This window comes from Galeopterus variegatus, unplaced genomic scaffold (assembly GCF_000696425.1).
Source record: "Galeopterus variegatus unplaced genomic scaffold, G_variegatus-3.0.2 Scaffold183, whole genome shotgun sequence".
Taxonomy (NCBI): Eukaryota; Metazoa; Chordata; class Mammalia; order Dermoptera; family Cynocephalidae; genus Galeopterus; species Galeopterus variegatus.
Window position 1 is genome coordinate 377792 of NW_007726294.1, and position 72089 is coordinate 449880.

Consider the following 72089-nt stretch of genomic DNA (forward strand, 5'->3'; position numbering starts at 1 on the left):
CAAAGAAAATTGTGAAATTCGTAAGAATTTTTTCAAGCTTTTTCTTCTGCTTAGAATGTCCATAGAGGGTTGAATTGCATCCTTCAAAAATACATGTTGAAGTCCTAATCCACAGTACCTTGGAATGCTACCTTATTTGTAATAAGTCATTGCAGATATAATTAGTTAAGATGAGGTCCTACTGAGTAGGCTCATAATCCAATATGTTGGGTGTCCTTACAAGAAGAGAATGGATGCACAAAAATGAAGAATGAAAAAATGAAAAAATGGCCTTGTAAAGATAAGGACAGAGATTGGAGTTATGTTGCCGCAAGCCAGAGCTGGGTCTACAGGCCAGTAAGGATCTTCTCTTAGAGGCTTCAGAGGGAGTGTGGCCCTCCAACACCTTGATTTTGGACTTCTAGTCTCTGCAACTATTAGAGAATAAACTCCTATTGTTTTAAACCATCCAGTCTGTGGTATCTGTTTACAAAAGCTCTAGGAAACTAATACACACTCTGTAATGATAAATTTTACGTGTTAACTTGTCCAGGTTATGGCATATCCAAATAGCTGGTAAAAACATTATTTCTGATTTCATCTTTGAGAGTGTTTGCAGAAGAGATTAGCATTTGAATCAGTGGTCTGAATAAAGAAGGTCCTTTTTCACCAAAGTGAGCAAGCATCATATAATTCCTTTTGGGCCCCTGGAATAGAACAAAAAGGTGGAGGGAGGGCAAACTGTCTCTCTTCTTAAGTTGGAAAATCCATCTTATCCTGACCCAGGACATAGGTGTTCCTAGTTCACAGGCCTTTGGACTCAGACTGAATTACACTACTGGCTTACCTGCCCTGGTGTGCAGACTGATGATTGTGGGACTTCTGGGTTTCCATATTTGATCGAGCCATTCCCCATAATAAATCTCCTCTTACATATCTGTATACATTCTATTGGTTCTGTTTCTCTGGAGAACCCTAATATACTCTCTAGCCATTTTTTTTCCTCCTGAAGAATCTTATTTATCCTAGATCCAGATGAAATTTTATTTCTTCTGTGGAGTCTTTTTTTAGTACACCAATCTACAGACACAAAAATTTTCTAGCCTCTGTACTTTCACTATCTTTTTAAACAGTGTTTGGCCAAATTAATTACTTTGTACTATTTAAAAATATTTGTGTGAGACCTCTATTCAAAACTCTGATTTTTCTTCTGGGTTACATATGTGGTGTAATTGGCCCCAGATATTTTTCATCCAATTTTGATTAAAATTAGAGTTGATACCTGAGGCCACAGATGTCAAGCTAATATTTGGTGATAATTTTTTTATGAATATTCATGAGATACAAAGTTAATTGTCACCCCTTGTGCCCATGGTGATAAAATTTTAATGATAATATTTAAAAGCTACTCCTACAAGTTCTTTTGACCATACAAAGCAATGGATTTTCTATTACCTTCATTTTCAAAGACATATAATGAAGCCTAGTAAATATTTACATAGACCTTACTGTGAAATTCAAGTGAAATCTTAACTTGCATCTTTCTTCATAAGATTTTTTTTTTCTAAAAAGGGGGAAAAATCTTTCTCATTATATGAAAATATTTTATAGTTCCAAGTATAATTAACCTGTAACCTTAAGGTTTTGAGTGTTTGTTTTTTAAAAATACAACTTTTAGAATTATGAAAATATGATCATTCAAAATGATGAACTTTGTTTAGTATGGGGGTTGATTTTCTCACTACTCATGTGATAAATAACATAATGATGCTGACCTCTTAATCTGATTCTGATTAATTGAATTATTCTAAAGATGCTGAGTGTTTTATAGAGTTTTGTTTTCCACATGAAATAAATGTGGTTAACAAATCTAACTCTGAAACACAGTGGCAAACAGTGATTTTTCCATCATATTGCAAGGTTTGAGTCATAGTATATTTTCATTATGTACCTGAAATGTCCTCGGTTTTCAGCAAATATTTTCTGAACAAATGTACAAAAGAACATATGGGTATAAGAAAAATAAAGGACTAGTGAAAAGGATAGACCATTCTTTTTTTGACAAGTAGGTATAGATTTAAATTGCTAAGCAGTGACAATTTTTATTTAATATTTATAATTTGTGCTTATATATTGCAGTAATTTTTGTTGCCAAAAAGTTGACACATCAATAGAGACTGAAAATGTGTTAGAATCTTCCAATAAACTAACACAAGCTGTCAAAATACAAAATATGAAGAATGACAAATTCTTCTGCTGAAACCAGATTCTCCCTTTATGATGAGGATTAATGCAGTCACAGACTATTGCAGCTACTGAATATAGTAGCTGAGTAAGAGGAAATCAGTTCTAAAAGAAATAGGGCATTCATCGGAATATCCGGGCAGGACTCATTTTGATTGTAAGTGGTAGAAATCCAACTGAAACACATGTCCTCAGAGAGAAGAACTTATGCCTTACCTAACTAGACTTTAGGAATCACAAAGCATTAGTTATTCTCAGAAATGACTGAGAACAGGGATTGGAAAGATATCAGGTGTTGCTCATTCTCTGCATCTTCATCTTGGTATTTTCTCTCATCATTCAGGCTTATTACAGTGGACTAGCTAATTCTTCATTGTGCAGAAATGTGGCATTGGTAGCTCTCAGGCTAGTATACTTTCAGTTGCTCTATGCAAGGGACATTTCACATCTTCAGTCTTCAGTTTTAAAAAGTCATTAGAATAGACAGTCTGATTCTGCTCAAGTGTCCAAAAATATCACTAGGTATTTACATATTGCAGAGATTTGGGGGCACAATTATTGGTAGTTCCATCTACAATAACGTGGTTAGAGTTAGGGGAGAAATAATTTCCTAAAATAAGAGGGTGCCTTGCTATTCCTGGGATGTTCAGTAATTAAGCAAATTTATCAAACAGCTAGAAATTGATTATCATTTAACAGAAGGAGAACTAACCTACCGGATTCTACAAAATTCCTAGTAACGTAAAGTGACCACGAAAAAAAAAAAAAGAAAAAAGAAAAGTTTTCTGTGTGTGTGTGCATGCACAAGAAAAGGAGAGAGAAAGAGAGATTGATTTTATGTCTTATTGGTTCTGAAAATACTTTCATGTTTCTTTTTGTTTGTTTGTTTTGAGAAAATAAAATCCAATAGGTTATGCTTTAGACATCATATAAGATAGATGTTAGAGGTCTCTTGTAATAAAAGAATCTTTTGAGAACAATGAAATGATGAATATATAAGTGACAGTAGAGGAGCTAGTTAGTCAAGACAAAGAGAAGACTACACATGTCAAATCCTTTATATAGTCTCTCTCTCTCTCTCTCTCTCTCTCTCGCTCGCTCGCTCTCTCACTCACACACACACACACAAAAATCATAAGCAGTTTTTAAAAAAGTTTCATCAAAAATTGTACCAATGTCAATTTCCTGATTTTGGTAATTGTACTATCCTTACGTAATGTGTTACCATTGGTGCATACTGAATGAAGGGTACACAGAAACTCTCAGTCTATTTTTGCAACTGTTGCAAAAGAATAAAATTTCAGAATCAAAATTCAAAAAGAATTAAAAAACAAGGAACGTATTAATGATGCTCGTTCTCACTTCTTTTTAAAGCTGAGAACAAAAATCCCAGCCTGTAGCTGGTAATGAAAAAATAAATAAATAAAAGTTACCAGAAAGTTAAAGAAGAAGTAAAACACTAATTTGTAATGATAGGATTGTCTACATCAGGGCACTATAATATTTTGGACAAGATATGGTTCTGTAGGTTGAGGGGGGGTGGTAGTGTCTTGTGCATTGTAGGATATAAATAACTAACTTGACCTATACTCACTAGATGCCAGCAGCACCAGACCTGATTATGTATGACAAAAAAAGATGTCTGCAGACATTGTCAAATGTTCTCTGGGGTGCAAAATCACCCCCCAGTTCAGAAATTATGATCTACATAAACATCCAAGAGAGTATTCAGATAAATTCTTAGAATAATAAGACAGTTAATCAAGATTGTTAATGTAACATCGATTTAAAAATTAAGCGAATTTGATTAACAACACAAGCAGAAAATGTAATTCAGAAAAAAAGTAGCATATATATAGCTACAAAACATGTGAGCTATCTGAATAACTATAAGAAATCTACAAGATGTTTGTCAGGAAAATTAAACCTTTTTTGAAGCAACTCAGAAAGACCTAGAGATATTTGCTTTCTTGAAAATGATTATTCAATATGATAAAGATGTTAGTTTTCCCTAAATTAATTTATAAAATCTATGCAATTCTAATCAAGGTACCTACCTTATTTTTTTTGAAACTTGAAAAACTAATACTAGACTTTACATGAAAGCACAAAAGCCTAATCATATCAAAGATATTCTTCAAAGATGCTCTTGAAGAAGTTTAAGGTGGGAGGATGTGTCCTATTCAACTCCAAATATAACAGGACTCTATTCAATTAAATGCAGTATGCTATTAAAACAAGGATAAAAAGATAAACCAGATGCAAGTATCCTGGAAACACACCCATGCACACCTGAGATAGGAAATAGGTAGAATATCAATTTGGCATATTCTGGGAATATGTTGGGGCTGTCAGTTATTCATAAAGCAAAACATAATTATAAAACACATATAATCAATTCCACATGAATTAAGTATCACATAAGAAAACTAAGAATTTTAATTTTTAAATGAAGAGACAATCTTATTAATTCAAGATAGTGATGAATTTCCTATATAAAACTTAAAAAATCACATTCACTAAAGAAATAATTAATGAGATTTATTAAAATAAATTAAAAACTACATTAAACAATGCTATCAAAATTGAAAAGAAATGTTTAAGATCTTTAGAAAAGATTTACCATGATCTACACACAATACAAAATAAAATGAGCAAAAGTTATAAACTGGCAACTCATTAAAATGGAATGCATATAACCAAATGTGCACATTTCAGTAATAATCACTGAATTAAAAATTAAAACAATAGTGAGAGATAATTTTGTAAACAGCAGACTGGAAAACGTCATGAATCTGAAAATACCAATGTTGATTTATATAGAGAGCAGTATGTAAATTTAATATACTCCAGGTAAATTATATGAACTTTAGGTATTTACTTGGTAATATCTAATAAATATAACAATATGCAAAACCTAGGATTAGACAATTCCTCTCCTAGGAATCATTTTGAACAGTTTGTGTTAGTCTTTACTTAGGAGTTCATAATACCTCCTTGTACTATGAAAATTAACCCATTGTCACTCACAGCGTCAATATATTTGTTTTTTTTATAAAGCAATTTTTTTATGTATAGTGTAGTTTCTATCTTTATTAAATTTTGTTATCAACATTATACTGCCTTGGCAAAAAGACTTCGAATGCTTTCTTTCTATCCTATCCTTTTGGAATGAATTAAATTGCATTGAACTTATTTTTTTCCTTTTATAAAGGTAGTTTCATATATACCAGGATTTAGAATGTATTTATATTGTATTTAGCAAAATAATTCCTTGTGATTTTTCTAACATCTTCTGTAGATTTATTTTTCATTCTTCTTTTTTTGCCTTACTTCCACTGAATTAGCTTAGCTAGTGGTTTATCTATTTTTTTTTTCTATTCACGTTTTCATAAAGCTACATCACTAATTTATTAGTTCTTATTTTCTATTTTCTAGTTCATTAATTTCAGCTTTTATATTACTTAGTTTCTTACTCGAGGCTTCCTTGTTTTTTTGTACTTTTTCTAACTATTTGGGTTTAATGTTGAACAAATTTTCATCTCTTCTCAATTAGTATTGCAAATTTTTAAAGCTATACATTTTCCATGTTCAGAGTGCAATCTATTGATTTTAGTATTTCAGTTTCAATATTTTCTAGATATTCTGAAATTTTGGGTTTGATTTATTATCTCATTTAAACATTATTTAAAACTATTTTAAAATTTTGTATTGTTCTGTTTCATTTTTATTATAAATTTCTTGTTTTACTGAACTGTGATCAGAACACGTAATTTTAAGTTTTGGAAACTATTTTGTTATTTTTTGTATTCGAGTGGTTAAAATGTTCTTTTGTACCAATGGGAAAAAAAAAAGTCTGCTTTCTATTTTCAAAGCATAGATTTGGGAAAACCAATTTGATCCCTCTTATTGACCTGTTTAATTTGATTTTTATGTGCTCATGAAAATAAATTAAAGTCTTAAAATTATTCCTTGTTTCTATGTTTCTCCTTGTATTTCCCATAGTTTTTTTTTTAACTTTTTTATTTTTTATTATTATTATTATTTTTTAATTTTATTTTGTCGATATACAATGAGGTTGATTATTGTGGCCCATTACCGAACCCCCCCCCTCCTCCCTCTCCCCCCTCCCACCCAACAGTGTCCTTTCTGTTTGCTTGTTGTATCAACTTCAAGGAGTTGTAGTTGTTAAGTCTTCTCCCCCCACCCCCGGATTCTGTGTGTGTGTGTGTGCGTGTGTGTGTGTGTGCGTGTGTGTGTGTGTGCGTGTGTGTGTGTGTGCGTGTGTGTGTGTGTGCGTGTGTGTGTGTGTGCGTGTGTGTGTGTGTGCGTGTGTGTGTGTGTGCGTGTGTGTGTGTGTGCGTGTGTGTGTGTGTGCGTGTGTGTGTGTGTGCGTGTGTGTGTGTGTGCGTGTGTGTGTGTGTGCGTGTGTGTGTGTGTGCGTGTGTGTGTGTGTGCGTGTGTGTGTGTGTGCGTGTGTGTGTGTGTGCGTGTGTGTGTGTGTGCGTGTGTGTGTGTGTGCGTGTGTGTGTGTGTGCGTGTGTGTGTGTGTGCGTGTGTGTGTGTGTGCGTGTGTGTGTGTGTGCGTGTGTGTGTGTGTGAATTTATTTATTTATTTTTAGCTCCCACCAATAAGTGAGAACATGTGGTATTTCTCTTTCTGTGCCTGACTTGTTTCTCTTAATATAAATCTCTCCAGGTCCATCCATGTTGTTGCAAATGGCAGTATTTCATTCGTTTTTATAGCCGAGTAGTATTCCATTGTGTAGATATGCCACAGTTTCTGTATCCACTCATCTGATGATGGACATTTGGTTCCAACTCTTGGCTATTGTAAAGAGTGCTGCAATGAACATTGGGGAACACGTATATCTTCGACTTGATGATTTCCATTCCTCTGGGTATATTCCCAGCAGTGGGATAGCTGGGTCATATGGCAGATCTATCTGCAATTGTTTGAGGAACCTCCATACCATTTTCCATAGAGGCTGCACCATTTTGCAGCCCCACCAACAATGTACGAGAGTTCCTTTTTCTCCGCATCCTCATCAGCATTTATCGTTCAGTCTTTTGGATTTTAGCCATCCTAACTGGGGTGAGATGGTATCTCAGTGTAGTTTTGAATTGCATTTCCCGGATGCTGAGTGATATTGAGCATCTTTTCATATGTCTGTTGGCCATCTGTATATCTTCCTTAGAGAAATGCCTGTTTAGCTCTTTTGCCCATTTTTTAATTGTTTTTTTCTTGTAAATTTGTTTGAGTTCCTTGTATATTCTAGATATTAATCCTTTGTCAGATGTATATTTTGCAAATATTTTCTCCCACTCTGTTGGTTGTCTTTTAACTCTGTTAATTGTTTCTTTTGCTGTGCAGAAGCTCTTTAGTTTGATATAATCCCATTTGTTTATTTTTCCTTTGCTTGCCCCTGCTTTTGGGGTCTTATTCATGAAGTCTGTGTCCAGACCTATTTCCTGAAGTGTCTCTCCTACGTTTTCTTTAAGAAGTTTTATTGTTTCAGGGTGTATATTTAATTCTTTAATCCATTTTGAGTTGACTTTAGTGTATGGTGAAAGGTATGGGCCTAGTTTCATTCTCCTGCATATTGATACCCAGTTCTCCCAGCACCATTTGTTAAAGAGGCAGTCTCTTCCCCAGTGAATAGGCTTGGTGCCTTTGTCAAAGATCAGATGGCTGTAGGTGTGTGGGTTGATTTTTAAATTAAAAATATTGAAGCTATACTGTTTGATTTTAAAGTCATTATAAAATCTTCTCCTTATTACAACTATCATGATACCATCTTAAATTTAAGGTTTTTTTATTGTTTTAAATTTTTTAAATTAATTTTGATGTTGGGTTATTTGGTGGAAAAATATTTATGATGGTTATTCATGATGGGGCTGGCTGGTTAGCTAAGTTGTTTAGGTTGCAGTGTTATACCACCAAAGTCAAGGGTTCAGATCCCTGAACTAGCGATCACCAAAAAAAAAAAAAAAAAAAAAGATATCCATGATTCATTTTGCTGTTAATTTTTTGAATGCTCTTCTTTGTCTTAGGAAAAGTTCTTTTCTTTTTTCCTTAAATTCAAAGTGTTGACATGAGATTATCCTTCTTGTTTTGTTTGTGTTTGCATTTTCCAGATATACTTTGACTATCCTCTTTCTTTCACACTTCCTGCTGCTCAGTTTTGGCTAAGTCTCATATTTAACAAACATTTAGCAACCTGCTTTCCGCAGAAGTAGTTTGTGCATTTGTTTATACAGCCCAGCCCTTATTTCTCAGAATTACCAAACAAGTTTTAAGAAGGCTATCACAGCAAATTCATTCAGCATAACCTTGTAATTTTAAGTCTCAACTCTGGTTGTGGACCTATTTTGGAAAACTTTTAATCTACATGATCTGAAAAAAATCTGCTTAGTCTGTGTACTCTGTGGTGAACACTCAGATTATTTCACATGGTATCCAAGGGAAGTAGATATTTGCTAGTTCATTAAAGATATATATTTTTTCTGTTTCTCATTCACCTTTATTCCACTTGGCTTCATAGCAGGAGGAGGATAGAGAAAAATATTTCAGTCATCTGAAAATATTTAGTAATTATTAGAAGTAATTTGTTAAGCACCTCCAACTGTAATAAATTGTATCTTCCTCGTCTCTCTCTCTCTCTGATCACCGTGTGGTGTTCAATATCTGCTTCTTGTTGAGAGCTGATGAATATTGTCAGGGTTAATGTATGAGATTTGAACACAGTCAAAATCCTTTAAACATTCATCTAATTTGATTTTTATATCAGTTCTTGGCATTCCTTTATTTAGGAATTCATGAAAAGGAAGGCTGTTAATAGGTTTTACTTATTTAGTCTAATTAGGTAATGTTATTCTTTAGAAGATATTTTCCCTTAAATCTTCTTCCTAGTATCAATTTTCTGCAGTATAGAATAAGAGGATTAAAATGTTGCATATGTTAATAAAACACTTTCTATTAAATTAAAATAACATATACTCTGTGTAGATTATCTTTGTTTAAAAGATTTTTTGACCACCACTGACTTCTGTCCTTTTGAGGGCAAGCAAACAATTCACATATTTATGTTTACAGAAAGGAGAGGGTCATGGAGTTTGTAGTAATATAATATACAAAATTACTAACAACTGTTGATCATCAATTATATGCCCAACACCATTCTAAGCAATATGTTTATTTTACTTATTTTTAAATTTTAATTTATTAATATACAATACAGTTGATTTTCATGTCTCTTTACCAAATTCCTCCTTTCCCCCTTCAACATCATACCTGTTCACTTGTCTTAACTTTGTTTGATCCCTTCTCTAATAGTTTAAGATAGATTTGTTATTTTGTTACAGCTACTATGCTAAGGAGGAAATTAGTTTGAAGATGAAAACTAGGATTTTAAACAGAGGATGGCATGGTCATTCTTAGGCTTGAAGGACATCATTCTGGTTGCTGAATGACAGCAGATGATATAAGATGAAACAGATCACTGAGATCTTATTCCCAAATAAGGAATTTAGTGTTTTCTTTTTAAGGACAATTAGAAAACTTGGATTACTTTTTTAAAGGGTCATGAGAAACAGATTGATACAAAACAATTCTAAGAATATTCCTGTTGCTGTGTAGGTAATGCTTCTGAGGAATTCATGAGTAGAAAGAGGGAGACAAGCAGTGACGCTGTTTGCCAGGTTCCAAGCAAGTGTCGATGGTGGACTGCACTAGAATTAAAGCAGAGAAAAGGAAAGAAGCTAATCACATGTATGTGGTTAGGGATGAAAATAAATATGGACAGTTTTCTCTAGTTAATAACAAGCAATTGGGTACGAGCAGTGCTTTATTTTTTGTTTTTAATAAAATATGAAAGATGGTAGTTTGAGGAAGTGGAAGAATTGTGTCCTAGGCTACCTAGACTACATATGACTGTGAGAGTTCCAAGAGGAAACCTTAAGTAACAAGTTTGATATGAGGAGTTTGCAGATCTTAAGACTGATCTTGGTCCTCACTTCTATCAGGTCATTCTATTTGGAGTATGATGACTTCAAAAAATCTTAAGGGCCAGGAGAGTATGACTTTTTGTCACAGATAAGATTGTTATTTCTTTCTCTTTGTTCAGTTTCTTCATTCAGTTACATTATTGTAGCCTTTATTTACATTGTAGGAAATTATTTTCTTACATTGTTCATTTTGTTATATTTCTATAAATCATCATCACCTTAATGTTAGGAATTTTGAAAATTAAATTCTGTTGCAGCCATGCCAATACTAGCCAGAATAAAGCTACAGAGTTATCAGTTTAAGGTAATGATTACACACATGCACACTTGTGGAGCTGGAGTAGGAATGTGTGGTGAAGACCTTCAAATGACCCTGCCTGGCCAACGTGCTCTGATTCTTAAAGCTACATGTAAACAAGCACTCTAAGACTAACTCACTTCACATTTATCTCACTTTGTTTTTAATAATGTTACTTAACATGTGGCATTAGAGGCTACATTATGTTTTTGTGTATTAGCAAGGCATTTAACAAATGTTTCATGATATCCTTGTAAGCAAAATTGAGACATATGTGCTGAATATTATTATAATCTGATGTCTTATTGATTAATGGAATAAACAAAACATATCAAAAATGTATGCATTATCTATCAGCATCAACAAAGAAGAGGAATTTTAGTCAAAATGCCTTCAAATGCTGTTATGAATTTCATTAACTGTTTAACTGTTCAATATTTTAATAAAAGGCACAAATAAAACTGTAAATTATCTGTTCTTATTTTTGTTCAAGAATAATTCAATTATGGTCAGGAAAATTGTGAACTATTAACATTTTTACCTTGTAAATATTTAAAACTGTGGGTGTATATGTGCATATATGCACGTGTGAATGAGAGTTAATATTTCCTGCTCAAAATTCACTGAAAGAGGCAGGAAGAATGTCCAATAGGAACTAGGGCATGATTTGCCAAAGACAGAAATATATGTGTCATTCCCTAGAAGTACTAAGTTAATGCAAACAACTCAAAGCAATGATCCAGATGCAAAAAGGCAGAGTGAGGAAGGAGACTATGGGAATATGATGCTGTCCAGAGATGCAAGGTACCCTTTGGTTTACTTATAAGTGCGCTGATAACACATGCTATGGACATTAAAATGCAGGAACCACGTCCAGCTGGATGTCTCACAGGCATCACAAATATCTGCAAAACACATCTCAATAGCCACTCTGTAAAATTCTCTCTTAAGTCTGTGTTGCAGAGTCACCCTAAATCCTGAGCCAGAAATATTGGAGGTATGTCTTTCCTTCATGTAAACTCCTATCATCTATATCCCACATATCTCTTGACTCTTTTCTTCTATTTGCTCCCATTGCCACATCTAATATTGTGTTAATTCTATATACCAATTGCAAATAGCTTCTTGTCTAACATTCTTGAAATATTTAATTATCCAATACATACAGCCTTCAGAGTAATTTGAAAATGAAAATCTTACCACCTCTTTCTAATGTCTGCTTATTGATTTTTAAGTAAATTTGAACTTGAGATTACTTACTAGGTAGTTCATTATTAGGAAGACTCTCCTTACCTTTTTAGCTCCATTAATCATTTTAATATCCACTTTTTACTGTTATCCATGAGCAATATACAGTATATTCAGTTTCTCAAAAATGCTAATATCTCTCCCAACTTGGAAGCTTAAAATAAATGTAGAAATTAGGGTTGCAATAAAAAAGTTTTATAAACTAAAAATCAAAAAATTAATGTACAATTAATTATGGGGCAATTTGTCAAAAAGATTGGGGTTTACATTATCTGAAAATTATATTTGTATCAGTTTTCCATTTAATACATCTTTGATTATTTTTCCTAAGTCTATTATTTTGATCATATTTGCAATTCACACAAATTGAGGAAGGTAGAGGACATATTACATAGATGACAAAATTAAATATGTCAGTATGGAGTAGGAAAGTTATGACCTTTGGGCTTTCTACCTTAGCAGGGAAGTCAGAACAGAAACAGGTCTTATTAAGGCAAGTAAAGTGAAAAAAAAATGAGAAAGTCATCAGTGATTTAAAACATATCGGTAAGTTCCAGGAAGACAACATGCAAAAGAAGAGATCTGGCATGGGGCAGAGTCACTGTATACAGCCTTTGATAGAGCAATGGCAAGAGGAAATATGGGGTCAAAGTTGTAGCAGAAGCCCCCCTCCCCTCCGCCAACACACACACACACTGGGTTCATTGTGTATAACTACAAGGAAGAAGAAATATTGAAGACCTTATCTCTGAATCCTGGCTCCATTCCTTGAGTTATTTAAAACCTTGATTAAGTTATTTCACTTCTTAAGTCCATGTTTTCTCACCTAAGATGATAAAAGATGTGGCTGATAAAAGTACCCATTGCATAAGATTATTGTGAGAATAGATGAAGTAAAATAAGAGTTTATTTGGAACAGTACCTGTTACATATTATAAACTCAATAAATATTACTCACTTAATAATTATTATTACTTAATACCTAGTTCCTGTCACAGTGGACTTTTTTCAAAATCTGGATTATTACATGTTTCTCAAACTTAATTAGAAATTTTTGGTTCATAGCTGTTGCTAGATACAGTGCTTTTGGGGTCACTGTCAATTTAGGCCAACAGAACTAGTCCAAAAGAAATTATATGTGGAAAAAAAGGTGATCTCACTTGTTTGTTCAAAAAAAAAAAAATAGAGAAAATCTTTTGCAATAGATCTGTTTATATCTATATATCTGTATTAATATTTGTACCAATAATATTATCTTTATGTGGTCTGTGTAAGCCCACAGTACTGATTGATTAATGCTGATATCCTTTCCAATTGGAGGGGGTGTGCAGTACAATAACTAAAAATGTTGAATATTATCCATATATATATATATATATATATCATCAAGTACTTCTGAAATGTAGTCTTGTGAGAGAAGATAGTTTACTCATAAATAGGTATCTCCTAAAAATTTAGAAATGTTCGTGGCATAAGGTAGATATTCAATAAGTATTTTGAAAGGACTCAAACAACTTAACAGTAAAAAAATAAGTAATTCCATTAAAAAATGGGCAAAGAAACTGAATAGGTGTTTCACAAAGGAAGATACACAAATGGCCAATGGACAAAAAAAATGTTCAACATCACTAAGCATCAGGGAAATGCCAATCAAAACCACACCCTGATATCATCTCACCCCACTTAGACTGGCCAGTATCAAAAATACAGAGAACGACAAATGCTGGTGAGGATGTGGAGAAAAGGGAACTCTTCCACACTGTTGGTGGGACTGTAAATTAGTGTAGTTGCTATGGAAAACAGTATGGAGTTTCCTCAAACAACTACAGACAGAACTGCCATAAGATCCAGCAATCCTGCTGTTGGGTATATATCCAAAGGGACAGAAATCATCATGTCGAAAGGATACCTGCACTCCCATGTGTATAGCAGCTCTATTTACAGTAGCCAAGACATGGAACCACCTAAATGTCCATCACTGGATGACTGGATGAGGAAAATGTGGTGTATATACACAATGGAATACTACTGTGCCACAAAAAAGAATGAAATTCTGTCATTCACAACATGGATGAACTTAGAGAAAATTATGTTAAGCGAAATAGGCCAGACACAGAAAGAGAAATACTGCAGGTCCTCACTCATAATCAAGAGCTAAAAAATAAGCAAATAATTAAAAAAAGAAAGACAGATATAACAATCACAGTAATTAATTGAACTTTCAAAGGGAGAAAGCAGAACTGAGGCTAAGAGTTTTAAAAGGGGGAGGGAAGGGATGCTTAGTGAGAAATTGGTAGGGGGCCACAAAAAATGATAACATTGTGTGATGTTGAATATACTAATTGTCCTGATTTGAGCATCACATAATGCACACACTTAATGATATTCAATGCTGTACCCCACAGATATGTACAATCAATTATTTTTCAGGAAAAAGTTAAATCAAAAAAGAAAAAGCCAGGCAGAGAAAGAGAAATACTGCGTGTACTCCCATATAAGTGAGAGCAACGAAAGAAAAAAATAAAGGAAGAAAGAAAGAAAAAGAAAAAAAAGAGAAAGAAGGAAAGAAAGAACACAATAGTAGGTTGAATTTTCAGAAGGACAGAAAAGAATTGTGGTGACTGGAGGTGGGAAAAGGGGAGTGGGAGCGGGGTAAGGGAAAAATTGGTTATGGACACAAGGAATGATAACGTTTTGTAATGATGAACATACTAATTATCCTGATTTGATCGTCACGCATTGTACACACGTATGGATATTCAACTCTGTACCCCACAAATATGTATAAACAATTATGTTTCAATTTAAAAAATAAGTATTGTAAACACATAAGTACGTGTTATATTATCTGACATGTTGGGACTCTAAAACAACATTTTTGTACTCTAAAATGCTAATTATTGTTATTATTTTTGTCTTAAATTTGCTGGTATTATGAAGTAATGTTAATTTATCTGCCCTTATTCTGAAGGCAGAAAAAGATTAATGAAACATGATTGCATAGGTCAAAATCGTTATATGAACATTAAAATGATAATTGCTTTTCTATAGGAAAATTTTTACCCCTAAGAGCTAAAAAAATCTTGGTGAGATCTGTATGTGGTATTTTGCACAATGCAGAAATCATGTTTTATGATGTGCTAGAACACCTGTACTGGGTGTGATGTGTGTATATACGAGTGAGTATTTGCGTCTATGTTTCTCTCTCTCTCTCTCTCTCTCTTTCTCTCTCTCTCTCTGCACTCATATTTATGTTTTCTAAGAAACATTCTGTCAGTCTTACTTTATAGATAATAAATATAAAATTCAGAAATTAGAATTCTTGCAAAAAAAAAAAGGAAATAGAGCAAGTGCATCATCAAAGAAACAACTATATGGGCATTTTATTTCTGTAAAATGATAAATGTAAAATCCAATTTTAACCAACACCATACTATTTAATTATAGTCAAATTTTATTATACCTATAATGAACACATTGTCAGAAATCACATTTACTGCTATAGCAGCTGATGGTGAAATGTGGCTTAGGCCAGCTTCTCTGTAATTAATTCAAATGAAAATTGCTTTGATCTCAAGAAGAAAAGCAGTGCTCATACATAACCTTCATCCTCTAAGTGCCAGAACTATTATAGGGATCATTTCATTTTGCTAGGCTATTTGTGAATTTAGATTTTTTTAATGGGAAGACAGATTTTTGAATTTTGGAGCAAGAAGGAAGATTGAAAAGTAATGGCATTTTTATAGGAAGTCAAAGAAATCAAATTTAGAGTTCAGTTTACTTTTGCTCTTTGTGTTACCTAGAGTCAAAAAATGCCATATCATATAATCATAAACCCAAAAGCACTGTTTACAGAGGAAACTGCCACTGTGAGTTTTTCAGAGAAATCTTGTATTACACAGGATTTTGCTTTGAGTGGATCTTCTTATCTCCTGGTCAGGAAGTCCTCGATATAAAAGGGATCTGTATGTAAGTTTTATTAATGATATTCAAAGGGGAAAGATTTTACCTGTAGTGAAATACATTTTCCTATCTTTGAACAGACTAAATATTCAGAGCAACAAACAACTTTCAATAACATATCTTGTGATATATGTAAAATACTTGGACATCTGGGTTGTAATCCTGGTTCTGCCACTAACTGATTGTGACCTTGAGAAATTATGTGTTCAACTACTAAAATTGGCTTTTTAGATATGGCATGTTTCAATATTTGATATTTTAATGGGAAGGTGATGTAGAGATATCATCTGAGACATGTATACATTACAGTGATGTGCATTGTGATCCCTGCAGGAATTTTTTAACTCTTCATGTCTGAGTATATTATGATCCTTGGAGGAAGTGTTTCCTATAACTATTGGTTACAATTATTATTAGTAATCCGGAGATAGATTTTCATATTTGAGTGTAATATAGTTCCAAAATTTGCATCTCCTTGGGATTATTTTGAAATATCATTAAATTCTGATAATACAGATCCATGTGCTCTGTTTTGTTATTTTCAAAAGTATTCAACAATATAGCTCTAACAGAGAAAACTCAACACATTGCTTTTAGAACTAGTAAGTTCTACAAAGAAAACACAATTGCTCTTCCTTTTTATTATATGCACTCTTCAAATTATTTTTGTAGATTTAAACTGTGTATGTATATTTTCCCTCAATAAATTACTATGATTGTGAAGTGTTCACATGTATTTGTCCCAATATTTACCTTTTCCTGAAGTCTTTATTCTTTTCTGAATTTCCATGTTTTTTTCTTTTTCTAAAATCATTTTCCTTCTGCCTGAAAAACTCATTTTAGTATTTATTTTATTATTGATCTGATGGCAGCAAATTATTTGGTTTACTTTTTTTTATTTGAAAAAAGAATGTGTTTTTTCTTTCACATTTGAAGGATATTTTTATTAGGTCTAGAACTCGAGTCTGGCAATAGTTTACATTTAGCATTTCAGAGATGTTATTTACTAGCTGCTAGTTTTATTGCACATCTTTAAAGAAAGCGTATTATTTTCTTGACTGTGACTGCTTTTAAAATGTTTTTGCTTTTGTCTTTGGTTTTTAGCATCTTTACTATGATGAATTTAGATGTAGTTTTCTTATTTATTCACTTGGGTTTTGTGGAATTTTGTTAACTGTGGCTTGATACTTTTTGCCAGTTTTGGGAAGTTCTTGACTATCATTCTTTAAAATATTTCTTCTTTCCCTTTCTCTTTTTTCTCTAGTCTGGGACTCTAGTTACACTATGTTAGATATTTAAACGTGTCTCTTATGTTTCTTCCCAAAGATAATTTACACAATTATTTGCCTGGCTCAGAGGAGCAGATCCCTCAACCCAAAGACAGAGTTGGCTGACTTTAGAGTTCTTTCCGTCCTGCCTCTCTCCCTCCCACCCACCCACCCCATTAGTTGCAAATATGCATTCTCGAATTTCTATAGCTTCTTTCCTATTTAGTGATTTCTGGACTCCAATTTTTGAGTCCCAGTATTGTGAACAGCTGCAAATCTCTCTTCTGCATTTCAGATATTTTCTCCTTGGCTTCCTAGTCCCTTGCCATTGGCAATGTCCGAAGGTGAAAACCAGTGGGGAGCGTCTGTTTGACTTCCTTGTTACCCTTTCTTGTGCATATCTCCATTCTTCAATTGCTGGATAGCTTGGCAGTCTCAAACTCATATTTGGCTCTGAGTTTTTCAGAGGTTGCTTTGAGCTCTGCAGGATTTTTTCACCTATTATCAAAGGTCTTTTGCAGCACTTTTCAGCCTTTTGCCTCATTCCAAGAATTGGTAAATAGTCCGAGGGCAAAAATGACATCCAGAAAGTTGGAGTCACCTTAATGTACTTTCCTGGTTTCTAAGATCTGACCATTAGTAGCTATCCAATGCTTTCAAACAAAGGCTGGGCTTATTGTACAGATTTTAATAGGTATGCAATGCTGAACAATGGACAAAGAAAGAAACAGCACAAGCAGAGCAGCATTCTGTTGTGCTGAGTCCAAAGGGTGAGGGTGAAATATTTGTAGCATGTCTGTAGAAAAAAAGACTGCAGTATTTTGCTTCAGCTGGAGCATGATGTAAGGAAGAGACTGTATTATATAGGACTAGGAAGAAGATGACCAGAGCATGTAGGGACGTATGTGACATTTAAAATGCCAACATTCTTTCCTTAGTCTCCTCAAACAGATTATACAGAAATTTGCCCCATACATGCATTACCAGAAAACCCTATTCTAAAAATCAAATGAGAATGAAGATTTCTAACCCTCTACATAGAATTTCCTTGCTGAGAATCTTTTCCCATAGTGAGTCTATAAGATGCTCTACTTTTTTTCTTTCTTTCCTTTTTTCTTTATTATTTTACTCTCTAAGTTATTCTTTCTGCTTTGTCCTTCCTGTGTCTGAGTCAAAAACATTGAATTAAGGGCCAGCCTCGTGGCACATTCGGGAGAGTGTGGCGCTGGTAGCGCGGAGACCGAGGGTTCGGATCCTACATGGGAATGGCCAGTGCGCTCACTGGCTGAGCGTGGTGCAATCAACACGGTGCCGAGGGTCGTGATCCCTTTACCTGTCAAACAAAACAAAACAAACAAACAAACGAAAACATTGAATTAGTACAAAAGAACCAAGAATTGAAAACAGAAGGTAGCAGTACAGGAGAGTCATTTATGATTTTTCCCATTGTATTTTGGCTATAGGCATTGCATTTCAAAATTTTTGTTTATATTCTATGCTTTAATACCTATTTTAACTGAAAAAAAAAACCTTTGACACAAATGGCAAGAGTTCCTTTTTTATGGCTGAATATAATATATATTCACTCTTTATTTTAAAACGTGGACGGACCTGGAGGACTTTATGCCAAGTGAATAAGCTACACACAGAAGACAACTACTGCATGATCTCCCTTATATGTGGAATCTAAAAAATTGACCTTATAGAAGCAGAGAGTAGAACGGTGGTTACCAGGAGCTGGAGGTTGTGGGGGAAATTTTCAGTTAAAAGATGAAGAAGTTCTGACACCTAAAGTATGACATGAGTGGTGATGGATGTGTTAAATTGATTGTGGCAATTATCACAGAATGTATATCAATTCATAATGTTGTACACCTTGACTATATATATATATAACCTTTACTTGTCAATTAAACATCAAAAAAGAATAAATGTACTTTTCTGTAAGGTTATTACCCAAAGAAAGCTAAAAATAATATGTAAATATCTTTGGTTTGTGCTAATTTATTAACCAAAGATTTTCCTCTGCATATAAATATACATCTATTTAATCACACAATCATCCTGTAACTGACATTTTTATTGTGCTGTTTTACTTAGCATTACAGTATTTGCAGTTCTCCATGCCATTAAAGCTGCATTTGTTAATGTCATCTTAGCAATGATATACTTTTCCATCATTATTATTCATTACAAAATTTTTAATCATTTTTCTCTTATTAGACATCTAAATTTTATATTTATTATGTTATGCAATTATATAATGAGTATCTTTGTGCATTTAGCTTTTTATATATTTTTTATTTCTTTATTATAAATTCCTGTATATAAAATTGGTTTAAAAATGTTATGATTATTTTTAAGGCTTCATACGCATAGCTAAACTGGTTTTCTGGTTTATGCCGATTTAATCTGCTACAAGCAATACATGAAATGCAGCTTTTGTAATAATAACTTTATTGTTCAGAAATCCATCTTTCAGTGAATACAGGAAGACCTATGTGGCATGTTTCAACTTCACTTAGAAAAGGCAACTTTTTTTGACTTCATATGAGAAAGGCTGTGTCATATCCAGGAATGGATGTGTCAAAAACTCTGTGATTTTATCTGGTCTTCAACACAGGTAAGGCTTTTTAGGCTTTGAGGATATCTAGCACTCTACTTCCTGAGCTTCAGAATGTCTGCTGAAGGTGAAAGACACTCCAAACTTCAGAGCATAATGGACCTATTTTTTTTTTTTCAATATCTAGTAGGATAGTGTCTCATAGGCATGAAAATCATGACGGTATTCAGTATTTCATAATGACCTTCCTGGGACTCCTCTAAATGGGCCTGATTTTCTGTGGGGTGCCTTGGAGATAAAGAGCTTTTACCATCTTACGTTCTATAAAATATCAGAGCTGGCTTCAAGCTATAAAAGACTTATTGGTCCTGGCTACAAACTGTGATGCATCCACCGGCAAGTCTTTTGAGTCTCTATCCCACCCAGGATATGCTAAGACCTGTGCAAGATTATCTTTACCACTAAAGTGTAGGAGAGATTGAGAATAGAGTGAAAGAGGGCACGCTAAAGGCCTTCTGGTTGAATATTCTTAGAGTTTCCTAGTATTCTTTCTGACTTATTCAACATTCATGTTGAACATATATTTTTATATCATTCTTCCAGTCCTCGTTTAGCCTATAAAACTAAGCATGAGAAGTGTTAACGACCAAACGTGGGAATCCAGGAGTTGAGGCTTTGTGGAAAGGCCAAGGAGTAGGTAGCAGCGCTTGTCAAGCCACACATTTTCCAAAAAGATTTTCACATATTCACTGCTTAATACAGGACCATGGCAAGTTACACCAATAGATTTTCTATTCACCCACGTATACTCCAAATAAGCAAGATGAATTCTAATCATGTCCATTAAATCATTTTACTTATTAGTCATGTTTTAATACTGTTTCAAATAATAGTTACTAGCAAGTATTTTTACTCTTTTTAAGTCACTAGTAATATTTTGGAAAGAGCTCCTAAAAACTGCTTTGCTAAACATAAATGAAAATGTGATTGTTTTCGAGCCCTTCAATTCTTTTAGAATGCAGTTCATCTTTGACAGGACACATTCTTTTTACCTAAAAAATGACTATGACTTAATCATTTCCTTCTGAAGGCAGATAATAAACAGTCCTACTCAGGCATAGATTGTTTCTCCTCCTCTCTCTTTAAAAAAATATATTTTATATTAATAAGGTCAGACTAGCATAAAAAAAAACAGAACTGTGAACACAAAATAATAATTGCAGAAAACACCATTGTCATTTTGTATTTCTCTCTTCTTCTCATCACACAAATAACACTGCATGTAAAGTGTTTAACTATGGTCTCCCCTATAGTCAATGGATTTCTGACAGCAGTAATTGGCTTTATTTCTGTATTCTGCATACCTAAAGCAATATTTAATAGACATCAGTAGAACAAAAGGAAGGGAAAGTAAAAGAAAGGAAACTTGTATAATTGAAAGAAAATCATCTTACATTAGCGTTCTAAGAGAAATCTCTCATCGTTTAAAACTGATGCTTGGTATTATAAAACCCTCAATTAGTTTGTTAAATTTAAAAGTGTGTGGTTGAAGCAATAACTAGGTGCGAATTGGGAGACTTTGGGTACAGGTATCATTCAAATTACTGAATACATTTCCTGTTCTAAATAGGATACTGTTGTATAAATTCATGTTTTGGTAGTGAGAATAAAAATACTGGATGCTCTGTCTAAAATCACTATTGTTAGAACAATAGTTCTAACTTGCTGTCCAAGGTTTTGCTTGTGCCTGGCAATAGTGTCACCACATCATATGCATTATCTCAATGCCAACAGCAATCTTATAAGGTAGGTTTAGTCTTAATGACCTTTGCCATTAAGATACAAGGGATTTAATTAACTTAAGTGATGAAGCCAGGATTTGAATCTCAGCAGAGTCTAAAGCTCACACTCTTAGTTTACTACTATGTTATATAAATAAAAACTAAGTTGTAAACATTGAAGGCAATGAAAAATAATGGAAAAATTTAACAAATTATCTTTTAGTTTATAAATGTAAGCATTGGACTTTAAATTTAATATTTTGTGTATTAACAGATGTTATATTGTAAAATTCTAAGAGGAAACAAAACATTTGCATAAAAACTAGTGTTTGTATTTTATTTAAACAGGTTCATGAATATGAGAAACATTTAATTGATAATTTAATATTCTTCAATCAGGTGAAAATCTGTCACCTACACAATTAGCATTCTTTATTTAAAGGGTAAGTGCAAAATATTTGCAAAGTATCTCATATCAGACATTAGCTAACATTTTAAGATGAATATAGAGACAGGAAAGATATCTCTACTGGTATAAAAGGGTTTTTGGAAAACTTTTAATTTCTTTCTTGCTGCGGCAGTCTAACTTTTAGTAGACCATTTATTTCTGACTATAATTAGAAAAGCTGGGTAATATAATCAACATAAAACAAACAAAAAATCCATTTGAAAGCACTGGAGAATTCAATTCAAGTTGAAGTGAATCAGTCAGACGGTTTTTGATTTCTAAGCAACGGAGTTGAATAATGACAGAAGCCAAGATGAAAGTCCTAAAAAGAACAGAAGCTGTTCATCCTTTTCTGTGTGACGGTCTCTCTCAAATTACCTTAGATTTATTCATAAATATTTGATGTTTTTGATAGCTATTGTAATAGTATTTTTTTTTTCCTTTTTTTGTCTTTTTTCATGACTGGCAACGGGATCGCAACCCTTGGCGTTGCTCCCGCCCCTCGCTCAGCCAGTGAGCAGCCGGTCTGCATGTGGGATCCGAACCCTCGGCGGGAGCGCCGCCGCGCTTCCCAAGCGGCGCACTGTAGCAGTGCGCCACCGGGCTGGCCCTGTAATAGTATTTTTTAAATTATAAATGCCAACAGAAAAACAATCAATTTTCATATATCAATATTCTATCTCATTGCTTTACTGAACATACTGATTTTAATACTTATCTCTAGATGCTTTTTTACTTTCTCTGTTGTCTGCAAAAAGGGCAAGTTTTATTTCTTACCTTGTGATCATCATACCTTTATTTATTTCACTTTTCTTATTGCTTAAGCTGTAACTTCCAGTTCAGTGTTCATTAGAAGTGATCATAACAGATTTCCTTTTCTTTCCCTAAGGGGAAAGGTTTTCAATATTTCACCATTAAATATGAGGCACGTTATAGTTTTTTCTTTTTGGTATATATCCTTTATAAGATTAAAGGTATTTCCCTATATTATTAATTTTCTATATATTTATAAAGAAAGGATGTTGAATTTTATAAACTGCTTATGAGTTATATGATTTTCTTCCTCATTCTCCTGTTGTGAATTACATAGATTAATTTTGAACTGATGAACTGGGATACATACCTGAAGTAAACACAAATTGGTTATAATATACTCCCATTTTCTACAATTCAGGACTTTCATTGAATAATTTGTTTAGGATATTTGCATTTCTCTTCCCGAGAAGGTTTTATTTGTTGGTTTCTCATCTTTCAATATTCTTTATTTGGTGTTTGTATCAAAGTTAAGGTGACCTCCAAAAATAATTTACTTAGCTTTAAGAAAGGATACAATAGAGGAACCCGCATAGCAAACACAGCAGTAGTATAGGGTAGACTTCCTAATGCCCAGACATATCTTTCAATATACCACTGATACACTACTCGCTTTGCACTTGAGAACTAGATGGACTTAAAAGACAGAACTGAGAGTGTGTACACTACCTTAGTTCAAGGAAACGATCAGCACTGGAACTCTTGGTTTCATATGTAACTAGTCACAGAGTCCACTCGTGCCTGTGACAGTCTTGCAATCTCTTCATGCATATGTGACCCTTTGTAGCTGCATCTTATCAAATTGAATCACTCATTACCTGATAACAGATAAGTGATCTGGTACTTAGTCCTAATCTTGGATTTGATATAATTAAACTACTAAAAATTATTGAGTTACCGGGGTTTAAAATTCTCAGGCATACCTGAGACAAGAGGAAAACTCACAAAACCATTGTTAATTCTTCTTTACTACTATTGCAAAGCAAGTCTCTTGGGTGAGGGAATCCGAGAATTTGGAGAAGAAAACATAAAATCTCTTCAAATAAGAAAGGAAAAACTGTTCCTCATATTATTAATTCCCCAGAGCAAGACTACCAAATCATGAGAGTGTGTGTTTTGTTTCATACAGTGATCTAAACCAAGAAGTTTCCATCATCAACTTGGAGAGTAAATCCCCAGTTCCAACTTTCCTAATTTATCTTGTCTATAGCTGCAATCAGGACACAGAGGAGATCAGGATGGAAGTTTAGCATCTCATTAATGTAATTAATGGATTATTGATGGTAAGCAAATAACACCAAACCATTAAATTCTAGGTGAACATATTGACACAGTTATCCTGTCTTTTCAGAGACTTTAAACTACTGTTCATATAGATAATTGTCAGGATACATTCGAAAAGGTCATGGGTTTTTGAGTGATGTTACGATATTAAAAACCCCATCCCGGGCCGACCCGGTGGCGCACTGCTACAGTGCGCCGCTTGGGAGCGTGGCAACGCTCCCGCCGAGGGTTTGGATCCCACATACAGACTGGCCGCTCACTGCCTGAGCGATTTGCGGTTGCAACACCGAGGGTTGCGATCCCGTTGCCGGTCCCGGTCCAGTACGGGCGCGACACTGAGGGTTGCGATCCGTTGCCGGTCACGGAAAAAAAAAAAACCCATCCCGTAACTGATAAAGCTAATTTTCCAATTATTTAGAGAATGTGTCATTTTTCTTTGCTATTAAATGCATGTACTAACACTTTTATATCTTAGACTTCTCTCGTCTTCAAGTTTATAAGATACTTTGCCATAAAGTGAGGTACCTAGAACTCTATTAAATTTTTTAATAATTTAAATGTTTATATATAGTGACGATATTATTCATGCAATAATAAAGAAGTATTTCTCTTTTTAATATAACATTTATGTTTATTTTCAAATTACCTAGCTCTCCAGACTTTTGAATATTTTGCTTTCTAAATCACACCAAATATCAATAAATCATAAGATTCTGTACATAGTGGAAAAGGTGACATATTTCAAAAGGAGAAATGCTCCACAATCCCCAAAAGAAGCAAATGAGAATTCCACACTGGCAGGTTACTGGGAAAAGCAAACAAGACCACATCGTATTTTATAGTTTGGCAACATGTGAAACATCATTTGCCATCTTCAGGGCATTCCCACTGGGAAACAGCAGCAACGACTTGCTGACAACCCCATCTTGTAAGATCATGGAAATATCCTAGGTTATTTCCAATTGTTTATAGGCATCATTTAAAACAGTGCAGCTGTGGTTTTACTTGTACTTTCCACCTGTCATACTATAATTGCCTCAGCATTAACATTCTCTAAAAGGAAGGAAAGATTCTTAAGAGATGTATTTGGCCTCAAATTAGCCAGGTATGTACATAAACCTGCTCATTTTCCCATTAAGAAGAGAGCCATAGAGGAATTCTCCTCTGCTCTTGGCAGATGGTGATAGAAACTCATCATTTACTCTCAAACAGCCTTGCCATAATACTAGGGAAAAATTAGCATCTACCTGTTAGATTCATTGCATATAAATTATGATACCTTTTAAGTAGAGGCCAGAATTATCATCAAGAAAGGATGGATTAACTGTTCTTTACATCATGTAACTAAACACCAAAGGTGAAACTTTACATTCAGAATTTCAAATGAAATAAGCTGTAGGACTTAGGTTTCATCTCCTGAAATTATCCAATAAACTCATTAAGCCTTCTGAGGAGAGGTAAAAGTATAGACAGAAAAGAAGACTGGCAATAATTATAACTTTACATATACACCTAATTAGAATGAAACTCTTAAATCATGCATCATAGAGTAGCATGATTTAAGAATTTCATTACCATTAAATGTGCATTTTATGTTTTCATGTTAAGTGTGAACATTAAAGCTCAGCTAAATGATATGATTTAATGTGAGAAGTAAAATAGATAAAAAGAAAAAAATAATAAGCCAAATTCATGAGGAGCATGTTCTCCTTGCTGCTGCTTCAGTTCTTAAGGCAGATAGTTTGAAAAATACTCTCTCAGTTAAAAATAACAATGAAATACCTGTACAAGTATTTAGTTGAAATCTACCAGGACATTTTCAGTGCAAAATAGGTTACCTAGTTTGTTCTGTAAAAATATTAGCTTATATTTCTAATTTTGTCATACCTACATTCTATAGTCTACATTCTGTATTTTCTAAAATGAAAACCAACTATTGTCAAATTTGTATTCCGTACCAGAATTTGCTCTGTCTAGCTTTCTATTTTCATCAATGGTCATGCAATGGTAAATCTTATATTCTCAGAAGTAGTAAATCTTATATTCTAAGAAATTTAGATAAATTTAATGAGAATATGGGATAACAGGTTAGGACTCAGAGAATCAAGCGAGGCTTTTTGGAGAAAAAGTCATTTTGGTTTGGCTTGTGAAAATTAAGTAAAATTCCAATAGCCAGGGGAAAATATTTCAGGTAAAGAGGATCATTTCAGCAAAGTCCAGAAGCGTCAAAGCACCAGTCATATTCTGTCTGGAGCAAGGCTCCATTGAGAGGCATCAACCAAAGGTGAGATGACAAAGAGAGATTGGGAGTAGATTAGAAATAGCCTTATTTTTGGGGCCGGCCCGGTGGCGCACTCAGTAGAGTGTGGCGCTTGGGAGCACGGCGGCGCTCCCACCCAGGGTTTGGATCCCATATAGAGACCGGTCTGCTCACTGGTTGAGCGCGGTGCGGGCGCGACATCGAGGGTTGCGATCCCGTTACCAGTCACGAAAAAGGACAAAAAAAAAAAGGAAAAAAAAAAAAAAGAAATAGCCTTATTTTTTTATCAAATAGTAATGGTGAGTAAGAAAGGGAGGGATATGGTGTAACTTTTTTTATAATGATGCCTTTTGGCAGTTGTTAAGTGTTGCCTTGTGTCCTCCACAAAAGATGTTGAAGTGCTAATCCCCAGTATGTGTAAATGTAATCTTACTTGGAAATAGGATCTGCCTTAGTCAGTTCGGGCTGTTATAAAAAAGTGCCATATACTTGGTGGCTTAAAACAACAGAAATTTATTTCTCACAGTTCTGTAGGTTAGAAGTCCGAGATCAGGCTGAAAACATGGTCAGATTCTAGTGAGGGCCCTCTTCCAGGTAGCAGACTGCTGATTTCACTTGATATCTTCACATGGAAGAAAGAGAGCTATCTAGCTCTCTGGCCTCTTTTCGAAGGGCACTAATCTCATTCATGAGGGCTCCATCGTCATGAACTAGTTACCTCCCAAAGTCTCCACTTCTAAATACCATTACATTGGGTATTAGATTTCAACATGCAAATATTGAGGAGACACAAATATTCAGTCCATAGCAGAGTCTTTGCAGATGATCAAGCTAAGATGGGGTCATTAGAGGGGGCTTATCTCGATATGACTGGTGTTATAAAAAGGGGAAACTTGGAACAGACACATACAACAGAGAAGATGATGTTAAGACACAAACGGAACGATGTTATCTATAAGCCAAGGAACATCAGAGGTTACTACAAACTAAGAGAGCTGCAGGAAACAGATTCTCCCTCAAAGCCCTCAGCAGAAAACAACATAGCTGGAAGCTGATTTTGTGCTTCTAGACTCCAGAACTATGAGATAATAAGTTTCTGTTTTTTTGGCCACCCAATTTGTGGTACTTTATTTTGGCATCTGCAGGAAACTAATAAGACAATATTGTAGATTATGAATGTAAGTGTCTGAAACTGAAGGAAGAAAAGGCACTTAAGTAATTGTAATAGTTTGGGAAGAATTGATGATATTATAAGATGCAATAATGGGAAAGGTGATCCAATATGAGAAATGTTTTTAATGAAAAATATCGAGATTTTCAGTAAATTAATTGTAGAGAAAGTAAAGGAAGAATAAAAAAACTTTTAAGTTTCTAATCTGATCCACTTATTTCAATGATAAACATGTAAGAAAAATGAGACATTTGGGAGAAATCACTTTGAAATGTAAGAATGGAAGTTGTTCTAGAAATGCTTCAATTTCAAGTTACTCAGAAAATATTCAGTTTGTTATTTTAAAAGCAACTTGAAAAAAGGTCTTGGCTGGACATAGAGATTTGAGTTTCACTAAAATTTGAAGTAATGGACTTGCATAATATGATGTGGAAGTGACAACGGCTGAGGCTAGAACTCTAAGGAAAAACAATACTTAAAGACCAGCTGGTGGAGAGGAACTTGTTCAAGAGATAACAGAAGCAGTCAGGCAAGTAGGAATACATCCACAAGGGAGGAGGGTTAGAGAAGCCAAAGAAGAAAAAGAATGTCAAGGCATTGGAATGGGAAACATTTAAAATGATATATGGAGATAAAGACAGAGAAGTGTCCATTAAGTTAGGCAAGTGGATAATCATCGTATAACCTAATAACTGCTGAAAACAGACACATGTTTATGATGTATTAGCACATTTATCTTAGAAATAAGTAAGGCAGGTCTCAGAATAGCAAAGAGCATGATATTACAAAACAGGTATACTAAGTTTCATAGATTCTGAGACGTATTTTTTTTTAAAGATGACCAGTAAGGGGATCTTAACCCTTTACTTGGTGTTGTCAACAACATGCTGTCCAAGTGAGCCATGGGCCAGCCCCTGAGATGTATTTTTTTATTTATCATTTTGACATCACTGGCATTGCCTTTTGCTATCCAAGATATTTTATAATCACTATTGGCCTGGATTGAATTTTCATTCTTCCAGAGACAATCTGAGTTTGCTTGTGCCAGTCACCAATGGGACCTACCAAACTGAGACAACTTTAGATTTAATTTGTCCCTACGAAATTTTTGTACCACACTGCTAGTTTGAATTTACCGTATGAGTACAGGCTTGTGATTTGTTTTCTCAAGATACAATTCATTTTCTTCTCTCTTCCTAGGTGTAGTTTGAGACTTCCAAACTTTCTTGCTCTCACTTTCTGATTGGTACATTTATATATCATTAAACTTAGGTTCTTCATGTAAATTTTGGTGACACAGTTACCCTGCTCTGTGCCAGAATCTTCCATTATGCAGTGATTCCCATCTTGGATCTCTTTTCCACCTCTTTTTAGTGCTGCATAAAATAATGGTATAACTTAAATAATGGTGTAACTTAAAATAATGGTGCAATAAATAATAATATATTTGAATAAAAATGGTAAGTAAAAGTGTTTTTTAATAGCATTTAGGGATTAAATGCACAGTGGAGGTTGCTAATAGAATTATCATAAACTTTCTAGGAAGAAATATTGGTTACTTTTCATAATCATTTATTCACATTAGGTTGGCTTGAAGCTCCATGTCAGAAATTCAGGCATGGGGCCGGCCCCATGGCTCACTTGGGAGAGTGTGGCGCTGGGAGCACAGCAGCACTCCCGCCACGGGTTTGGATCCTATATAGGGATGGCTGGTGAGCTCACTGGCTGAGCGCGGTGCGGTCGACACCAAGCCAAGGGTTGCGATCCCCTTACTGGTCACACACACACACACACACACACACACACACACACACACACACACACACAAATGCAGGCATAGAAATGGTGCATTAGATTCCTATTACTGCTATAAAAAATCACCCCAAACTCAGTGGCTAAAGACAACACAAACTTATTATCTTCCAAATCTGGAAGTAAAAAATCCAAAATTGATCCTGTGAAGCTAAAATCAACATGTTAGTAGAACTACATTTCTTCTAGAGACTTTAGGGAAGAATCTGTTCCTTGCCTTTTCCAGTTTTAAAGGCTGCTCACATTCTCCGGCTCATGGCTATCTCACTCTAACCTCTGCTTCTGTCATCACATCCCTTCTCTGACTCTGATTTTATTTCTTCCATTCAGTTGTAAGGACCCTCAACATTATAATGGGCCTACCCTCCTAATCTAGGAAAATCTCACCATTTCAAATTCTTAAAATAATCACAACTGCAAACTCCCTTTTTCCATGTCAGGTAACATATTCACAGGTTTCAGGGTTTAGGATGTGAACATCTTTGGGAAGAGGGGGCATGGTAGTTCTGCCTATCAAAAGGGGTGAACTATAAATAAAATAATTTTCCTTGATTTCAGTTACTACCAGGCATTATTTAAGAAGTTGTTCTTCCATCTATACTCCATAAAATATAATTTTATTCGCAAAATATTTGTTGTTCAAAATTGCTTGTCAAAGTATCCATCCCAAATTGAAATGCAACCAAAAAATCTATATCTTATTTAAGGAGAAATACCTCATCTTCTCTCTCATAGCTGGGAACTGAATCTATACATAAACAAATGAACAACAAAAAGAGACAGAGAGACAGAGGAAAGAAAGAAAGAAAGAAAGAAAGAAAGAAAGAAAGAAAGAAAGAAAGAAAGAAAGCAGTAATACACCAAACTTTTAGAAAACTAGAGGTGGAAAAAGGGAGGCAAGGTGGCGGGGACAGGGGGACTAATGAGGAATTGGTCAACGGACATAAAGAATGGTTGTGTATTGTAATGATGAATAAGCTAATTATCCTGATCTAACCACCACACATTCTACACAATTACTGAAAATCAATGTTGTACCGCACATGTATGTATAATAAATCATCTAAAAATATAAATAAAACAGAAAAATAAAACTATTTTAATGACATCCTGAAAAAAAATAATATAAAACTTTCCAAAATAGCTGATATCTTGCCTTTTTTTAGGATTCTAGATTTTATTCAATCTTATTCATCAAGTATTTGTTAAAAATGTATCATGGAAAAAAGAAAGTCCAAAACAACAAGTGGATAGTCACAGGTCAAATAGAGTGTCTGGGTGAAGACACTGAAATTCAGCAAAAGACTGAGGAAGACCCCTTGAGGTTCAGAAACTCCAGATGGCAGCAGAGAAATACAAGTGAAGTGCTCAACTGAGATTGGCTCGAAACCAGGAGAAACTCCCTGCTGAGGAAAACATGTAGTTGAGGGAATTTCCAGTGGTCCGTGCTCCTGTTGTGGATACCTGCAATACAAGCTGCGAGGAATCTGTTTGGTTCTTGCAGGCTGTGAGCCCAGTATGGGGAGCTTCTTCGAGCCCAGGTAACTTCTTTAAGCCCGAGAGGGAGCTCACTTTGAGCCTCCCCATACCCCAGGTTTGGAGCTACTGCAGGATGTTGCCATTTGGGGATCAGAGCCAACCCAGAGTGCATTTTTTCATTCACCCAATAGCCCCAGCACCTCCACATTCCTCCTCATAACAGGCCTCCTCATCACAGCATGACTCTGGCACCTGAGGCCTCATGGTACCATGTACCCTTGGGAACAGGCAGCCCAGTGCAGTGCAGAGGCCACCTCCAGTACAGAGGGAGCCAGTTCTCACACTTTCTGGAGACTGGCAGCCAACTGATCAGGGCTTCTGCCACCACCAGCAGCTATGCTGTCTTTGATGAAGTGCCCATGTGCCTTTCCCTGTGGCACAGAGTCACCTAGTGGCTCTGGGAAACCCACCCAGAGTCACCCACACTGGCTGAGAAGCTGCAGATTTTCTGCATGCCTCTCCCAGGGCACAAAGTCCCATTTGTACCTCCAGTGAGCCTACTGAGAGCCATCAGCCCCACTGGGAAGCAGCAGAGTGCCCCATCATTTCTCTTGGAAGCTCAGGGTTCCTTCCATAACCCCACTGACCTTGTCTAGAGTGGCCCACTCCAACTGAGAAGCTGTGGAGTGATCGAGTGTCTCTCTTGGAGGTGCAGGATCCAACCTATGACCCCAGCAACTTCATCAGAGTGACCAACTTCAACAGCTGCAGAGCAAACCGGCATCACTCTTGGGGTATCAGGATCCCACTGATGACCCCAGCAACCTTGTCTGAAGAGGCACAATCCAGCTGGGGAGCTACAACGTGCTCCAGCATCACTCTTGGGGGTGCAAGGTCCCACCCAAAGCCCCAGTAACCTCACCTAGTGTCACCAATTTAGCTAAGGGGTATCTATAATTAATAATTTATTGTATATTTTCAAATGTCTAGAAGAGAGGAGATCGAATGTTCCTATTTGTCTTATGTTTGTTTATAACTCCTTTGTTCCTTTTTATTTTATTCTTTGTCTTTGCTATTTGGTGACATGTTTTTAGTGATAAGATATAATTCCTTTCTTTTTCTTATTTACATAGCTTCTCTACTAGTGAGTTTTATTCTTTCATGTATCATCATATTAGTAATTATCATTCTTTTGCTTCCACATGTATCTACTGTAAAACTCCTAAAAGATAACATAAGAGAAAATGTAGGTGGCACTGGGTTTGCTGATGACTATTTTTTTAAAACATATTATTTATTTATTTATTTATTTATTTATTTTTGGAGAGGGTGCAATTGGTTTTGTTTAAATTTGTTTTCTTTAAATTTAATTTAATTTAATTTTACTTCTCAAAATACATTGTACTTGATTTTCATGCCCCTTTACCCATTCATCTCCACCTCCCCCTCACACGCACACATCGTATTTTTGCACTTGGCTTAAATAGTTCAAGGAATTTTTGTGGTTATTCTGTTTCCCCCCCCACACACACACCCTTTATTTGTTTCTGTGTTTATTTATTTATTAATTTTTAGCTCCCACAAATAAGTGAGAACATGTGGTATTTCTCTTTCCGTGCCTGACTTGATTCACTTAATATAATTTTCTCTAAGTCCATCCATGTTGCTGCAAAATGTAGTATTTTGTTCTTTTTTATAGCAGAGAAGTATTCCATTGTATAGATGTACCACAGTTTCCTTATCCACTCACCAGATGACGGACATTTGGGCTGGTTCCAGCTCTTTGCTATTGTATACAGAGCTGCAATAAACATTGGAGTACAGGTATCCCTTCAGCATGACTTCCATTCCTCTGGGTAAATTCCCAGCAGTGGGATTGCTGGGTCATATAGTAGATCTACATGTAATTGTTTGAGGAACTCCATATCATTTTCCATAAAGGCTGCAACATTCTGCAGCCCCACCAAAAGTGGATGAGGGTTCCTTTTTCTCCACAACATGCCTCCAGAACTTATCGTTCTCAGTCTTTTGGATATTAGCGATCCTAACTGGAGCGAGATGGTATCTCAGAGTCGTTTTGATTTGCATTTCCTGGATGTTAAGTGATATTGCGCACTTTTTTTGTTGGCCATTCATATATCTTTCTTTGAAAAATGTCTGTTCAGCTCCTTTACCCATTTTTTAATTGGGTTATTTGTTTTGTTGTGGTAAAATTGTTTGAGTTCCTTTCATATTCTGGATATTAATCCTTTGTCACATGTATATTTAGCAAATATTTCTCCTAGTCTGTTTTTTTTTTTTTTTTTTTTTACTCTGTTGATTGTTTCTTTTGCTGTGCAGAAGCTTTTTAGTTTAATATAATCCTATTTGTTTATGTTACTTTTAGTTGCCAGTGCTTTTTGGGTGCTATTAATGAATTCTGTACCCACTCCTAATTCCTGGGGTGGTTCCCCTATGTTTTCATTAAGGAGTTTTATTGCTTCAGGGTGTATATTTAATTCTTTGATACATTTTGAATGGATTTTGGTATACGGTGAAAGATATGGGTCTAGTTTCATTTTCCTACATATGATTATCCAGTTTTCCTAGTACCAATTGTTCAAAAGGCAGTCTCTGGGCCGGCCCGGTGGCACACTGGAGAGTGCGACGCTTGGGAGCGCGGCGGGGCTCCCGCCGAGGGTTCGGATCCCATGTGGAGACCGGTTCCTGCTCACTGGCTTAGCGCGGTGTGGGCACAACACCGAGGGTTGCAATCCCGTTGCCGGTCCCCGGTACAGGCGCAACACCGAGGGTTGCGATCCCGTTACCGGTCAGTACAAAAAGGAATAAAAAAACCCTCCAAAAAACGGCAGTCTCTTCCCCAGTAGACTTGCTACCTTTGTCAAAGATCATATGGCTGTAGGCATATGGGTTAACTTCTGTGTTCTCTCTTCTGTTCCATTGATCTATGTGTCTCTTTTTATGCCATTACCATGCTGTTTTACTTGTTATAGCTTTGTAATATAGTTTAAAGTCAGGTAGTGTTATGCTGCCAGCTTTATTTATTTATTTATTTTTTTTGCTCAGGATTGCTTTGGCTATGCATGGTCTTTTGTTGTTCCATATAAATATCTGGGTAGCTTTTACCATCTCATTGGAATTTAGTTGGTGATTGCATTGAATTTGTAGATCACTTTGGGAAATATGGACATTTTCACAAAGTTAATTCTTCCAATCCAAGAGAATGAGATAACTTTCCATCTTCTTGTGTCCTCTTTGATTTCTCTCAACAGTGGTTTGTGGTTCTCTTTGTAGAGATTTTTCACATCCTGGTCAGCTTTATACCTAAATATTTTAGTTTTTGGTGGCTATTGTAAATGGGCAAGCTTTCTTGATTTCTTTTTCTGCATGTTCACTGGTGGAGTATAGAAATGCTACTGAAATTTGTGTGTTGATTTTGTACTCTGAAACTTTGCATAACTCATTTATCAACTCTAGGAGTTTTTATATAGAAGCTTTAGGCTATGCAATATATAGGATCATATCACCTGCAAAACGGGACAGTTTGACTTCATCCTTTACAATCTGGATGCCCTTTATTTCTTTCTCTTCTCTGATTGCTCTGGCTATTACTTCCAACACTATGTTGAATAGGAGTGGCGAGAGTGGGCATCCTTGTCTAGTTCTTGTTTGTAAGGGAAAAACTTTCACCTTTTCACCATTCAGGATGATAATGGCAGTGGGCTTATCGTATACGGCTTTAATTATGTTGAGATACTTTCCATCTATGCCTAACTTGTAGAGAGTCTTTATCATGAAAGGATGTTGAATTTTGTCAAATGCTTTTTCAACCTCAATAGAGATGATCAAGTGGTTTTTGTCTTTGCTTTTATTAACGTGGTATATCACATTTATTGATTTGCATATGTTGAAACAACCTTGCATCCCTGGGATGAATCCCACTGAATCATGGTGTATAATTTTGTGTATGTGTTGCTGTATTCTGTTTGCTAGTATTTTATTGAGGATTTTTGCATCTATATTCATCAAGAATATTGACTTGTAGTGTTCTTTTGGTGCATATTTGTCTGGTTTTGATATCAGGGTGATATTTGCCTCATAGAATGAGTTTGGGAGAATAGCCTCTCTTTCAATCTTCTGGAACAGTTTGTAGAGAGTTGGTATCAGTTCCTCTTTGAAGATCTGGTAGAACTCTGCAGTGAACCCATCTGGTCCTGGGCTTTTCTTTGTTGGGAGCCTTCTGACAACAGCTTTAATCTCTTTTCTTGTTATTGGCCTGTTCATATTTTTTATGTCTTCTTGCCTCAGTTTTGGTAGCTTGTATGCATCCAGGAATTTATCCATTTCCTCCAGATTTTCAAATTTGTTGGCACATAGATGTTTATAGTAGTCTCTAATGATTCCTTATATTTCTGATGTATCAGTTGTAATATCACATTTTTTATTTCTAATTTTTCTTATTTGGGTCTTCTCTCTTCTTTTCTTAGTTAGTCTTGCTAAAGGTTTGTCAATTTTATTAATCTTTTCAAATAACCAAATTTTGTTTCATTGATCTGTTGTATTGTTTTTCATGTTTCTATTTCATTTAGTTCTGCTCTGATCTTAATTATTTCTTTCCATCTACTAACTTTAGGTTTGGATTGTTCTGGTTTCTCTAGATCTTTAAGGTTTAGTGTTAGGTTATTTATTTGCCATCTTTCCATTCTTCTGAAGTAAGCATTTAATGCAATAAATTTCCCCCTTAAAACTGCTTTTGTAGTCTCCCACAGGTTTTGGTATTATATGTCATTATTTTCATTATTTTCAAGAAATTTTTTGATCTCCTGTTTAATTTCTTCTTGGACCCACATGTCACTAAGTAGAATGTTGTTTAATTTCCATGAGTTTGTATAGTTTTCAGAGTTTCATTTATTATTGATTTCTAATTTTAATCCATTGTGATGAGAAAAAGTACGTGGAATAATTCCAATTTTTTCAAATTTGTTAAGACTTGCTTTGTGACCTAACATGTGGTCTATCCTGGAGAATGTTCCATGTGCTGATGGGAAGAATGAATATTCTGAGGTTGTTGGGTAGAATGTTCTGTAGCTATTTGCCAAATACAATTGGTCTAAAGTATTGTTTAGATCTCGTGTTTCTCTGTTGATATTTTGCCTAGATGATCCATCCAATGATAAGAGTGGGGTGTTTAGGTCCCCCACTATTATGGTGTTAGTGTCTATTTCTTTCTTGAGATCCAATAATGTTTGCTTTGTAAATCTGGCTGCTCCAACATTAGATGTGTATATATTTATGATTGTTACGTCTTCTTGATGGATAGATCCTTTTATCTTTATATATTGGCCATCTTTATCTCTTTTAATAGTTTTTGCTTTAAAGTCTATTTTATCTGACATAAGAATAGCTACTCCAACTCGTTTTTCATTTCTACTTGCATGATATATCTTTTTCCATCCTTTCACTCTTAGTCTATGTGTGTCTTTACAGGTCAAGTGAGTCTCTTGAAGACAGCATATTGTTGGATCCATCTTTTAATCCAGTCAGTCAGTTTGTGTCTTTTGAATGAGGAATTTGGTCCCTTTACATTCATAGTTATTATTGAAAGGTATTGATTTACTCCTAGCATTATACTGATTTTTGTTTAGATGTCTTAAATATCTTTTGTTCCTTTCTTTCAAATTTTCTGTTTGTCTTCTGTATTTGTTGGTTTCTTGGGGTGACAGATGAGGTATTTTTTCTCTCTTTTGTTAGCATTTTTGTTTTGCTGGTAGGTATTGCTCTTTCTTGTGTATTCATGGCAGTGATGGTTGTTTTTGTGGTATCAAACCAGTGCTTTCCTTGAGAATTTCTTGTAGGACTGGTTGTGTGGTAGTGAACTCCTGCAGTTTTTGTTTGTCTGAGAAATATACTATCTGACCTTCATTTCAGAAAGATAGCCTTGCTGGGTATAGTAGTCTCAGCTGGCAATTATTGTCCTTTCATGTTTTGAATATATCATCCCATTCTTTTCTGGCTTTTAGAGTTTCTCTTGAAAATTCTGATGCTATTCTGATTAGGGCTCTGTTGTAAGTGGCTGCTTCTTTCTTCCAGCTTTTAAGATTCTCTCTTTGTCTTTGATTTTTGTAAGTTTGATTATCACATGTCTTGGAGAGGACAATTTGGGGTTGAATGTGTTTGGTGATCTTTGGGTTTCCTGAGTCTGGGGATCTGTGACTTTCCCTATACCTGGGAAGTTTTCTGCTATTATCTCATTGAGTATGTTTTCAGGCCATTTCTTTTTTCCTCCCCTTCTGGAATACCCATGATTCAGATATTTGAGCACTTAAGGTTGTCAGTTGTCTCTCTTAAAATTTCTTCAATTTTTTTGATTCTCTTTCTTTTTTCCTGGTCTGCCTGTGATAATTCAAACAGCCTATCTTCAAGGTCAGAAATACTCTCTTCTGCTTGTTCAAGTCTGCAGGTTAAAATCTCTGTTGTATTTTTTATTTTGTTGAATGAACCCTTCAGCTCCACAAGCTCAGCTACATTCTTTTTCAAGGAATTGATTTCTTTGTACATTTCTTCTTTCAGATCCTGTATTTTTTTCTCATTTCATTGTGTTGTTTCACTGAGTTTTCTTGTATCTCATTTAGTTTCCTTAGAATAGTTACTCTAAATTCTTTGTCTGTCATTTCAATGAGTTCATGTTCTATAGGATCTAGCACTTGTAAGTTATTATTTTCCTTTGGTGTTGATGTACTTTCTTGATTTTTCATATATCTGGTTTCTTTCCTTTGGTGTTTTGTCATTGTGGCCAGGGGTATCACAGTTCACTCATTTCACCCTGATGTCTGACTTGGATCCTGAAGTGTCTGCTGCTTCTAGGCAGCAGGAACTAGCCTGGACCAGAAGTCTTGCCCCACCTACCTTCACTGGCTGGTCAGGTGGCATGTGAGTCCCGGGCCTCTCAAGTCGCTCATGAGACAGACAGCCTGGGCCAGAAGTCCTGCCTCACCTGCCTTCATTGGCTTGTCAGGCTCAGGGCTTGTGAGCCCATGCCTCTCAGGTAGCTCACGGAGATGGATGGCTTGCACCAGAAGACCCACCCCACCTGCATTCACCAGCTCATCTGGCTCAGGGATTGGGAACCCAGAGCCTCTCAGGTCACTCACAGAGATGGATGGCCTGCAGCGGAAGTCCCACCCCGGCCCCACCTGCTTTCTCTGGTAGGCAGGCTCAAGGCATGTGGGCCCAAAGGCTCTAAAACTCTAAAGTCTCTTTATGAAATGGGGAGCAACCTGAACTGGGGTCCTGCAGCAGGTGGCTCCTGTCTGTTCCAGCACAGATTTCAGGTCTTCTGTTACTGTGACTCAAAAGCTGCAGATTGTTCACTCTGTGGGAGAGAGCAACACCAGAAACTGACTACTCCATCATCTGGACCCCTCCCCTTGATGACTTTTTTGATGCCCCACCAAAAGCACAATTCATGAAAGAAGAAATGGGTAAGCTGGAGTTCATTAAAATTAGAAATACCCGTTCTGCAAAAGACACTGCTAAGGGAGTGAAAAGACAAGCCACATACTGGAAGAAAATCTTTGAAAATATTTACCTTATAAATGGCTGGTACCTAAAATACGTAAAGAACTCTAAAATCAGCAATGTGAAAATAACCCAATTAAAAAACAGGCAAAGTAGTATTCCATGGTGTATATATTCCATAGTCCTTATCCAATCATCCATCAATGCACATTTAGGCTGGTTCCACGTCTTGACTATTGTAAACAGAGCTGTGATGAACGTGGAAGTGTAGATATCCCTTTGAGACACGATGATTTCCATTCCTCTGGGTATATACCCAGAAGTGGAATTGCTGGATCATATTGGAGATCTATTTGTAGTTGTTTGAGAAACCTCCATATTTTTTTCCATAGTGGTTGTACTAATTTACAGTCCCACCAGCAGTGTAGGAAGTGTTCCCTTCTCCCCACACCCTTGCCAGCATTTGTTATTCACCGTCTTTTTCATTATGGCTAGTCTAACTGGGGTAGGCAATATCTCAATGTAGTTCTAATTTGCATTTCCCTGATGACTAGAGATGTTGAGGATTTTTTCATGTACCTGTTGGCCGTTTGTATGTCTTCCTTTGAAAAATGTCTATTCAGCTCCTTTGCCCATTTTTTGATTGGGTTATTTGTTTCTTTAATATATAACTGTTTGCATTCCTTGTGTATTATGAATATTAATTCCTTGTCAGATGCATAGTTAGCAAAATTTTTCTCCCACTCTACCATAAAAAAGAATGAAATACTCCCATTTGCAACAACATGGATGGGCCTGGAGAAACTTATGTTGAGTGAAGTAAGCAAAGCACAGAGGGATAAATACCACATGTACTCATTCATATGTGGGGGCTAAGAGAGAAAGAAGGAAAGAAAGACCACAGTAGTGCATTGGACTTGTAGAGGGAGAGAACATTCTATGGGTTACAAAGTGGAATGGGGGGCAAGGGGGGAGTGGGAGGAAGATGGGGATAACTGGGTGGGGGACATGGGGTACAAATGCAATTTGTGGTAATGGGTATACAGCCAGTATGAATCTGGCTCCCACATCATGGGCACGAGGGGTGACAATCAGCTTTGTGTTTCATGAATATTAATAACCAATAATAAAAAAGCAGGCAAAAAATCTCAATAAATGCCTTACCAAGGAAGACATACAGATAGAAAATAAGCATATTGAAAGATGTTAAAAATTATATGTTACTAGGGAATTGCAAATTAAAGCAATGATGAAATACCACCACGAACCTATTAGAACAGCTAAAATTGAAAACAGCGTCAACATCAAATGCTGGCAAGGATGTGCGGCAAGAGAAACTCTCACCCGCTGATGGTGGGAATGCAAAATAGTACAGCTGCTTTGGAAGATGACTTGGCAGTTTCTCACAAAACTGAACATACTCTTACCATATGATTCAGCAATTGTGCTCCTTGTTATTTATCCAAATGAATTGAAAAATATGTCTACACAGAAACCTGCACACAAATGTTTTTAGCAGCTTTACTCATGATTGCCAAAATTTAGAAGCAACCGAGATGTCTTTCAATAAATGAATGCATAAGTAAACTGTGGTATATCCAAACAATGGAGTATTATTCAACAATAAAGAAGAATGAATTATCAAGCCAAAGTCATGGAAAACCCTTAAGTACATATTGATATGTAAAAGAAGCCAATCTGAAAAGGCTATATCTTGTATGAATCCAACTATATGACATTCTGGAAAACACAAAACTGTAGAGACTTTGAAAAGAAGTGTTGGGAGGCAGGAATGAGTAGGTGGAACACAGGGAATTTTTAGGGCAGTGAAACTAAATCTGTATGACATATTTTGGCAGATACATGTCGTAATAGCATCTGTACAACACAAAGTGAATCCTAATGTAAGCAAATGACTTTGGCTAATAATAATGTATCAATATTGGCTCATCAGCTGTAACAACTATACCACACTAATGCAAAATATTAATAATATATAATAAATATATAATATATATATAAAATATAAATATATAATATATATATAAAATATATAATATTTTCTGTGTGCACAAAAGGGTGAAGGGTACTTGCTGCTTGGTTCTTTCTGTTTAATATTTCTGTCAATTTAAAACTGCTCTATAATAAAATCTACTTACTAAAGACAAAACAACAAAAAAATCACAATTGTACTATGATCTAAAGCTACATACATACAAAAGGTCCTTTCACTGTCTGTTTGTGGTTGCTTGGGATTAAACTTAAAACAGGGAGTGTGCACAACAGACACAGCAATCATTCTGTGTGTGTGTGTGTGTGTGTGTGTGTCCTTTGAAAATCAATACCTTGCAATTCAATTTAGCCATTAATTTACCAATTAGGGTATGCATTCAGTAACTATAAATAGGGTATAATGAGTAATTTCATGGCAACCTCTGTGAAGGCAGAGAGTTGTGTATGTGTACCTGTGAATGTGTGTATTTGTATGAGTAAGTGAAAAAGAGAGAGAGAGAGAGAGAGAGAGAGAGAGAGAGAGAGAGAGAGAGAGATTTATGTGCCACTCTCTATGTGTTCATATACATAGATTGGATAGATAGATAGATAATAGAATGACATGAACAAGACATGTATATCGTGTATATATATTCACATGATAGGAATATATGATGTGAATATCATTAGGTATATTACATATATACCTATCAATAACTCAAAGGAGGGTATAGGAAGAGAATATTAATCAACTATTTGTATAACTGTTACTGAGAAGTCACATTCAACATAGCAAAGCTAGAACTCACTTGTGGGGTATCTCAAATACCAAAAGAGAACATTTCATCTATAATTAATAGCTAAAACAGCTAAGGACAAGGAGATCAGAAAGCCCTTGGACTTTTTCCTGTTCCAGGGAGATGGCTCATCTTTGAATACAGTGCCCTTCTTAAGATTGATTACTTCATTTGGCTTTTCCTGTAATCTTAAAAGACAGTTCGAATGAAGGGCATTAAAAAAAAAAAAAGCCCTCAACTATTGGGAAGTTTTTAAAAAGTAAAGAATAAGGATACTAAGGTACCTATGATAGAAATATAGTAACAAAATGGGAATTGAATGTTTGTTAGAAAAAAATGCTTCTGAAATACTTTCTCTTTTCAGTTCAACAAAATTTATGGGGTGTTTTTAAAAAATATATTAAGAGAATGTACATAAACTATATAAGTCAAGAATATTCTGGAAGTTCCCCCTCTCAATTTTCTGGAAACCAATAGACAACACTGGGGAAAGATGTAATCATCAGCACTACCCATGGAAACTTTAGAAATAAATCAATACTCGGACCCTGCCCCAGACCTACTGAATCAGAATCTTCAGGAGGTATTTAAAACAAAACAAAATCTCCCAAAAAATTATCATCTTTTTTTCTGATGCATAACTCAAGATAACAATCACAATTGTTACCTGCAACTTTACAGACCTTCAATTAGGTGAGTCTCAACTTAGCCAATCACAGAAAATAATGAAGTCAGAAAGTAGAGAAAGAATAAATGATTTGGAGAAACATTAAAAAAATAAATTACATGGCATTTGTGTGTTTGTCTAGAAGCCAAACAGTCATTTATTTTAAAAACCAATATAATTCAGGTCTTTGAATATAACTTTCAATAATATCTTATTATTGAGTAGATATGGAAACCAATTTACTCCTTATTATATGCCCCCTTTAGCTTAACAAGTTTCTGATTCTTTTCCATTTCACCCTGGTTCACTGTCTAAATTCTAATAATTCTCTTTTTCTCCCCTACCACACATTATAAACTTATCCACGTTTATTCATAAAACATAAAGAGTGCCTGACACATAAAAAAGTGAGCAGTTAGTACTGTTAGTGTTAGTTAGTCTGTAACTAGATTAGTCTCAAAAAGAAAATGAGCCAGAAAAAAAGATATGGTGAGAAAAATGATGCAATCTAGAGCACTTAGAGAGTTTTGAATTCAAATGGTAGGAATGTGTTCTGGATGTGTATGAGATGCTCAATAAATATTTATTAATTATGTCAATAAAAATAAAGAGTTTAAATGAATAAGTATGGTACCTCTGTATATGACAGAAACAATTAGAACACTGTGGCTAAAACCAGGTTAGGTAATTGGAAACCGGCTGAGTTAGAATCCAGATTAGAATACATTTGATCATCCTCTTTTTCCAAAGGATGTATTTGCCTTATTACTTTACATGGGGTTTTGGAAGTCAACTGGTAAAATCTTATATGTGTCTACATTTGTGATTTTGGCATTTTCTACTATTGCTGGTGGAGTGGTAGGGACAGCAAAGGAAGGTGATAGATCCTAGCTTGGAGAAGTGTGAGGTGTATTCAGAGGGACTACTTTGTAATGTTGCATGTCTCTTTAAACTTTAATAGTTCCAGAAATGTTGTTAAAACTGCCCAAAATTGGACTGTAAGGCAGATGGGACAGAGCTGATCTTGACAGAACAGAGCTGATTTTTCCAACTTGAAAGAGGCTGCTAAGCTCTCAGGGCACAGGAACATTAAGTGTTCCCATGGGTCTGGGGGCTGGAATATGTATTTTTCAGGATGCGGGAGGTGGTGACAGCAGAACAGCTCATGGAAAAGGGGAGCAATGCGTGAGAGATCACACACTGAAAAAGCTTCCAGAAATATTACAAAAAGTGTTACAGAAGAAGGGGCATTTGCATGAATTAGTGAGTGAACAGAAACACCAAAACTCAAATTTAATAAATATTTGAGTACACTTTTTACCCACGACCTAAGAAACATTGGAGAATTTAAACAAGAAAATGCCTTTTAAGTGATCAGTTTGATATTTCTTAATTCACCTTATTTCAACAGTACTTATGTCATTAATATGATCCCATGACACTTACTTTAATAAACTATAAAGAGTGTTTGAAGCCATGCCTTTCTTCTAATTTAGGGTAGGAAGCCAATATCGACTTATTCATCACTGTTCTGGGGGATAAAAAGCTAAGAATTTTATATCTCAGACTCTCTAAACATTACTATTTTGCATTTGGGTTGGAATCTTGAGTCCAATTTGGCATCAGGAGTAAGCTATTGCAGTAGCAGCTGTGTGTACCAAGACTGCATCTTCTGTCACATATGATGAAAAGTGCATCTGATTTTGATATGTTAGCTGTGTTAGAGTTTGTTGATATTCAGTTTATAAAGTCATATTAATTAAATTCTAGGTGGTATCGACTATGATATATCTGCTAAAATTACAGTGGGCAGAGTATGGGGGTGACATTATTCCTGACTCTCTATTTCATGATTTCCTTGGTCCTGACATGTTCTCTTTTATTGGAGATAATAAATAATATTATTTACTAAACTTCTATGTTTAAATTGACTAGAGTGTATTCTGCTGTTTAAATTTAAGAACTTTGACTGAAATATGCCTCTACAGCTATTGTCTATCTATGTACAAGAACAATAAGTTCATATCATAACAATTAGCTTACAATTTTTAACACAAACATTAAAATTTCATAATGATATCTTCATGCACATAGAGATTTTACATACATTTTCTTATTCATTCTTTGAGAAAGGGAAGACTTCAGGAAAATTTTACAATAAAAACAAAAAAATTGCTTTGAAGAGACTTCTAATTTCTGATCGGATGTGTAAAGGGCTTGGAAGCTGTCACTTCTACCTTCACAACAAGAAAAGACTATGCAAAATGAAAATTAACAACTCTTCTTAGATTGATCAGAGATTTAAGGTCACAGGGACAGCTGCCACCCTAAAAATTGGAGAGACAGGTGGGTAACGAGAATCACAGTTAACCAGGAACAAAAGCTCAGGAGCAGAAACCCAACAGTTGAGCCATACCAATTCTATAGGATTATAGAACACTTCCTCTTCCATCATAATTTATCAACACATTAGTCACGCTCCTACATAATAATGAGGAACTACATTTTAAAGAACTACAAGCCTCAGATGCTATTTAAGAAGGAGTCTCTAGAGAAAGACAAAAAAAGGAAGACAAAAATAAGGAACATTAGTGGAAATTTTAGCCTCTAAAACCTACAGACAGAGCAAGCAGTAAACATAATCTTCCTTCTAGTAAAATAAAGATAAAATCTTGCACTAAAGGCCTATTTATCTCAGTTGTTGTTGTTCGCATTGTTGTTATTTGCCTGATTCATCATGTCTAGCAATCAAAAAAAAAAAAAAAAAAAAACAGTTTGAAAGGAAAAATCAAGCATCAGAGACAGACTTAGATATGGGAGAGATTTAGAAATTATTAGACCTGGAATTTGAAATAACTCTAAAAAATAAGATGAGAACTCTAATAGAAAAAGTAGAAGGCATAAAATAACAAATGGGTGATATAAGCAGAGATAGAAACCACATGAAAGAATCAAACGGAAAGGTTAGAAATCAAAAACACTGTAACAGAAATAAAGAATGCTGTCAATGGGCTCACCAATAGACTGAACAAAGCCAAGAAAAGAGTCAGTAAGCTTGAAAATATTTCAGCAGAAACTTTCCATCTATATTCATCAAGTATATTGGCCAGTGGTTTTCTTTTTTAGTTGTATCTTTACCTGGCTTTGGTATCAGGGTGACGTTTGCTTCATAGAATGAGTTTGGGAGAATTATCTCTGTTTCAATCTTTTGGAATAGTTTGTAGAGAATACAGCAAAATTATACATTGTTATCAAGTGCGATTCATCCTAAGAATGCAAGGTTGGTTCAACATATGCAAATCAATAAATGTGATACACCATATCAATAAAATCAAACACAAAGACCATGTGATCATCTTTATAGATGCTGAAAAAGCCTTTGATAAAATTCAACACTCATTCATGAAAAAGACTCTCTACAAGTTAGGTATAGATGGAAAAAGTATCTCAACATAATTAAAGCCATATGTAATAAAACCACTGCCAATATTATCCTGAATGGGGAAAAGCTGAAAGCTTTTCCTATAAGAACAGGAACTAGACAAGGATGCCCACTCTCACCACTCCTATTCAACATAGTGTTGGAAGTACTAGCCAGAGCAATCAGAGAAGAGAAGGAAATAAAGGGCATCCAGGTTGGAAAAGATGAAGTCAAACTGTCCCTGTTTGCAGATGACATGATCTTATATATCAAACAGCCTAAAGCCTCTACAAAAAAACTCTTGGAGTTGATAAATAACTTCAGCAAAGTTGCAGGATACAAAATCAACACACAAAAATAGGTAGCATTTCTATTCTCCAATAGTGAACATGCAGAAAGAGAAATCAAGACAGCTAGCCAATTTACAATAGCCACGCAAAAAAATGAAATACTTAGGAATTGAGTTAACCAAGGATGTGAAAAATCTCTATGATGAGAACTACAAACCACTGCTGAGAGAAATTAAAGAGGACACAAGAAGATGGAAAGATATCCCATGGTCTTGGATTGGAAGAACCAACATTGTGAAAATGTCATACTCCCCAAAGTGATATGCAAATTCAATGCAATCCCCATCAAAATTCCAATGATATTTTTCTCAGAAATGGAAAGAACTATCCAGACATTTATATGGAATAACAAAAGACCATGCATAGCCAAAGCAATTCTGAGCAAAAAAATAAAGCTGGAGGCATAACACTACCTGACTTTAAACTATACTGCAAAGCTATAATAACGCAAACAGCATGGTACTGGCATAAAAACAGATACACTGATCAATGGAATAGAATAGAGAATACAGAAATCAACCCACACATTTACTGCCATCTGATCTTTGACAAAGGCACCAAGCTTATACACTGGGGAAGAGACTGCCTCTTCAGCAAATGTTGCTTGGATAACTGGATATCCATATGCAGGAGAATGAAACTATACCCATACCACTCACCATATACTAAAATCAACTAAGAATGGAATAAAGAATTAAATATACACCCTGAAACAATAAAACTTCTTGAAGAAAACATAGGAGAATCACTTCAGGAAGTAGCACTGGGCACAGACTTCATGAATACGACCACAAAAGCATGGGCAACCAAAGGAGAAATAAATAAATGGAATGATATCAAACTAGAAAGCTTCTGCACAGCAAAAGGAACAATTAACAGACTTAAAAGACAACCAACAGAGTAGGAGAAAATATTTGCAAAATATACATGTGACAAAGGATTAATATCCAGAATATACAAGGAACTCAAACAACTTTACTACAAAAAAACAAGTAACCCACTTAAAAATGGACAAAAGATCTAAATAGGCATTTCTCAAAGGAAGATATACGAATAGCCAACAGACACATGAAAAAATGCTCAACATCACTCAGCATTTGGGAAATGCAAACCAAAACCACACTGAGATACCATCTCACCCAAGTTAGGATGGCTAATACCCAAATGACTGTGAATGATAAATTCAGGTGAGGTTGCAGAGAAAAAGAAACTCTCATACATTGTTGGTGGGACTGCAAAATGGTGCATCTTATATGGAAAATGGTATGGAGATTCCTCAAACAATTGCAGATAGATCTACCGTATGACCCAGCTATCCCACTGCTAGGAATATATATCCAGAGTAATGGAAATCATCAAGTCGAAGGTATACCTGTTCTCCAATGTTCATTGCAGCACCATTTACAATATCTAAGAGTTGGAACCAGCCCAAATGTCCATCATCAGATGAGTGGATACAGAAATGCTGTATATCTACAAAATGGAATACTACTGCTATAAAAAAGAAAGAAATACTGCCATTTGCAACAACATGGATGAACCTAGAGAAAATTATATTAAGTGAAATAAGTCAGGCACAGAAAGAGAAATATCACATGTTCTCACTTATTTGTGGGATCTAAAAATAAACCAGTGAATACACAAATAAACTGGGGTGGGGGCGGGAAGAAGACACAACAATTACAATTCCTTGAAGTTGATATGAGAACGAACAGATATGAGGTTGTTGGGAGGGAGGTGGTAGAGGGAGGAGGGAAGGAGGTTTCGGTAATTGGCCACAATAATCAACCATATTGTTTATTTGCAAAATAAAATAAGATAAAAAAAAGAAAAGAAACTTTCCAAATTATAAGCAAAGAGAGAAAAGAATGTAAAAACAAACAAAACAGAAGAGAATATCCAAGAAACAACAAAGGAGACATCCAGATAGCAAATAATCATATGGAAAGATGTTCAACACCATATGTCATCAGGGGATTGTAACTTAAAATCAAGTGAGATATTATTACATACGTATTGCATAAGTTAAAATCTAAAATGCTGTCAACACCGAATGCTGGTGAGGATGGGAAGCAACAGGAACTCTCATCCATTGTTGACAGGAATGAAAAATGGTACAGCTGTTTTAGAAGATATTTTAGCAGTCTTTCACAAAGCTAAACATAATCTTGCCATATGGTCCAGGAATCCATCTCTTTGGTATTTACCCAAATCAGTTGAAACATGTCCAGATGAAAACTTGCACACAAAATTTATAGCATCTTTACTTATAATTGCCAAATCTTGGAAACAACCAATATATTCTTCGACAAATGAACTGTGGCACACTCATGTAGTGGAATATTGTTCAGTGATTTAAAAAAAAAATGTCACTAAATGACACAGAGGACTATTTCCATCCTTTGGCTATTGTGAACAATACTGCTAAGAACATGGATATGCAAATGTATCTTTGATATCTACTTTTAATTTCTATGGGTATATACCCGAAAATGGGATAGCCGGATCATACCATAATTCTATTTATAATTTTTGTAAAAAACACTATACTGTTTTCCAAAGCAGCTGCACCATTTTACATTCCAACCAACAGGGCACAAAATTTCCAATTTCTTCACATATTTTCCAACACTTGTTTTCTTTTTTATGACAGTCATCTTAATAGCTGTGAGGTGATATTTTGTTGTGGTTTTGATGTGCATTTTCCAAATGTCCATTAATAGATCAATGGATAAACAAAATGTGGCATATACATAAAATGGAGTATTATTCTGCCTTGAAAATGAAGGAAACCCTGTTGTATTAGTCCGCTTTTGTTGCTTATAACAAAATACATGGAACTGGGTATTTCATTAAAACAAAAAAAAAAAAAAAAAAATGCTTACAGTTTCTGAGGCCGGGAAGTCCAAAGTCCATCTGGTGGTGGCAACAGTGACCCAGGGCCCTCACAGTGCAAGATGGTGGAAGCAGAGAGAGCAGAGAGAGAGCAAGAGACAGACTCTCCTCTTCTTTTAAAGCCCTCAGAACCAGCCCTGACCACTGTTTTTAATCCATTCACTACCACAAGGTCTTACAATCCAATCACCTCTTCAAGGCTTCACCTTTCAATTATCATAATAGGATTTCCCACCCTCTTAACAGTCACAGTGGGGGCTAAGTTTTTAATACATAAAACTTGCGGGACACATTTGAAACTTCAGGGATTTTTCAGGGGATATAATAATATAATTCAATCCACTACATTCCACCCTTGGCCCCTCAAAACTCATGTCTTTTCATACCCAAATCCATTCATTTCATCCGCAAAGTCTTAACTCGTTTCAACTCGAGTCCAAAGTTCAAAGTCCCATCTGTGAAATCAATATAACACATCTACTTCCAAGGTACAGTGGTGGGACAAACACAGGGTACATATTCCTATTCCAAAAGAGAGAAAATAGGACAAAAGATAGGGGTAACAGGTCCCAAACAAGTCTGAAGCCCAGCAGGGGAGGCATTAAATCTCAAAGCTGGTAAATCATATACCTTGACTCCATGTTCTGCGTCTTCTGCATGCTGGTGTGGGGGTTGGGTCCACAAGTCCTTGGGCAGCTCCACTTCTATGGCCTTCCTAATCATAGGCCACACTTCAGCTCTCGCAGTCTGGTGTTCCACTCTGGTAGCTCCCCAGGTCTGGGGTCTCCAGGGTGGTCCCTCTGTCACGGCTCCAATAGGCATGACACTGGTGGGGTTTCTCTGCTCCAGCTCTGACACCACTTTTCCACTAGGCATTGCTCTAGTGAAGGCTGTCTGCCATGGATCTACCCCTGTGACAGATCTCTTCCTGGGCCCCCAGACTTTTCCATAGACCCTTTGAAGTTGCGGTGGAAGATCCCAAGCTTTCCCAGCTCTGGCATTCTGTAAGCCTGCAGACCTAACATCACATGAACACTGCCAAGGCTTCTGGCTTGTATTTTCCAAAGCTGTGGGTCCAGCCACACCTGGGGCCAATTTAGCCACAGCTGTGGCAGCCAAAGCAGCTGTGGAGCTGGTGTGGGGAGCAGCATCTCAAAGTGGTCCTGAGCAGCGAGCCCATGGAGGGCACTTCTGGCCTGTTCCCCAAGACCATTTTGTCTCCCTAGGCATTTGGACCTGAAATGGAAGGGTTGGCCCCAGAGGTTTCTGCAGTGCCTTTAGGGTCTTTTTCCCTTTCTCTTAATATTCCCTTTCTTTTGTGTTCATCTTCTTAGCTAAGGGTCACTGGGCTGCACCACTGCATGCTCTCTGCTTCTCTACCACAAGGCCAGGGTGCAAATTTTCTAAATTTTTACACTCTGCTTCCCTTTTAAGTTCTGGCTTTATGTCATGCCTTTGCCACCATAACTCAGTGTAGGCTCTTGCAAGTAGCCATGCAGCTTCCTAAATGTAGTGTTTGTCCTTCCATCCATTCTATTCCTCCCTTTCAAAATGGGAATGTGTAACCAATGTCTGTTTCACGCTTGTATCTTGGCAGTAGATAAATTTGGTTTTGATTTTTACAGGTTTACAGCTGGAAGAAATTTTGCCTTTGGTCTCAGATGAGACTTTGGACTTTTAAATTGATAATGGAGCAAGCTAAGACTTTTGGGACTGTTGGGATAGAATGATTATGTTTTGTGTGTGAGACGGTCATGAGTTCTCGGAGGCCAGGGGCAGAACGATGGAGTTTGGATGTATTGCTCTCCCAGAACTCATGTGGAAATCTGATCCCCAATATGACAGTTTGAGTCTCTGGGACAGATTCCTCATGAATGGATTAGTGCTCTCCCTAGGAGGGAGGAGTAATGACTGAGTTCTCACTCTATCAGTTCCTGTGAGAGCTGGTTGTTTGAAAGACCCTGGCACACCCTCTCTCTCTCTTTTGCTTCCTCTCGCTGTGTGATGTGTTTGTACCCTCTGGCTCCCTGCCACTTTTCGCCAAGAGTAGAAGAAGCCTGAGGCCCGTGCCAGATGCAGCTGTCCCAGACTTGTAAGCCAAACAAACCTCTGTTCTTTATAAATTATCTAGTCTCAGGTATTCTGTTAAAGCAACACAAAAAGGACTAATATACCTGTCATAGGCTACAACATGGGTGAACCTTGAAAACATTACAGTAAGTAAAATAAGCTATCCACAAAAAGACAAATACTATATCAATCCACTTATATGAAGTATTTAAAGTAGTCAAATTCATAGAAACAGAAAGTACAATGGTGGTTGCCAGGGGCTGGGAGGAGGGGAAAATTGGGAATGTTTGTTTAGTGGGTACGGAGTATCAGTTCAGTAAGATTAAAACATTTTGGAGATCTATCGCCTAACAATGTGAAGGTACTTAACATTATTAAATTGTACACTTAAAATTAGTTCATATGGTAAATAAAAACTTATCCAATTGTACATTTTAGATATGTGCAGTTTATTATATGCCAATTATACCTCAATAAATCTGTTTAAAAAGTACACGCAAGACATAGAGGAAACAAATTCATATTGCTAAGTGCAGGAAGCCAGTCTCGAAAGGTTAAAATTACATGATATTATGGAAAACGCAAAATTATAGAGACATCGAAAAGATCAGTGATTGCCAGAGATAAATGGGAAAGGAGGAAGGGAAAACATTTGGATTACAGGGGACTTTCAGAGCAGTCATATAAGTACATGACATCCTAATAGTGGACATATGACATTCTACATTTGTCAAAACCCGTGGGATTTTAGAACACAAATGTAAATTGTGGATTATATTTTCTAATAACTTATCGCTATTCTTTCATCATTTTTAACAAATGCAGCCCACTAATGCAAGATGTCAATAATGAGAGACACTGTCTCAGGGTGGAGAGAGGGTATATGGAAGCTGTCTGTGATTTTTGCTCAATTTTTAAAAAATATAAAAGTGCTCTAGAAATAAAGCCTATTCATTAAAAATGAAATACTTTCAAAATGAAAACAATCCAACCAAATCTCACCACCTCCACTGCTACCGCCTTAGTTTAGACGATCATCACTTTTCACATTGTTTTCCCTGCTCCTGTACAAGGTGTTCCAAGTGTAGAGGCCAAAGTGATTCCCTTAAAACATGTCTTTCCTGTTTAGAAAATCCTTCTATGGATTTTAAATCAGAATAGGATAACCTAATGTCATCACAGAGACCTACATGTCTATACATGATTTCATGCCATATGATTCTATGTTCTTTCAATTTTGGGGCATTATCTGCTCATACTCTGCCCAGCGCACGCAGCTCTAGCTTCATTGACTTTCTCTTTCTTTAACACATCAACCATCCTCTAACTTTAAAGATTCTTTTTTTACTGCACCTGCTTCCTGAAATGATCTTCTGCCAGACAGCCTAATAAACTTCATTCCTTGACTCCTTCTTGTGTGTTCAATTGTCACTTTCTTAATAAGTAAAGACTTCCTTGATCACCCAGCATAAAATACCAAGTATTCCTTTCTAGCACTTTTGATCTCTTTCCCTGCTATATTTCTCTCCATACAACTTATCCTTATTAGATATGCCATCTATTTCTCTGTACATCTATGTACATCAGAATGTACAGGGAAGGAGGGAGGGAGGAAAGAAGGAAGGAAAGAGGAAAGAGAAAAAAGGAAATAAAAATAAGAAAACAAATCTTAGAGAAAACTAGACCTGCTGAAATCATCACACAAAGTAGGTGCAGAACCAACATCAGACTGTTGGTTCATCAACCCAAGTCCAATGATATACAACTAAATCAAGATTTATGTATGACTATTTATATATGGTTTTGATACCCATATTTACAGTTTCTACTTAATTTCTTTATCATAAAACATCTCAGAACATATTTATTTGGTTTCCTTTATGTTATGCTATGGAAAAACTATGTGACTTTGAGAGAAATGAATTTATTGAGGGCACTCAGATAATGCTATCTTTAAAAGAGAGGATGAATGTTTATAAGTAGAGGATACTGGGGTTTGATTAATGCTGATTCTCAGCCAGAGTTGGGTCAAATGCAAAAATAGCCTTTTGCTTCATCATGATTGGCCTAACAAAAATCTTTGCATTTATTCACCAGGGGTATTCTTAAATGGGTCTATCTGAAAAGCGCATTTCAACAGTAGATTAATCGCCATGGCTTTTTAAATCTTAGGCTGAGCTGCTTCAGGCTAGAAATTAAAACATCCCATTATATATCTGCCAAATGGTGTTCACTCCTTCAGGCATTTGAGCTTGTCTAAAAGTCTTATGAAGAGTATATTTTGTAAATGCCTTTTATAGTAAAGTATGAATGAATGAGTTTAAATGGTAAGACAAAAGAAAGAAAGACACTTGAAGAATAATAAAACCACAAATTTAAAGTCAGGACAAATGGCATCATTCTTAAAAAACAGCTAACTTGAGTTTTGAAAGATCAAGAAAAGCTATAATTTAATTTGGGAATTTGTTACTTTGTGCATTTCTTGTTTAAAACAAAAAAAAATCTGTACAATTTATGAAGGCCGGTCTTTTATACTATTATACCACAATGTTATGATTTTTGTTTCTGCAATGTTTACTTCCTATTCTTGGATGGACAAAATATCTTTGTTTCCCCTGAAGCCAACTGCAATGATTTCCACTGACTGCTGTAATGAGGGCAGAGCTGGTTAACTTTAGGCCTTTTTTCTACTAAAAACAACAAGCAAGCTATCCAACAATATATACATATGTAATAAAATATATTGCTGGAGATGTATATGTATATGTTGCTGAATATATACAAAAACAAGAATATTCTTATCTTTCTTTACAGGAAAAAAAATATCAGTGAATCTACCAACATGGCAAGTTCCAGTTGGCCAGAGGATCAGGTCACTTTCATGTCCTCTCTCAGCATGAGAGGGTATTTGCATACTTGGCTGCATTCCTGTTTTGAAGGACAGCTGTGCTGGTGGTTCTGGTCTCAGTGGGATGCAGTGGCACTGTCTTGAACAGCTTTAACCCATTTAAACAAAGAGTTAAACTAGAATATAGAAGTCTTTCAATAAAATATGTTATAATTTAGATGTGCAAAAGCTTCAATAGATCTTATTTTATCCAAATACCAAAACACATACCTTTTTACTTAGTCTTTGATCATTAGTCATTTACCGTGTTTTATAGATGGAGGAACTGTGTCTGACAGCACCAGCTGTTTTGTGGTGCCTATCACTTGAAGAAGAGGCCACTCTTCTCCAGGTGTTTATTTTGGGCTTTGCAAAAGAGGAAGAAACCTTTTACAAATGCATTGTACTCAGAACTTGATTTTATGCCTCTATTAGAAATTGCACATTGGTTAAATATACAGATGTAAACTTCCGGACTTCCGTTAGTGTTTTGGGCTATCATTATATGCCTTGAGGTTTTCTTGGTAGTTTGGAGGCAATAGGTAAGTTAGAGAAACACGACCTGCTTTAAGGAAGTTTCCAACTTTACATGTTGAGCAAAAGAGGTCTAGAATTATGCAGTTACTATGTTAAGTACTTATAGGTTCTTATACATATTTCTTTTAGAATATTTATTACACTTCCGGGTAATTATTTACATAAATATCTGTCAAGTTCAGGAGTACTTTCTAGGTAGGAGCTGTATCACATACATATTTTTAATCCTAATCAGGGATTTTTAATCCCTAATCATATTTTTAATCCCTAATTAAATCAGGGATTAAAAATATTTAATAACAGCTATTTTGTATGAGCAAATGTTTGAATCCTATAAGCAGAGAATTCTATAGGCATAATTTCTTTCATGCTTGATACATATATTTTTATTTATTTATTTATTTTTTCCTTTTTGTCTTTTTTCGTGTCTGGCAACGGATCGCAACCCTCAGTGTTACCCCCGTACCGGACTGGGACCGGCAACGGGATCGCAACCCTTGGTGTTGCTCCCACACCTCGCTCAGCCAGTGAGCGGGAACCGGTCTGTATGTGGGATCCGAACCCTCGGCGGGAGCGCCACCACGCTCGCAAGCGGCGCACTGTAGCAGTGCGCCACCGGGCCGGCCCATGATACATATATTTTATATAATGTTTATATACTCTTCTTGTATCAAAACATTTGAGTCTATTTTAGTTAAAAAGTCAACAAAAGGACTAAAGAATAATCCTTCATTGTTCTCTTCTTTCATTCATCCAGTCCACTATTAGGTATTGTAATTCAGCAAAATATATATCAAATTATTTACTTCTGTTCTTTTCCGCTCTTGTTATCACATCCAGACCACCATTATCTATTATCTAGACCTCTGCAATACCATAGTAGTGGATAACCCTGTTTTCTCTTTTGCTTCTCCAGTGTAATTTTTAAAGAAATGTTAATCAGGGAATGTCACCCCAGTACTCTCAGAATAAAACTAGTCACCTTATCCTGACTAGCAAAGCCCCCTGTAACTTAATCTTGCCTCATCTTTCTTTACTCTCATTCTTCCCATTAAGCCATAGACATATTATGGCCTTTTCCAGAAATCTCATTCCAAACATATGTCCTTTGGACCAGTTGTTTTCTCTGTGTGGAATGTAACATACTACTTTCTGACTTTGTTATAGATGGCTGTTAAAGCTGGCTCCACCTTGTCATTCATGCTTCAAATTAAATGCTACTTTTTTATCTGTAAGAATGTTTACACAGTAATAAGTAAAAGATGCAGTTAGGAGTAATTTTATAACGGGTTTAATGATTTCACTTATTTGAATTCTTGAAGGAAGGTAATTACAATGCTAGGTAATGAAATAGTTCAGGGATATCAAGGCACTGGTTCGGTTTCTCTGCTCATTCTCTTTACATTCTTTTCTAGGTTATGATGGCTTCAGCTGATTCATGCATTGTACTCAAGGGTAAATAGATGAATACGACCAATACTCTATCAGGAAAGAAGTGTTGGGAGAATGACTGTTAGGTTGCCAATTAAAGACATTTCTTTCTCAGAAAGATAATCTCTGACAACCCAGTTTAGAGTTGCATTTGGCTGGTTTTAACTCATTGCCCATATAAATTTTCTGCATAGCATTTTTGATCATCTGGTTTTTTAAAAATTTTCAGTTTGTTTTGTTTATTATTAGTCTTCCTTCATTAAAATATAAGCTATGTATTGTCTATTTTGTTTATAGTTGTATTTACAGAATCTGGGATAATGCTTGGCATATAATAGGTTTCAATAAATAAATGTCAATTAGATGGGAATGACTAGAGTAATAATGAGGGATTGACTAACAAATATGGATGAAATGACTCCAAATGTTACATAACTAACAATTGTCAGACTACTGATACTTGAAAACATCTTTTAAAGTTGGAAAAACATTTAGTCTTTCAAAAATTATATAAAAAAAGAAAAATTTAAAAAGAACAAAGTAGGACAATTCAGTAACACATTTGTTCATTGAGAAGTATCTTCCAAGTAGTGTTATATAGTAATCAATCTTATTTTCTTACTTATTTTCTTAACTCATAAAACCTGATATCCATAACATCAATTTCGAAGATCCATCCAGCAATTTATAAAGTATATTAATGGCTTTTTAAGCATTTTTTTTTTATTTTCAGGTAAGGTTTGTTGCTAGTAAGAATTGCATGTTTTTGTAAAAGAGTACAATGCAATAGCACTTAGCAAAACAAGTACATATCCAGTGGTCAATATGGAAGTTGTGTGGGGTCCTGTGGTACTTGTTTTATGTTATGAGCTCCCTGCACCCCCTTTTAAAATTTAGTCATAGTTACTGCCTTCAGACAATGTTGATATATAGATTTGGTGGTGAGTGCTTAATGTTTTTTATTGAAATTCCAGTAGAAATGTTACAAGTGTTCTTTCCCACTAGATGCTTGACTTAAGTTTATATATGCATATTTCCAATGGTTATTTCTTCATAAATAATGTTGTAGTATGTTGACATAATTACACATGTTCCTATAGCTTAGCTACAAAGTCATTGCTTATGAAGACAGTACTAACACATTCCCATAAATTTTTTAGCTTGTATTAGAGAGGAGAAAATCTAAATGTGTATATTAAAAATTACCTTTTACATTAAAAGTAGGTTCAATAGCTGAAGCGCGGCAATTATTACAACCATATTGAGCCATGTTATTGCATGTAGATTTTCTTTCAGAGTCAGTTAATGTACATGACCCAGTGAGCTTCCATACTATTCTTGCTACAGTCAGAAAATGGAGATTTGTTACAACTGGACTTTCAGAAATCTTTTCCTCTTTTAGGCATTTATTTAAGAAGGTTTAAAAAGTAGGGCTTATATCCCATCAAACTTCTCACCTGTAGCTTATTTCCTTCATAAGAAAGTATAACAGCTTCAGCAAAAAGAAACTAAATAGCAATATAGAGCAATAGTTATAAGGACATTGTTCTTACTCAAATTTGAATTGAATGCTGCTTTAAAGGAATGAATGACAAGGAATGAAAGAATATTCTTCCTTATTTAAAAATGCAAGTAATGCACGGTAAGAAATAATTGAAGGAAAATAAAATAAACTAATATTTACTTACTAGAATTAAAAAAGTAAATTATTATTGAAATAAAAAAGGTTCTTGATATTTTAAAATACCACATAAAAAGGCAAAGGCAGAGAGGCAAAATAGCACAGAGGTTAATAATCAGGGTTAAAATAATCACTTGCTGGTTATGTGACATAAGACATGGAAACTCTGTTGAACAGAGATGTTTATAATATTGTTTCATAGGTATTTTGAGGATTTACTGTATAATTACACACAAAAGCCTTAAAAAAATTGGGCACGTGGCAAGTGCTCATTAAATATTAACTATTAGTATTCTTAAAATGCTTTGAATGCTTAATTTTGGAAGAGTGAAAATGGTAAAAAAGAACACTGTCCCTAGTTTATGTATTTTCTGAAAATATGAAGAGTCTTCACTTAGAGGGTGCATAGGGAATGGTGTCTTCAAGGAAAATCCAGGTCTCATGAACACTGAGAAATAACGCTGAAGATATGATAATATAGGGGTGGGGGTGGATGTCTTTTTACAATGCGAGTGTTCGAGAGGCCATAGTGTTTAGTTTTCTGTAGGCAGTGCAGTAGAGAGTTGAGCTCTGGGTTAAGGACAAGGAAGCCCAGAGCCTGTGATGATGGCAGCATATTGCAGAGTCTTGCTCTTTAGGCATTGATCCAGGAATACAGGCAGGTTGGCCAGCACTGTTGATTTCCTTCCCAGAACTCTTTTGGAGAATAGTGGCCATTTGAACTTTACAGAATGTGTCTGAAACCTGGAAAAAATGTGCTTTGGTTAGGAGTGGAGCCAGCATTTTCCCTGATCTATAGTGTTTATCACAGAGATGGTCCTGTGGCAGCTGGAAGCAGAAAGCAACTGAACTCGAGGGAGTGTGTTCTCAGTTGGAGACCCCAGTGGTTCCAATCAAGTTAAGTCTGTATTCAGTGTCTGTTCAGTCCTCGGCTTATTGGCCCTGGAACTTTCTAAGTCTCAGGGCTTCCTTTGGAGAGGGATTCAATAATAGTATCCTCTTTATACAATTTTGGGATGATTAAATGACTTAAGGTATATCAAATACTTTAAAAAGTGTGTGAATATCATAAACTGTCAGTTAAAATAGCAAAAACATTTTCCAATTTCATTTTGTTTCCTTTATAAAAATAAAATAAGGTCAATGTGGAATATATCAAATGCTCCTGTCAGATAGCACCAGAATGTACAACTCTATGAAATATAACCTTTCCAGAAGAATTAGAGGAATACTGTACCCCAAAGAGTGCTGTATTTACTATCAAAAGACTTCTATCTTAATCCTGTGTCCATTTCTAAATTTGATCATGATCTTAAGCTAGTAACTTGGACTTTCTTGGCTTTAGTCTGCTCATTTGTGAAATGGCAATTATTGTATATGTGTCTACTTTATAAAGGGTTGTTAGGACAAAAGACCCTTGTAAACCACGAAGTCATATTTATTAGATATACACTTAAGTGAGAAAATACAATATTATTATCAATTATTATAAAGTGGAAAAATGTAATTTTTCTTCTTATCTTTCCTGAGAAGTGAGAATGACAAGTGAACTACCAGGTTAATAAAGATTAACTGCTCAATATGTTTTAGTAGAACTGACTCAACAATGCTGCAAAAATTTTTCTTTTCCTTATGTATTACATACTTATATGTTATATTATATATCTATATATTTTACATTCATGATGCTTTATAATGTCATTTTCATTAAAATTTTATTGATTTTCTAATTATCTATCTCTTCAAAGGATTTCATTGCTATCAGTGGAAGATGCCCAAAGAATAAACTATTTAAAAGGAAAATATGCAGAATAAATATTCTTCTTGGATATTTATAACCTTATTTGCGGCTTCTAGAAAAGGTTTTGTTTTGGTTACTAGAGCTTTGTGGTATAACTTGAAGTCAGGTTGTGTTAAGCCTCTGGCTTTACTTTTTTTTGCTCAGGATTGCTTTGGCTATTCAGAGTCTTTTCTTGTTCTATATGAAAGTTAAGATTGTTTTTCCCATTTCTGGGAAGAATGTCATTGGTATTTTGATGGAGATAACACTGAATCTGTGGATCACTTTGGGTAGTATCGACATTTTCACAATGTTAATGCTGCCAATCTGAGAGCATGCAATATCTTTTCATCTTTTTGTGTCTTCTTTAACTTCTTTCAGTAGTGACTTGTAGTTCTCATCATAGAGATGTTTCACCTCCTTGGTTAAACTGATCATTGGTTAATTTTTTTGTGTGTGACAATTGTAAATGGGCTTGCTTTCTTTATTTTTCTTTCTGTTAGTTCATTATTTGAGTATATAAAGGTAACGGATGTGGGGTAATTTATTTTGTATCCTGCAATATTACTGAAGTTATTAACCAGCTCTAGGAATTATGGTACTGGCATAAAAATAGACACTTGGACCAGGGGAGCAGAATAGAGAACCCAGAAATCACCCCTCAGGCTTACAGCCATCTGATATTGGACAAAGGCAACAAAAACATGTATTGGGGAAAAGACTGCCTCTTCAGTAGGTGGTGCTGGGAAAATTGGATACTCATATGCAGAAGAACGAAACTAGACATAAACTTCTCACCATATACTAAAATCAACTCAAAATGGATTAAAGACTTAAGTAGAAGAACTGAAACTGTAAAATTACTAAGGGAAAATATAGATGAAAAAGCACTTCAGGAATTAGGTCTGGGCACAAACTTTATGAACCTGAGCCTGAAAGCACAAGCAACAAAATAAAAAATAAACAAATGGCACTATATGAAACTCTAAAGCTTCTGCACAGCAAAGGAAACAATCAACAGAGTGAAATGACAACCTACAGTGTAGGAGAAAATTTTTGTTAACTATGCATCTGACGAGGGATTAATATTCATAATATACAAGGAGCTCAAGCAATTACACAGTAAAAAGAACAAATAACCCAATTAAAAAATGGGCAAAAGAGATGAATAAACATTTTCCAAAGGTAGACAAATGGCCAACAGGCACTTTAAAAAATGCTCAACATCACTAGTCATCTAGGAAATGCAAATTTAAACCATTTTGAGATACCACCTTACCCAGTTAGACTGGCTATGATCAAATAGATCGTGAATAAATGGGGGCAAGGGTGTGGAGAGAAGGGAACACTCCTGCACTGTTGGTGGGACTGTAAATTAGTACAACAACTATGGAAAACAGTATGGAATTTTCTTAAACAACTACAGATAGATCTTCCATATAATCCAGCAATTCCACTTGTGGGTATATACCCAAAGGAATGGAAATCATAATGTAGAAGGGATGCCTGCACTCCCATGTTCATTGTACCTCTGTTCACAGTAGCCCAGACATGGAACCAACCTAAACATCCATTGATGGATGATTGGATAATGAAACTGTGATACCTGTGCACCATGAGAATACTAGTCTGCCATAAAAAAGAATGAAATTCTCACATTTGCAACAACATGGATGAGCCTGGAGAAACTTATGTTGAGTGAAATAAGCAAAGCACAGAAGGATAAATACCTCATGTACTCACTCATATGTGGGAGCAAAGAGAGAAAGAAGGAAGGAAAAAAAGACCACAGTGGTGTGTTGGACTTGCAGAGGGAGAGAACATACCTAGGGATACAAAGTGGAGTGGAGGAAAGGAGAGGGGAAGGGAGGTTGGAGATAATTGGGTGGGAGACACAGGTATAATTGCAATTTGTGGTAATGGGCATGCTGCCAGTATGGATCTGGCCTTCATTCATATCTTGGGTACAAGTGGTGACAATCAGCTTTGTATCTCATGAATATTCATAACCAATAAAAAAAAAGGAAAAGGTTTTGTAGATAATGTCTTTAACTGTCTGTGAAATGTTAGTGGTAGTATTTAGAATAGTATAACTTTTATTTAATTCAGTTTTTTATCTAATTTTCCCTCTGAATTCTATAGGAGAGATGAATAGAAGAGAAAGAAAAATATTCAAGTAATTCTTGAATAAAGGAAGCTTTCTTTCTAAACAGGGCCTCTAAATGGGCATCTGCCTTTTTTTTTTTTTTTTTTTTTTAAGAAAATACCAGAAAACTCAGACAAAAGAGAATGTTAATGTATTTACTTGAAAGAAATTATTTGTAATTTTTAAAGCTAACCTCAATGTAGGTCTTAACATTAGATATCAATTATGACAAAAGGAGGAAAGAAGGAGAATAAAAAAAGAGTAGATTCAATTAGTTACATAAGGTATTTAGGTACAGGCATGGGAGCTCACAGATAAGCTCCCTATCACTGTGAAAATGTAGAGGAAGAAAAAATATCTTCACAGAGGTGAATTACAAGAAACAAATCAAGAGGAATATTTGTGAGAAATAAGGGTGGAATTAGTAAAAAGTTTTTTAAAATATTACTTGGAGACAAAATTACCTCTATGCCACATCTGGTCTTTTTCACTGACCCCACCCTGCTGAAGAGTAAAGAAACCTCCATTTGTTCGAATCTCTTCCTCTTCTGTTTTATAGTTTCATTTCACTTTCTATATCCAATCCACTTTAAAATTCAACCAGCTATAACTGTGCTGTTGTTCACAGGCCTCTGCAATGAGGTCTCTTGCCTGTGTGATCATCACCAGACTTGCTGGCAATTGCTGCTAAAACCTGGAGCTGGTGACCTTGTGGAGTCCTTTCTCTCTAGTCTGTCTTTTAACCCCTTTAACATCGTTAGCATGGTTATTTGAAAATCTAGTTCTTGCAAGTCTAATATTTAAGTTCCATAGGGTAAGCGTTGCCAGATAAAATACAGAATGCCCAGTTGGTATGAATTTGAATTTCAGATAATCATTGATAATATTTAGAATAACAATGAATAATTTTTTAGTTATAGGTATGTCCCAAATATTGCATGGGATATTAAATGTTTATCTGAAATTCAAATTTAACTAAATGTCTTCTATTTTATTTGGCATTTATGACCCATGAATTTATACTTATGTCTATTGATTTCACTGATGCTTTTGATTTGTGTTGTCTTATTTCTCAGGTATATGTGTGTGTGTATTTTTTTACACATTACACATTTTACACATTTTGCTACACATTATATAAACAAAATTGTACAAATAGTAACATTTTATATGAAGTTTCCTTTCTGAAAATAATACATACTTGTTTCTTCCAGGCACTTTGAGACTCTAGCAATCCAGGATCAATTTAACTACATTTCAGGGATTGCATAGATTTAAAGCTGAGCCTCAATTCTTGTGAGTTCCATCTACTTACTGACCATACTTACCTCAGATCAAGATGATTTAACCAGATTACCATCTCTGAATTCTGACTTCTGCCCCCTAACACAGCAGGACCGTTAAAAGTTTTTTGTTTGTTTGTTTTTCATCCTTTCAGCATTCCTGCTGCTTCCTCCTGAGTCACAGAATACTTAAAGAAGACCTAAACTTGCCTCTTTGGCCCTTTATCCTACCATAGATCACAGTCTTGTTTTATGCCTTCAAGTAGGTGGTTTTGTCTAGATTGTCTAATTGTTCTCGGCAGGAGGTTTGGTCTAAATCACAGTCTGCCTTTACAGACACAAAGTCTGACTTCATTAATAAGTGATTCTTAAGGATAAGAACCAAATTTGTAGGAAATATAAAGGGAATATAAACAATCCTAGACTATTCTAGATTATGTCATATAAGAGAGTGTCTGATTCACTGCCACATGTTCCCTTCTTATCCAGTCATGAAGGGCAGTCAAATACAGGTTTAATTTTGCAGAGGCACACTTTAGGGAAGTTTTCAAAATATCTTATTTTTTAAAATCCTCTCATAATTCCGGAACCATTACACTGGGATATTTTAAATACCTCTAGACAGGCAGTGAATTTGTTAATCTTTCAGCTGGTTTGTTAATGAAGAGGCAGTGCTTGTAAGGATTTTGTTTAATTCTCTTAAACCTGGTTGAGTGAATTTTCTTTGCTATAATAGTAATTGATTGCATCTACTTTACAAAATGTCATCTTATGTCTTATGAATTGCCAGTTTTACTTTCCATATGTATGCAGTGAATGTAGGTTTTTGTTTCATATATTGTTTTTAGCTTTTTGTAAAGGTCTTCTGTATAATCATTCATATTCTGTGAAATTTTAGGGGCATTGACAGGAATAGAGCAACTTTTACACCCAAATTTTCACTTAAAGATAGAGAATTTGTTGGAACAATCTAAGCATGTTTTTACTTATCTTGAATATAAACCTGAAATTTAGAAATGCTTCTATTCTTAAAAAAAAAATCCATGAATCAAAACAAAGCTGTATGTCCATATGTCACAATAAAGTTTGAAAAACAAATAAAGCTATGCCTCATTAATCTGACTAAAGCATTGTCAAGTATCTTAAGTCAAAATTTAAAATATTTCCTCTCAAACCAATAATTTACTTGAAATGTTTACTATATAAAACTGAGATCACCACTTTCAAAGAGAACAAAGTGTTAATATTTGAGTTATTCTGGTAAAAATGTGAATAGATTATATTATCACTTGAAAGCAGTATAATATTTGCATGCAAAGGAAAAAGCATAGAGATTTTTATGCAAAATTTATATTGTAGCTTCTAGCTAAGGACAAGGATGGTAACCTCAAAGATGTTGAAAATTCTAGAAATAAACACAATAAAAAATAATAACAATCAAAATGCCTATCATACCCTAAGGCATTGGGATAAGAAATAATACCATTTGTCTGTCTGGCAGAAGGTATGTTTCTGGTAATAAGTTTTAGAGGCTGAAAGCAAGATGATTATTTATCAAAAAAGAGATTTGTTTTTCAAGCTCCATTGGTAGAAATGACTAAACTTTTATTTGGGAAGATACAAGAAATGATGTTTTGTGAGTTAAATAATCTTCAAACAAGTTCAAGTAAATAAGATAGGTTCAGGTGAAACACAAATATCCCAAATCTTGTTAACCTTATAGCCACAGTAAATTTTCATGTCCTGATTTTAAACCTATAGTTCTGGAATCAGAACTCTTGGGTTCTAACAGTGATTATACCTCTTCCTAATATCTCAGCACCCTAATTATCCTATCTGTTAAATGGAGTGATTTTGATGATAGAAGTATGCATTATGTGTAAAGGATTTGAAAGAATGGCTTGCACATAGTAAGTGCTATCTAATTAAACTTAAACTGCTAGGATTAATTATAATAACTTTTATTAAATAAATATCTATAAACCCAACCCATTAAATTAGTGTGGAATTTAGTCTTTTTCCAGAGTTTCATTTCAAGTCTAGTTCTGAGTGTCTCCAGGGTTACTTACACCTACTATTGAATCAGTCCCTCTCCTGTTTACCTGGGATAGCCTGCTAAGAAATTGGGTGTCTTGATTAGGCTAGATTCTGAAAACAGTGACTGGCTGGTCTCATTTTCCTTCATCATTCTGTCCTCATTCTCAGGAAAGAGCAAGACAAGCCATTACCCCTGCAAGCTCAGCAGTTCCCTCCTGATGGCCACTTCTGATATTTGCTTTTTTATGCAGATCCATACGGTTCTATGAGGGATGAGGTAGGATACTGTTTTCAGTATAATACTCAGTGAGTGTCACAGAGTTGTCATTGTGGCACTAACGCTCAGTTGGGAATTTTTATTCTTTTTTTTAAGTGCCACCTAAGGGAGGGCACTTAATTCTTGGTGCTTAAGTACCAGGCTCTTGACAAGCAAACTGTCTTGTTCAATAATTAAATAAAGAGTATGTTGCATTTTATAGATTTGGGCATTAACACATTTTAATATGGAAATAGTTACTTAAAAAACAACCTTCTTTAGAGAGTAATACACATTTTTTAAAGTTTTAAAACAATCCTGAATTTTGTTTTGCTTATGAATCTCTTATGAGATGATCTTATGCTTCTTTTGGCTATGACACACAAGATGTACGATGTAACTTTACCCTTAAGAAATTTAAGAGGCTTTTTTGTGAGCAGAGTTAGAAAGTTATCTTTGATTCTTTTATGCAATTACACTACATTTTACAATTCAAGCTAGCTAAAACTTCATTTCAATTTTTAGCCTTAAAGATCAAACAATAGAAACATAATCCCCAGAACTACCATGGCTAAATACAGTTGTCATAGTAAATACTGTATAATGTGTAACTAGAAATTATAGTTATTTTTAAAATTTTCATTTTGATATTTTAGTTACAAATTCTCATCTTTTGATATAAGTAACTATTATCTAGAAGGAAGCACTTAAATTGAACTTCAGAAATGATTTAGAAAAAAGTGGATTTGAGCTTTGTGACAATAGGAAATTAAATTCTTTCATCCGAACCTATCCTTCTATTATTTACAAATGAATGTCATTGATGTCTGTAGATATTTGATGGGAGGAAGGATGAAAGGAGCACATAGATTAATCAACATGAATTATTTTATTGAGAGCAGTGTGTAAATGCATTTAGCACATGAATAAAATGTGAACCAAAATTGGGGAAAAAAAGACTCTTATTTAAAAATATCACCTGACTTTTTTCCAAGTACATAATATGATGTGATGTATATATGCACACATGTGTGTAAATAGATTGACAGTTAGATACTTTCCTTTGGGTATTGGGCTCTGAAGCTAAGAGTTGTGCTTCTCATAGTTATCTATAATGTTTATGCTGTAATCTATGGAAAGATAATTTTTATGGGATCCTATTGATTCTAACATCATTTGTTGAATTCTTTACAAATAGATTAATTATAATTTACACTCATTCGTTAATTCTTTCAAGGTAACTTATTCAGTGCTTACTCTGTCTTAGACACTCTATTATCTATTATTACTACTAAAAAAATAATAAAGCATAGTCTTTACTGCTCAGGAGTTCAGAGTCCACTAGGTGAGACATATCTATAAATATATACCAAATGGAGAAATATACAAAGTGCTATGGGGAAAAGCCACTAACTGAGGCCAGGGATCTTGGGAAAGGTTTAAGTTATTTGTTAGTTGCACTGAGATCTGAATTATGGAAAGATTCTATTTTTCAATTTTTCAAACATAACTTGGTTTGTTAAGAGTTCCTTATTTCAGAAAATTACACACACACTCATTTTGTGGGGAGACTCCTCAGTAAGACTAACCAAATCCAGGTACTTCACGAAAAAGGCTCTATTTTTATAATTTCTTTTCATGTATTTTGCTCAAAATGGTTGAAGTAAACGATATCACTATGCCATATCTGCAAGTTAGAGCTGGCAAAGTCGAGTCTTCTTGAGTATAAGCAAGGTAAAATAATTCATCATTTTTAGTGCTCCCTGAAGATAGGTTACACAGGAATCAATAGTAATATTTCTTCAGAAGAATGATGCAATGAAATTTTTTTTACATTTTTATTGATCCAGGTAGCAGAACTTTTCTTTTATTATCTCACAGAAGGATCCAACATGATATCCAGGACTCAAGACCATGCAATTTTCAACTAACTTCATAAAATTAAACAAATAGACTGCTAACTACATAGATGAGCCATAGTCACTCGTCTCAAAATAGGAGCTGATTACTTGAGGCCCATTAGGGGGTAAAAGCATTTCATCATTACAGTTTTATTCCACCAAGCTCTCATTCCATCACCAGAACAGAAAGTCAATACTGACTTGACCAATAACATTCAGGGAAAATGTCAAGAATAATTATAACTATCAGTACTGTTCTTACACCAAATTACCAAATGCAATATCAAAATAATTATAAGAAATTTCAACAATAAAGATTTCAGAAGGGTGAGAATAGACAAATTGAAGAGAAGTAGAGAATATACAATGGTAGATATTACACTAGGGCCTTTGATATCACAAGTATATGGTGCAGAAGGGATTCGGAAGGTATCCTCCCATTCCAGGAGTTACACCTACAGATGGTTGTTATTATTAAGATTATTGGAATTATTTTTAAGAATAAAAAGGAAGGGCCGGCCCGGTGGCGCACTGGATAGTGCGCCGCTTGGGAAGCGCGGCGGCGCTCCCGCCCGAGGGTTCGGATCCCACATGCAGACCGGTTCCCGCTCACTGGCTGAGCGAGGCGCGGGAGCAACACCGAGGGTTGCGATTCTGTTGCCGGTCCCCGGTCCGGTACGGGGGCAACACTGAGGGTTGCGATCCATTGCCGGACACGGAAAAAAGACAAAAGACAAAAAAAAAAAAAGAATAAAAAGGAAAATGAGAAGCAACTAAAAGATAGATAGAAGATGGTAACAAAGGGTGAACTTCTGGTTTATTCGTATTTGCTTTTAGGCTACTCAGTGTTGTGAAGTGAGATCTGGGCTCAAACAATGGGATAGAGATTCCAGTAGTTAATGTCCCACCAACAGGATATATGAATTTTACTCTAAGAGAAAGTTTTATCACAACCAAAAGCCACTAATTTCACTTGATCTGTCTGCTTTAGAAGACTCCATAAGCATCCAAAAATTAATGTGAACATAGTTTTTAAAATATGAAGTTTTATGAAGATAAATGTTACTCATAATTAATTCAGTCATTGCTCATTTCTTTATTAGTGTAAACTATCATAATGTAATTTTCAGATTTTGTCTTTCCAATTTTTGATCCTGGAACTCTTTTTTTTCCCCTCTTTTCTTCCAAAATCACCAGGAGGGACAAAGTACCTATTGGTAGGATGGATCAGAAGACCGTGGCTGAAGTTACTTTTTCAGTAACTATTTTCTGGAATTCAGTAAAAAGAAAAACTGACAAAATATTTATGACTGTGTTCTTAAAGCCAAAGCATGTCAGAATAGAAGACAAAATCCTCCAAGTTCTCTCGTTTGTCATTTGTGTACATGGGTTTTTTGTTTGATGTTCACCTACGTGAGGTATCATAGGCAACGTGTTTCCTTTACAAATAAGCTGTTTGCTTTTGTGGAACAGGTGTCTGGAAACAGGACCTTCTCCCCAGGCATTGTTTAGAGGACAATAGAATAATTTGTTTTTGTTATTTAATTAAATTTCTTTCAGACAACAGGAGTTAAAGTCAAATCAATCTCTGATTCTTTCTTAAGTGGCTTTACCTGAATAGGAATAAACAATTCTGTTGAATATTTATCATATGTTCTTTTTCCAGTGTCTTTTATTTTTCTTGGCATTTTCTCTTTAACATTTCTCAGTTTTTATATCATCACCATCCAGGAGCTGACAGGAGATGATGGGCAGAGTCAGGATTCAAGTGCTGAGACCTGTGACAGTGATTTGAGATGAATGTGCAGTCCCTATTTCCTGTCTCAAGGTTTATAACAGGTTAAAATAGCAAAAGCTTAAAAGTAGGAACAGAAGAAGTCTATGAAGACATTTAACAGTTTTAGCAGAACATGAAGTTACCTTAAAAACAAGTAGCGATAATTGGTTAAATCAGAAGTGGAAGACTGGCTAGGTATTAAGAGATTTTTGAGAAGAAAGCATAAACATATGGAAATAAAAGCTGAGCTATAAAGATAATTCTCCTTTTTAATGTCTCCAGTTCAAAAAATATTGGTGATCATCTAAATGGTAGAAAACAGTGCCATGTAGAAAATAGTAAAAGTAATTAAAAAAGGATCATTATGGAGTAGCATGCTTTATTCACTGATGATCCAACAGTTTAAAAAATGCTGAATAGGAAAGAGATTTAAGGGTTGACATTTTCTAAGCTGATATAATTAACAGCTTAAAATTCTATTTATTTAAATAGGTGCAGTAATCAGCATTATGAATTTTTTCACAATTTGAGGTGTTTTATGTCTTTCCAAAGGATCAATATGTCTTGAATTTTTATTATTCATTAATTTTCTAAAAAGATCAGTCCTAATTTACATATAATGAATTTCCAACTTACATATATTAAAATTCACTCCTAGGTGAAGTATTTTTACAAATGCATAGGGTATGTAACCTCCACCACAATCAAGATACAGAAGAGTGCCATCATCACAGAGAAACCCCTCGTGTTGTCCCTTTGTAGACAGACCCACCCCCCTTGATCCTTCAACCTTGGCATCCACTGAAATGTTATCTATACCTATGGTTTTGTCTTTGCCACGAGCATACCTATAGTTGAACAAATTGTATTCATTATTCATTGCATGAAGGGAGAATGCACACTTTAGGTAACTATGGGGCATCTCAGAAAGAGGATGATAGAAACTTCATTGAATTTGGGCTTTGTTCGCTATTATGTGGAGGGTCTAAGGGGATTAATCTAGACTGAGTGCTCTCAGCTCTATGACTGTGTAGCTCAACAAATCTTACCTACATGGTGGACAGAGTAGAGCAAGAATAAACATTGATTGGCATAGAAGTAGAAATCACTTATTTCAAGAGATATAGGAAAGTTTTGTATAGGGATGCTTGTAATAACACTGAAGTCTAACTCTGGGCCGCAGACCAGTTCATGAATGTCAAGGAACACCTTTTCCCCTTACATTCATTCAATCAATTTGGCCTAATCCAAAAACTCAATTGTGGCGAACTGTTAGGTTTTCCCAACAACTTAGTCTCAACTTTTCTTGGACAAACAGTCCTCTGTTAGCAAGGCTCAAAGGACTTTCCAAATTGCTAGAGCAAAATCTGAAGTCCTTGAAACAATATCATAAGGATCTACGTGATCTGCTGTGCATCTCTGCTCCACCCTCAAATTTTACCATTCCCTGCTTTACTCTCAGCTCCAACCAATGTACTTGCTTGCTGGTTCTGAAACACACCAAGTATTTTTCTACCTCAGAACACTTGTAATTTCTTTCCCTATGCCTGGAATAATTTTTTCCCCCATATGCCTGTAGGGGTTAAAGTTTTTACTCAAAAACATCCTTCTCTATGAGGTCTATGGCAACCACCCTATTTAAAATTGCAACACATCCTAACACACTGCAATGCTCTTATCCTTTTTTTATTTATTCTGTTTCAAACTATTTTCCACCTTTTAATATACTACACAGTCTTTCTATTTATTATGCTATGTAAACTCCATGAGGACCAAAAATTGTGTTCATGTAAATTCATTTCTGTAAAATCAGCACATAGCACAGTGCATGGTGCTCAAATGAATAACTGCCACTTAGCTAGAAACTACATTTCCTAGCCTCCCTTGCAGATGACTATGGCTGTGTAACCAAGACCTCACAAGTGGAACAGGACCAGCAGTAATATGTAAGATTTATGCCTCACCTGCTTCAAACAATAAGGACTGCTTTGGGTTTCTTCAGCCTCTCTGGAACACAAATTATTGAAGTCCCGCTTCAATCTCACAGATTATAAAAGCATCCTGGTGAATGGAGGTACAACAAGAGAGGTCTTGCTAAACTGAGCTGCTTACTAGAGACTCCTACACAAGAAAGATTCAGCTTTTTCTTTTACTTAAACCATTGTACTTTGGGGTCTCCATATAGCAGTTTATATTTTACTTCTGCTATTATACATGATCCTATCACTGACTTTAATTATTACCTCATAACTCATTTCTATAAATATTTGCCATATATTTTGATAACCTAGAGAGTTTATATAATTTCTCTTGAATCAGAAGTTTGCAAGCATCTCAAAACATTGGCAGCAATGAGTCTTCTCATATAAATAATTATCCTTCTTGGGTTTTGCTGTAGATTAAAATTCCTGATGGGTATGGCTGTGCTATGATGATTCTTATGTAAGAGAATATAGAACCTAGGGGCTTTTTAAGTTTTTAAATAAGAGTCCTTATGCATTTTTGTAGGTCACACATCCAGTGGAGGGAAAATATTTTATGAATAAATAACACAGAAGCTATTTGAAAGGGTGCATTCAGCTTATGTGCAATACATCCTTCAGCCAAGATTATATCTTTTATTTATATAATTTGTCATTGTAGTTTAGTATCTCCACTTCACAGATTGCTACAAAATGTTTTTATTTATTTCACAAGTTTTCTTCACTTACATTGTTTTGTTAACAATAAAACTCATTGGACTTTTCAAAATCAAATTGACAAATTTTCAGTTATGTAATTATTAAAGTATACAAACCAGCAAATGGGTTATTATAGTTCATGTGTTTGTGCAATATAAACATACATCTGATCATGTTGATGTCACACATTGAAAGATTTAGACTTTTATTCCACGACCCTTAGCTGAGTGATAGTTACCATGATTTTCTACTTATTTTGATATATTATTTTGAGTTCAATCATTGGTTCTGTAACTTCATATCAATATTAACCCCAAGAAAATTACCTAACTCTTCTAGCATAGCTATCTGAATCTGAAAAATATGGATAACCATGGTACTACCTTACAAATTTTATGGGAACTAATAAATAACTGGTTTTGAATCCAGGTGAGTCATTTATTAATTGTGTGGGAACAAGTTATTTAAACTCTTTGAGTCACATATTCATCATTTGTATCTTGAAAGTCTTAATAGTGGTAAAAATGAAATAACATAATTCCTGTAAATTGCTTAGATTAGTACCTGGTATGTTGTCTGTCAGAGTAATTTTTTGCTGTGTTGTTATTATTAATCTGCAAAGATCTGGCTGAGCAAATGCAGATTCCGCTTTTTTTTGTTGTGAGCAAAATTGTTATAATGGTAAATATAGAAAGATGGGATTTATCATTATAAGTCAAATTTTTGAAACAGGCGTTTCCTTGAATGTTTTTTAAGCATTAAAGTTATAATTAATTTAACTGGAATTCTAAAAATTAATAACTTGAATTTAATAATTTGCTGTGGGCATTCGTTTATAATTCATCAATGTTGGCTTAAAATGGGACTTGATCTGTTCCCACTCAACTGGCTATTTAAATCCATATCCTCTTAAGGATATGAAGAGCCAGTGTCCTACTACAAGAACGTAGCAATAGTGACAATAATAGTGATAAAATCAAAATAAATGCCAATTCTAGCATTCCTGGCCTCAATTAGTTCTTAAGAGACATTGCATAAAGAACAGAATTATATAATAGTTTATATCCTATAAAAGTATAATTAGGCATAAAGTTAAAACCAAGTGTTCTCTAGTGTCAATTGCCCTTTGTGTTTTTTAAAGCTTAATGTTCCCTTTAAATGAGACCACCGCTATGACATTTCACATCCTCAGAGTCAGAGATGCACAATTAATGCAAATTAAATTTTGTTTGCCTTTAATGTTGTTTTCTTCTCATTTGCCATGACTTTCCATTATTTGTATCCTTAGGCTCTTCATGTTTCATTCCAGTTTAGAACAATAAAAATATACATTAGCATGTAGTCTTTTTGATCTTTCTAAATTC